Below are 72,089 nucleotides of genomic sequence, written 5' to 3'. Positions count from 1 at the left end.
TTTCAGATATGTAACAGTTTACATGTAACAGCTCAAGTTTCGTTTCTCAGGACTTGGTTTCTATTTCTTTGTAAACTGATTCACCCTATATGGTGCCCCTCTGCTATTGCAGTTTCTGCTTATGTAACTATCCTGATAAAAATGTAATGTTTCATTGGCTATCCTGACTGGCAACGCCTGTTGAGTTTCTGTATAACCGTTCTTGTTTTGTAATGAACTTTCAGAGATACAGCTTTTACACTTCGGTGTCTGGAGCTTTATTTCTCCTGGATCCAGCAGGTAGAGATAAGTGAGGACAGGTCGAGCTACATATAGACAGAAGTTGATTGCATCACTAGTAAACAACAAACTCAGCAATAGCATGCAATGCCAAGAAGCAGCAAGCAAAGCTAGCAGAACATTAACATGCATTGAAAAGGGAATTTTACTCAAGAGATAAAACAATCCTGCCACTTTATAAAACTCTGGTTCAGCACATCCGGAGTATGCTCCCCAGCTCTGGTCACCAGTCCTCAGGAAGGGTGTGCTGGAACTGGAGAGAGTCCAGAGAAGGGCAACAAAGTTAATAGGGGACTAGAGGACCTCAGTTAGGAGTAATGACTACAAACATTAAACATTCTCCCTGGACAAGAGATCCTTGAGATGGGATATGATGGCGATATACAAATATCCTAAAGCGGAGTTTATTTGCCTCCGCCCTCCCACCACAGCCATATTTGGCACCTTTTGGGGGGGAAGCAGATACATATTTTTGACAGGTACCTTCTCCCACTTCTGGCTCAGTTTGAAGTGAGACAAAGTGAGACGGAAGTTTGGCCCCCTCCTCCCTCCCACAGTCCCCTGGGAATTTTCACAGGTCCCAAGAGACTGCTGGACCAATTAGGAGGTGCAGCGGGCACCAGGCTGTGAAGCCGCAAGCTGTCACAGCCTGGTGCCCACAGTTGAGATAGGGGAGGCAAGTGTGTGTTTATTAAAAGTCAGCAGCTACAGTTTTTGTAGCTGCTGACTTTTATTAAAAACACTAAAACGGCTGGAAGTCCGCTTTAATGGCAATTCTGACAAAGAAAAACTATTCAGTCTCAGAGAGTGTAAGACACGGGGCCACTCAATGAAATTGGAGAAAAAGCAGTTCAACCTTAAAATACATAGGAGGTTTTTCATGGTCAGAGCGGTAAGGATGTGGAACTCGTTTCCACAGTTGGTGGGACTCAGCAGGAAGTATTGTTAAAAAAAAAAAAAAAAAAAAAAAAACAACACACACCACACTCTTGGATCGGCTTCTTAAACACAATATACAAGAATATGAGTTTGAACATGAACACACACCCACACACGTGTTGAACTTAATGGACTGATGTCGTCATTCAACTTTACTAACTATTCCTTATTAGCCATTTTTTTCCCCTTTCAATTTCTATTTTCAGTCCATTGTTATGAGGTTACCGAACACTGTCACGGAATTGGTCAGTTTTAATGTTTTTTTTTTGTGCGCAACAAAGTCACCTGATGTTGTGTCTCCGCAAATGTGTGACTGATTTTATATCAATACCTGAGATGTTTAACATCTGAAAGTTGTTCTGGAATAGATGACATTTAATTCTACTTTTTGACTGCAACTCTACTTGTGTAATGAAAAAGATTAAACATAAAAATATTTATACGAGTAAGATAAAAGCCTTTGACCATGAGAGGGAAAAAAAAAAAAAAAGCCTCATGTAGTTAACATAACAAATATAGCTTTTTAGGAATCGATGTTTACACACTTACTTCACTCATCTGCTCTGGCAAGGCAACAGGATGAAAATGTTTTTTCAAAGCCTTGAGTAATCGATCTGCCTATAAATTCAAATAAGAAAAGGTAAGTAAAAGGGAAAAGTTAAAAAAAAAAAAAAAAAAAAAAAAAAAAAAAAATCACATGCCAAACCAATACTAAACACAATAAAACTTCAGGAAAAACATTCTGTGCATGCAACTTTTTTTTAGGAGACAACAAAAATGCATGTGTAGTGCAGAGTATCACTGTCAATGATGTACAAGGTCTGACAAATGCCAAAAATAGAATTTTACCTATGGCTGGGTAACCAGCATGCACCTATTGTACTGCATTGTTAGTACAACATATCTTCTGGTGAAATGCAAGACCTGATAAATCCCAATAATGGGATCTCACCTGTAGGGTGTAGCAGTCACAAATATTGCTATGAAAAAAGGTTTACCATTCAATTATAACCAATACTGTTATAAGGCTATTCTAAACCTTATGAGTATTCAAAGATTTCAGATCTCTGTATACCATCATGGTGTCTTGGGTAAGATGTTGTACTAGATAAATACTTTTCAACATGGGTGTTCATATCCCTATGTGCAGGAAATCAAGCAAATTCCAAAGATACATTTATATACAGACAAAATGGTAAGCTCTGTTTCATACACTGTAAATTTAGCAATTATAACAATATCAGACAATTATATAGCCTTGTTGCATATAATGCACAGCACATCATGCAGTCTATAATCTGCTAAAAAAAAAAAAAAAAAAAAAAAAAAAAACATTCAAGGACCTTGCATAGCTGCAAAACATTTAACAGATTCTGATTCTATGTTTTGTATAGTCAGCTACACTGTCGCTTTCATAGCCTATAAGTAATATGAAAGAACAAAAAGCATCAGAACAAGAGTAACTGAAGAAATGCAATCTATTCCATAAGAAAATAGTTAATCTAAAACTTGCATAGGCATTCAATCCACCATATATCAAAGGGAACCACTAAATGTTTTAAACAAATTCCATGTATAATTTGTAATGGAAATTTTGGGCCTACATCTTCATGAAGGTTATTGACTGTTGGGGGATTACACTGCAAAAGACTCAATGGAGCTGAGGGGGATGGAAGGCAACTTGAATTTCCTGTTCTTTTATTTAAATTGACCATTGCTCGGAAGCCCACCCATTTGTGTGATTTACTTGGGTAGGTGGGTTTAGGGATGGTCTTTTGGAAAGTGTATAACACAAAAACAAAAGAGCCCTTCCCTTTCGTGCCATGTGCCTTCCACAGCACAGACCTCAGAACATCAGGATGGCTGTAATGTATCACCAGTGCTCTGTCTTTTTCTTGTAACTATCTCTTTCTTGTAGCCTTTGTATTGATAACATTCTGTATTATATTTTTCTTTTATTTGATTAATAGAAAGCTTCCTTGATGTGTAAATAAATTAGATCTTTATTTTTTGCACAGTGGTTATCTTTTAATATTAACACTATTGGCTAAATTCAGGTATAGACAAAAGGTTATAATCACTTATTACGTTTATAATCTGTATAGAATCAAGTAAATAAGTGTGGGTAGGTAAACCGCCAAAACAACTTGCAGCTTCTGTGTGGCATTGACCATATGTGTGAAGGATCCAGACATCCACACGTTAGTTGAAATTTAGAACTCCATCACAGGGTGCATAACGATTGTAAAAAAAAAAAAAAAAGTGTCATCCTAGATACTGGCAATACTATGAAATTTTAGGGGGACATGGATTTTATAAGCACTACACTTTTCTGCTAAAACAGACAATTTTAATGAAAATTCACATATAAAACATTGTTCATAATTACAACATATTAAAACAACTTTCTGAACTACCCTGGTATCATAAAGACCCCAAGTACCGTGCGTCAGCCATAACTTAGCAAAGTGCTAGACGGGGCTTCTTGATGTATTTAGGTAGAAGCTCAACAGGTTTTGCAAGAATTATCACTTCTTCAGGAGTGCTGTTGATTATTTCTGGGTATACAAAGAACACAAGATTGTTCTAGGACAAGAGTAAAAATGTTGCCGAGGCAACAATATCAAATTACTTACAAAAGCTACTCAATGCATTTGCACACAAGATAGTCGTAATGAGTGTAATCCAGCAGATGCCTAATAGGTGTGGGAAGACATCCAAACATCCACATGTGAATTCCAAGACAGGTACTGCAGATTTCAGGGCTCCAATAAATGGAATTTTACACCCCTCATAATACACAATTCTAAACCTCCGAGTATATGCTCTGATCTCTAGAAACTTGGACACTAAGCAAATGCAAAGCCCCATCTAGCGGCTAAACCCCTCCACAAAATGAACAGTGAACAATAGCAGTAAAAAAGTATAACTCACTAATAATGGACTCACACCTTAGCATTTTTGCCTAAAGAAAATTTAAACAAAGTATTGCCAAAAGCTACTTCTCCTATGGATCACAGGAGTGCAGTTTGTTCTGCACTCATGACCCATTTTCAGCCAAGAGCAGGCTGAGCCAATTGCTGATCCAGGCATTTGAGTGGATTTGGAACTTTCCCCAGCCTGGACCAGTTGTGATCCACAGCTTTGGCAGGCTTGGACCAGTGGATCCCAACTGGTTCAGGCTGTGGAAAGTCCCAAATCCACTCAAATGCCTGGATCGGCAGTTGGCTCAGCTGAGCCGATGGGAGACTGAGCCAGCCCTTCCCTCCCCTCCTCAGCCCAGCTCTCCAGTGAGCACTGGAGGGGCAGAGCAGAGAGCTGGTCACTGACAGGCATGACTGAAAAGAGGGCGAGCACTGAGAGATCAGCTGTGTATGATAACTCCGTTCTTAGTGCAGAGGACGACAGATGCAGCAACAGATTATATGCCACCTAGGTGAGTATACTTCTACTTCTCCAGGTCCAAGGCCTCCAGAGCAGCTGTTGTGAGCAACTGAGGCACCAGTCCACCACTGCTTTGGGTAGTGCCAACTCCCCGACATCCTGGAAATGGCAAAGTGGGGTTTCCAACAGTCAGCACCACTTCAACTAACAGACTTCTCTGCTGCACTGGAAAGGTAAATCCAAGATGGTGCGGAGATGACGCACTGAGATGCAGAAGGACTGCTTCCAACTGCAGCATTTCGGCTTCCTCCATCTACACAGTGATTTGCCTTTAATCTCAGCGCTCTGGTGAGGTGAGAACCGCCACCCAATAGTTCCAGCACCAGTATCCCGGCTAAAACTAAAGGATAAGCAAGGGGACACTGAAGGAGAGGAGCAGGGAATGGTAAAGCCATCTCCTTTCCTCCCACAGAACCCCTAGAGAATTTCCCTGCTTCTACTCAGTTTTTGACCCAAAGGAGATGCTGATCTCCCTTCAGCACTTCCTCAATCTGGACATGGTCAATATGTTAGCCAACAATAACTCTTCTGAAAATGCTTTACAAGAGAGTGGTACATATTGAGCATAAAAATGGAGAATGTGCTGGCAGCCCATAACGGTTTAGTGGAAGCATGGAAAGACCAGCATACAGATCAACAACAGATCCAGACCAAATTGGCAGACCTAGAAGACAGGACACAGTGGCTGTCTTTTAACACCAATAAATGAATATGGACTCTTATAATTTGGTCTGGCACCCATTCCATATATGCACCATTTTTTTTTGGAAGCATGTTCAGCAGACCAACATTTGAGCCAAGGACCCTCCACAGCACCACTGCCAAATGGAAAGTTTGGAGAAATGGAGTTGCATTACGGGACACATCACAAACTTACTTTAATCCCTTGACCAACTGGTCCTCCAGTTCTAGATACACTTGGGGCATCTGGGTAGAAGTCAAGGCCTGACGCACAACTTTGGGTCGATTTAGTCAATGTCTGATACACTTGTGCTGTGGTCAACACGTACCAAAGCGCCAACCAAGCAATGGTGAACATGAAATGAGCCACCGTGGCCTTGTTAAGCCTGGAAATGGGGGATCCACCACGTCGCAACACAGGGGGGCAGAACCGGCGGGAGATTAAAAAAAAAAATAAATAAAAACATTACATACACACAATATATTGTAATCTGTTAGGATTACATTACTGTATCAAACCATTTCACCTCAGTTTTGTCCCTAGTGCTTTGTCCAGTGCCCTGCCTGCACTTTTACCATTCTTTCTGCCTGGAAACTTGGGAACGTCCATGGCATCCAAAAAGCATCCCTTCAGGTCAAAAGTGGTTTTAGAGCAGCTAGAAAACAGCGATAGTGAATTAGAATCACTTGCAGAATTGAGAGATAGCAATTTGTGGGGCAATTCATCATCATACACTGAAAGATATGTCAGCGACAATTCTGCAACTGAGCTCAGTGATGTGCAAACTTAGTGCTCCATTTCAAGTTTTAGTGTTCTTGGGTTGATTACATTATTGTATTAAAATGTATTATAATAATTTATGATTTAGTGTTTCAAACTTCATAATACCCGGGATGTTTACTAGACTCTTGTTAGGACAGATTTAAGTGAGTTATTCCTAAGAATTACAGGCCTACAATATAAAACAAATTTCTATGCAAAACAATGTACCGCTTTGACATTCAAAAATATTGACATAATCAGACCGCTAGGGAGGTTAGGAAGGGGTGGGCTCCCTCCAAGCATACTTGCTCTTAATCTATCAGTTCTTATATGTGTTTGTTTGTGATGTGCATTGCCCTATCATGTGCACCTTGCTGCAAATGCCATTTATAATCTGCCATTTTTTGGTACGTTAAGGGGACTGAAGGACCCACCACCTCCAGGACTGGCTACAGTGAAGTGTGCTCCTGAGACTCCAAAGAGACCACACACCCAGGTGGGCATTGCTGCAATTCGGAACCCCACGTGGTACCAGGGCAGGAAAAAACACCTATATAGAAATTATAACCACTTTCTAATATTATAAATATACAACCAACCCCAAAGCACCAACAACACCTTCACCCCTGAAGACTTAACAATTGATAAACAGAAAGTGCTTGAAATGAATAAAAAAAATGAAAAAATACCCTAAAGTGTTCTCCAAATAAAGGCTAATTTTCATAGCAATGAAAAAACAAGTGTCCAAAGGATTGTAGTTCTTCCAATATATTCCACAGCAATATACCCTCAAAAAAAAAAAAAAAAAAAAAAAAAAAAAAAATCACAGTGCATTATCCTTTAAATATAAATATAGTGACTCAAGTGACATAAAACCACTTCCGGTTCCCGTGTGAGTCTTGACATCACTTACCTTGACGCGTTTCGTCCCTTAGATCCCTTATGATTAAGTCGACGAAACGCGTCAAGGTAAGGGACGTCAAGACGCACACGGGAACCGGAAGTTGACCGGCGGCCATTTTGTAAAAGGGCAAAGTACAACTTCAGATCTCTGGATGTTTTTCCTGGATGGCAGCAGGTTTCTACTTGGTATTTATGCGATTTTAAAGTGTTAATGTGAGCAGCTATATTAAAGTTTATTGGATTTTAACATTGTTTGCGGGATTACATTATGTTGTCCCTCATATCGTTTACATCTATATGGTGCCGGATATATGGGGATACATGGAGTATCATGGTTAATGGATCTGGATACGCTATGAAGAGAACGTAGATATTGGGGAGTTCTACAAGAGGGTCATCTCCCACCAGCATATATGATATTGAAAGCATCTTTGGTTTTGATTATTGGTAAGGGTATGCATTCCTTACCACTATTAGAAGTGTTACAGTGTTAGTGTGAATATGAGCACTGAAAAGTGATTCACATACAAAGTGTTTTTCACTGTTTGGATTTACCATTTTTTCTCACTTTATTCACTTTTTATCACAAAATAATAGTTTTGGTTTTATGTCACTTGAGTCACTATATTTATGATATTTAAAGGATAATGCACTATGAGATTTTTTTCTTTTTTTGAGGGTTTATTGCCGTAGAATATATTGGAAGAACTACAATCGTTTGGACACTTGTTTTTTCATTGCTATGAAAATTAGCCTTTATTTGGAGAACACTTTAGGGTCTGGACTTTATTTTTGTAGTTGTCAATAGAGTATTTTCATTTTTCATTTTTTATTTTTATTCATTTAAAGCACTGTTTATCAGGAAAAAACACCCCCAGGCAGAGCCCAGCAGAGAGAGGGAACCCCCAGGGAGGACTCACCACCAGAAGCTGCCAGTGTCATCCACATGTCCTGCAGACCGTTTCCCACACACAGCCGCATGCAAGGAGTCCCAGGGACCGCCTCCACGCTCTCAGATATACAGGAACAAAAAAGAGATGTCCTACACTTAAGACCTCCCCCATCCAGCTCCCATAGCCCAGATAAACACTTGGGCACAGGCAAAATGGCTGTTGAGCATGTCAGCCACAAGAAGTCTCCAAAATCACGGCCATCGGCGACCAGAGCAACATTGGTGGGCACAGCTGAGCCCCCAAACCCCAGGAGGAAACTTGGGCACCCCCCCCAGGCTCAAATGGATGGGCTGAAACTGCGGGGAACAGGCAAGGAAAGACACAGACAGCAGGTAGGAAGGCGGGGCCTGCGATGCACGTGGCAGCACCCACATAGGTGGCAGGCCAGCACCCAGAACCCACATCCACCACTGCAGCTGAAGAGCCCATTATGCCCCAAACTGCCCATAAGCAGCTACAATATATTGCCAAAAGTATTGTGATGCCTGCCTTTACAAGCACATGAACTTTAATGGCATCCCAATATTAGTCCATAGGGTTCAATATTGAGTTGGCCCACCCTTTGCAAGCATAACAGGTTCAACTCTTCTGGGAAGGCTGTCCACAAGGTTTAGGAGTGTGTCTATGGGAATGTTTGACCCTTCTTCCAGAAGCACATTTGTGAAATCAGGCACGGGTGTCGAGCGAGAAAGCCTGGTTCGCAGTCTCTGCTCTAATTCATCCCAAATGTGTTCTATTGGGTTGAGGTCAGGATGAGGCAACTCATGTTCCTCCACCCCAAACTTGCTTATCCATGTCTTTATGGACCTTGCTTTATGCACTGGTGCGCAGTCATGTTGAAAAAGGAAGGACCATCCCCAAACGGTTCCCACAAAAATGGAAGCATTAAATTGGCCAAAATGTCTTGGTATGCTGACACCTAAAAAGTTCCCTTCACTGGAACTAAGAGGCCAAGTCCAACCCCTGAGAAGAAACCCCACACCATTATCCCCCTCCAAACTTTACTTGCCTGACTGCATTTCACCAAGTATACAGTTTTCCTGGCAACTGCCATATCCAGACACCTCCATTGCCAGATAAGGAAGCGTGATTGGTCACTCCAGAGAGTATCCACTGCTCTAGAGTCCAGTGACAGCGTGCGTTACACCACTGCATCCAACTCTTTGCATTACACTTGACATAAGGCTTCGATGCAGCTGCTCGGCCATGGAAACCCATTCCATGAAGCTCTCTACGCTCTGTTGTGCTAATCTGAAGGCCACAAAGTTTGGACGTCTTTAGCTACTGACGCTGCAGACAGCTGGCGACTTCTGCGCACTGTGTGCTTCAGCATGAGCTGACCCTGCTGTGTCATTTCACGTGGCCTACCACTTTGTGGCTGAGTTGCTGTTCCCAGTTGCTTCCACTTTGTTATAATACAACTAACAGTTGACTGGAATATTTAGTAGCAAGGAAATTTCAGGGATGAAGTTTGCACAGGTGGCAACCTATCATAGTACCACACTTGAATTCACTGAGCTCCTGAGAGCAACCCCTTTTTAAATCACAAAATGTTTGTAGAAGCAGTCTGCATGCCTAGGTGCTGGATTTTATACACCCGTGGCCATAGAGGGGATTGGAACACATGAATCCAATGATTTGGAGGGGTGTCCCAATACTTTTGCCAATATACACTGCGTTCCAAATTATTATGCAAATTCTATTTAAGTGTCACAAAGATGAAATAGTTTGTTTTTCAGTTTAACTCATGGATGGCATTATGTGTCAGGGCTCGATTACTGAAAACAATCTCAGACACCTGTGATAATTAGATTGGCCAGTGAGCCCAATTTAAGGAAAAACTACTAAAGGACGGTGTTCCACATTATTAAGCAGAGCACCATTTTCAAGCAATAGGAAGAGAAAGGATCTCTCTGCTGCCGAAAAGAGTGAAATCGTTCAATGCCTTGGACGAGGTATGAAAACATTAGATATTTCACGAAAACTTAAGCGTGATCATCGCACTATTAAGAGATTTGTGACTGATTCAGAGCACAGATGGGTTCGTGCAGATAAAAGGCACATTGAGGAAGATTCCTGCCAGATCCATGCATCGGATCAAGAGAGCAGCTGCTAAAATACCATTACATAGCAGCAAACAGATATTTGAAGCTGCTGGTGCCTCTGGAGTCCCACGGAGTCTTACAACTGTGCATAAACCTTCTATTCGGCCACCACTAACCAATGCTCACAAGCAGAAACGGCTGCATTGGGCAGAAAAATACATGAAGACTAATTTTCAAACAGTCCTGTTCACTGATGAGTGCCGTGAAACCCTGGATGGTCCAGATGGATAGAGTAGTGGATGGTTGGTGGACGGCCACCCTGTTCCAACAAGGCTGCAACCTCAGCAAGGCGGTGGTGGGGTCATGTTTTGGGCCGGAATCATGGGAACAGAGCGGGTCGGCCCCTTTAGAGCCCCCGAAGGTGTAAAGATGACCTCTGCAAAGTATGTGGAGTTTATGACTGACCACTTTCTTCCCTGGTACAGAAGGAAGAACTATGCTTTCTGTAATAAAATCATCTTCATGCATGACAATGCCCATCTCATGGTGCAAAGAATACCTCTGCATCAATGGCTGTTATGGGGATAAAAGGAGAGAAAGTCATGGTGTGGCCTCCATCCTCCCGTGACCTCAATCCTATTGAGAACCTTTGGAGCATCCTCAAGCAAAAGATCTATGAGGGTGGGAGGAAGTTTACATCCAAACAGCAGCTGTGGGAGGCTATTCTGACATCTTGCAAACAAATTCAAGCAGAAACTGTCCAAAAACTCACAAGTTCAATGGATGCAAGGCTTGTGAAGCTGCTATCAAATAAGGGGTCCTATGTTAATATGTAACGTGACCTGTTAAAATGTTTAAAAAGTTAAAATGTTGTTAAACGTTTGATTGAAATAGCTTTTGATTTCAGTAAAAGTGCTGCAAACACAACAAATGACAATTTTCAGTTCTTTACAACCTATAAAGTGTTTCGAAACTTACTGTGCGTAATAATTTGGAACAGTGCATTGTAAGTGTTTTAAGTTTAAAAAAAATACTGTTATCAGGTTTGTTCAATAAAATTTGAATTTTACGCTTAATAGTTGATAACATGAGCATTATGCTGTTATTTACATCAATTATTTAAGTAAATGAGAAAAATATAATTTGCATAATAATTTGGAACACGGTGTAGTGTATAATGGATGGAAGTTGGGGGGTATAGTAAACCCAGCAAAGGCAATTAAGTTGAGAAACCGATCCCGGGAGAAAATCATGACTTTCAGGGGGAAGTCCTCAAATGATAACAGGTGCTCCAGCAGGTCAGAAGAAATGATACGGACAAATTGTACATGTGCTGCATGATGAAGCTGCAGAAACCTAAAAAAAATGTGGTTAGGTAGACGGTAGAGGTCCCTTTGCATGTTGAAGGGCAACAGAGAGCCCTGTGGCATAATATGTTTGAGTAGGGTAATTCTATGTCTGGCCCATATGGAGAAGTCTGGGATCGTGTGGAAATGAGAAATATTGGGATTGCCCTATAAAAGGAGTGTAAAGAGTATGTGTCATATGCTGCATATTGAATTCTGGCTTATTTCCATACAAAGGGTGTAGTTTTCATGGGGACTGTGCAAGTTATGTTTACAAAGAACATAAACATGTGTGCTCTTATGCTGTGTGTTTGTATAGGGGTTTTTTAAACATTTTTTTTTCTTCACTTAACTCTATTGCAATCACAAGAGAGCCAACAAGGGGTTAGGGGGCGCACTTTCAGAGATCCGTAAACCTGAAAGCCTTAGAAAGATCTAGAAAATAGTAGCAGCCATTGTAATGGATATTTTGGGCCTACAATAATTTTTACCTTCATGGACATTATTGTGAACTTTTGATAGGCGTCTAAGTATAAGTCACCCTTGAAATTCTCTGGCTGTCATGTTAAATAGCACTAAAGGGGAATGTGACAAATAACTACAATCAAAAGGACTCGCTTGAAGTGAGGAGGAAGGAAGGCAGCTGGGACTTCTGTCTTTTTAACAGCTGGTGTCATGGAAATTTTGTATTTACAGGTTGAACTTTAAATGTGTCATATTAGTGTTATTCATATGTCTCTCGTGTGGCTTAATTAAAGCTCTGAAGGCTGCAATTGGGCCATGTGCATTTACAATGTATGTATTACAGTACTCAGCTCGGTAATGGATGAGATGGCAGATCTGCGCTTATAGACCGGCGTGTATACCACCATGGCATTCAATGCAAATGCCGCCGGCGGTAGGCCGCGGGCCTGTATCCACATATCAGCAGCATAGTACCACATGGACTTCGTACCTCAAGGCGCCAAGCAGTGCGAACTCCGTGTGTAGGCTCATGTATATCTTACAAGCCATTACCAACCTGAAACTGTATCTGGATGGATGCGTTTTAATAAAGATCGTATCGGGCCCATTCAGATACAGACTGGCACTGTTTAATCTAGGGGATGCTTGTACAGAGAATGGACATACTACTAGGAGCTAATAGGATAGGAAGTTTGCTTCCCTCAGAGAGCTCATGGAGGGAGGGGAGGACTGGTGATAGATAAAAGGAAAGGCTATGCTCCAATCAGGATGTACATTCTGGGTATAGACACTCCCCATTGCATTGTTCTGTGGGAGGGGATTGACCTGACCCCCCCTCCTGTGTGGGGGGAGGCGTGTGTGTACTGGTAATAAAACAAGAGGTTGAGGATACAGACGCTCTCTATGTGAATTCCAACAGCAACCTGAGAGTGTCGTGTGATCATTCCCAGGTAACTGGAGCTCCATTTCCCCACAATTCTGAGATAGCTAAACCAGTTGGAGGCGCAGGAATCGTGGAGCTAAGCTGCAGTCGTGGTAAGCGAGATTCGCACAGCTTTATGGGGGATTGCTGCGCATCCAACTGCGAGTACTCACGGTAAGGAGAAATTCGTTAAAAGCGAATTTCCAAGACACTGGTGACCTAAACTGACCAGTGTCTTGAACCCAATCATTAGAGGTTAACATATGTGGAAGGGTGTGACTTTACCTGGGTGGGCGAGTCTAGGAGTGGTCTTTTCAAAGAGTATATAACACAAAAGCAAGACCCTCTCTCTCTCTGAGCCCAGTCGTCAGGATGTCTGCGTAACGTACCATCATTATTCTAGGTTTCTTTCCTGTAGTTGTCTATGTATTGGTAACATTCTGAAATTGCATTGTAATATCACTAATTTTAAAAAGTTATACCAGCTACATAATATTTTGTTATACAGCAATACCTCGGTTAACGTAATTTTTGGTTCACAAATGAAAATCCATTGAAAATAACGCACATTTTTTACAAATTTTTTTTTGCAATACAAAGTGTATGCTGGTACCGATTTTTAAATGAAATTTGACGACAAGGATCCCCCTGCGCGAATATGGAAACCTAAATCAATATGCTGCTAACATCCTATCCTCTACCTATATGTGGACAAGTTAATAAATGATAAAAAAAAATGGTGTAGCGCCAAAACTAAATGTGCAAATACACAAATATTAAAAAAGGTACATAAATGATATATGAATAAATATGTGATAGATCCTTCAGGATCTAAAATAAGTCCTATACAAGTCCTCACTATATGAGGGTCCCTGGACTAGACCAGCTTCATCGTATGCACTTTAGGTTATTGTTATGCTTTTAGACACTTATTTTAGATCTTGAAGGATCTATCACATATTTATTCATATATCATGTACCTTTTAATATTATTTATTGTGTTTGCACATTTAGTTTTGGCGCTACATCATTTTTTAAATGCAATTGCCGGATTTTTTTTTCTTCACTATAGCTCACAGGATTAGTTGTCACTTCCCTGGAGTTAAAGGAAACATTGTTTCATCAATTACAATGCCCGCCGCTGACCTGAAAAAAGAAAGAAAAAAAAAAAAGGAAGGCTCTGCTCCCGACGATGGCTTCCAGCCATCTGCCTGCTCCGGTGGTTTGACAGTTCTTAAATTTGTAAAGGGCCCGGCCACCCGGGGACATCATGCATGTGACCTCACCCCATGTGACATCCATGATGTCACATGGGGCAGGGTCACTCGGGTGATGTCCCCGGGTGGCCCCACCCCTTACATATTTAAAGACTGGCAGGCAGACGGCTGGAAGCCATCGTCAGAAAAGGAGCCTTTTTTCAGGTCGGCGGCGGGCATCCTGATTGACGTTGGATCTGCTGCGGGAGACATTTTCATTTTTTATTTTAAATAAAGGACTTGTCAAAGACCGTGTCCTGTCTTTTTTCTCACTATACTTTTTGTGAATGTGTAAGGGTACCATGTACCCCATACTCATTCATATAGGGGAGGGCCGGGATCTGGGGTCCCTCTTGTTAAAAGGGGCTTCCAGATTACGATAAGCCCCCTGCCCGCAGACCCCCACAACCACCAGCCAGGGTTGTGGGGAAGAGGCCTTTGCTCCCATCAACGCCATTTTTTTTTACATTTTGGCATGAGTTCCCATCAAAATCCATACCAGACTCAAAGGGCTTGGTAAGGATGGGAGGGGGGACCTCATGCTATTTTTTAAATTATTTTTTTCATTGTCGGAAATTCTTTTACATTCAGCTGTCAGTGGGGAACCCCGCTGACAGCTGAAACATTAACACATGGTTATCACTACTAAAATACTGAAGACTTGATAAAATAACTCATGCAGTATTTTAGTAACGTTTATTTTTTTTCTGATCTCCAAAACAAATTAATTGGTTTTCAATGCATTCCTATGGGAAACGGCGTTTTGGTTTACAAATTTTTTGCTATATGAAAAGTCCTCCAGAACGAATTAAATTCATAAACAGAGGTATTACTATAGCCGATTAGTAGTCAGCTTCTTTTATGTGCAAATAAATTAGATCTTTAATTTTTGCACAGTTGTCATTTGGTATTAACATTATTGGTAATAGCCACATGAGGATTGGCTAAATTCATGTATAGACAAAAAGGTTGTAATCACTTATTTTATTTATCATCAAGTGAATAAGTCAGGTGGCATAACCGCCAAAACACCATGACCTTGCTTTAACCCTTTGAATTCCAGGACATTTATAAATGTACCTTGCTAAACATGGGAATAAGGAAAATCATCCCAAGCAGAACCTACTGACCACTGACTGAAAAGTATGATGTGGAGAAGCAGGATGACCATTGCAATGAATTTTCAAATTTTGGGGTCTAGCACGATATTGAGCAAATATTACCTGCTGGGATAAATATCCAGGATCTTAAGGGTCTGGTACGATGCTACCTGCAGCTGTTGCTAAAGGAATCTTAAACTTGATTCAGGGAAGGAGAGACAGAACTCCTAAAGGCATTAGATTAAACCAAACTTTTATGCAAGTTCAGAGATATAGCAACTAAAGCAGGCCATAGATAGTTTGAATCTCAACCGATTCAGCAGGGACAGGTTGAGATTCAAACCAACTATGGGCAGGCTGAATGTCCATTGATTGTCTTGGGTACAACCCTTCCCCTAACACAACTGATTGATCATATGGAGTACAATCAGCCTGCCTATACATGGTTCGAATCTTGGATGGTCCTTGCTAAATCGACCAAGATTCAACCAGTCTATGGCCAGCTTAAGAGGTTCTGCCTTTTAACTTGCCAAGTGTCTAGAGGCAGGAACCGGAGGTCAAAGATGATACTACCTAATGAATGCTTGGAGAACCCCACATCACACAACCATTTTCATCAGATCTGAATCGTGGGTTCTTCAAGATGACCATAGGTAGTGTGAAGACTAGAACATTTCTGGTACCAGAATTGTACTGCTTCAGGGAAGCGAGCAGTGACCAAGAATTCCCAACAATCTCCTTTTGTTTTGATGACCAGATGCTCAAACCTGGCATGGAAAACAATTGAAAATTCTTATCAACTAGAAGTGCAATTGTTCACAACAATTTTCTACATTTCACTTGTTTGACGATTTGAAATTTTGGTTTGCAGATCGCTCTTGAGGAAGCTAATAGAAAAGCTCCAGAAAGTCAGGAATAAGGTCAGTTTTTTTAGCATTTATGCATTAGCATTTAGCAGCGTCTTCCTGCGTGTTTCCGCATTTGGGGTTTTTAGCATTTTTTTTGCTAACAAAAAAAAAAATAAATAAATTTTATGGGTCAAAAAAACATCCAAAAACGACATAACCTGCAATATAATCCCTCCAAATTCCATGGGAAAGTGACAGGGGCTGCTGTGTCTTACCTGTGTCAGCGACTCCGTGTCCCACGTCTATCCAGTCCTGGAGGAGACCACTGCTGGAGGAGGGCTGCAGAGGGTGTCCGTCCAGTGTCTTCATCTTCCTGGATCTTGATTGCAATGTGGGCGGGATGACAAGCCGCCCCTCGAATCTGGCCACACCCCTGGAATCACTGGGCAGCCTGTCCCTCCCTCTGCAAGCTCCGTCTCCTCACCGGTGATTGGCCGCCAAATCTGTAGCTCAGAAAAGGCACACAGGCGGCCAATCACAGGCGAGGAGGCGGAGCTTGGACAGGAGGAGGTGAGTGGCAGTGCAAAAACTGAAGATCAAGTGAGGGAGCAGCTGGAGCCGGTGAAGAGGAGGAGAACGGCTGGAGAAGGAAGACAGCTGATGGGTAAGTGTCTGTGCCTGAAGGAGGGAGCCCGGGCTGTAGCAAGGGCCAGAACATTGATGTAAGTATAACTGGTGTCAGTGGGAGTAATAGTGCCCCATCATTAGTGTCAGTGTAGATGGAATAGTGCCCCCTCATTGGTGTAGACTTATATCTCTTTAATTTACATATTCATTGAGAGCCATCGCTATATTTCCATCGTTGGACCTTCTGGTCTCAGCTCCTGCAGCTACAGAATTGCATACAGCTGCTCTGCCCACTCCTCCCCTCTTTCTGCCAAAGACATGCCACTTTGGATGTGAACTCATTTACAAAAAGACAAAGTGCTGAGAGTATAGCTATAGCTCCAGGAAAACTGTCAGTTGGAAACAAAAGAGATAAATTCTTTGGACTTAACCCATAGTAATCCAACACATTTTGGAAATTAGCTAAACTGGAGTTCAGTCATCACACATCGAAGAAAGTAACATTCCCCCGTAAACAATTTTAACAGATTTTTGTAAACTTGCACTTTTAATGCTGCTGGCTTTTGCTCTCAGTGCTGCTCCCCTGAAATTCTGACCTTTATAAGAAAGTCAACAGTAGACCGCACAGTCTCAATCAGCCTATTAGCTTAGAGGAGGGGCGGGGGGCCTTGACATTTTTTGGCTATGGGCTTGTAGGGAGAAGCTGTAGGGAGACAGCTCCAATCTCTGCATTCAAGTGTGGCTCCTTAGCATGCTGCAAGTGAATAGGAGCAACCCCAAAAGTGTGTGCATCCAGCCGCAAACACTACAGGCTGTGTTACTAGTCACAAATATGTGTGGCTGCCCAGCAGCCTATCATTGCACTTTACAGCCTTTGCAGCAATCGGCAAACAGCTGTCAATCATAGCTGTAGGAATCAGTAGATTATTGCTGCTGGGATTCACAGCATTGCTAAACGCAAAAATGTATGAACATCAGATTCCTAGCAGAAAACTCCTGAATAACAAAGGATGAACTGTGTAATGTATCTACACATAGCTTTTCTTGGGTTGTGTTGTATGCATATACTGTCCATAAAGGCCAGATCACACCACAAAAAAGTCCTCCAGATCCATTCCAGATGCTTTTCTGCATGTGCTTTTTTAACGCGTTTCCAGATGCTTTTTTCCCCCACTGTACTTGGGTCCAGTGCTTTTGTTATGCTTTTTACTGCTTTCTGGTACAGTAATTTGCAGGAAAAAAAACAAACAAAAAAAAAAAAACAGCTTTTTTTTGTTCTGGAACTGAAAAGCACTGGAAGGCACTGTGCTAGTGTGAACTACGCAATTAGATCCCATATTACCTACTTCCTATTTTTTTTGATGCAGATAAAAAGCACTACATGCAGTGTGAACTAGCCCTAAATGCAGATTTTGTATCTTATCTATATGCAGCACAAGTAAACAAAGGGCTGCATTCAGATTAAAGAAAAAAGCCTAAGGCAAATTCACACTACAAAACCACAGTCCAGATGCATTCCAGATACGTTTTGGCTTACAGTTCACACCACACGCAGGTCCAGTGTAGTTTGCCATGTCCAAGTATGGTTCTGTGCAGAAAAAAAACGCAGCATATTCTACTTTATTTTCTGCATCAGAAACTGACTGCACTGGTGTGAACCAGGGCCATTGGAATACATGGAAAACACTGCATGCATTTGCAAAAAAAGCACACTGAACTGCATCTAGTGTGAACTAGCCTAGTTCACCGGAACTGCGTGTGGTGTGAACTGTAGCAAAAGTGTATCCGGAGTGCATTTTTGTAGTATGAACTAGCCTTAAATGTTGTGTTTTTAAGCATCTGTGTACAAAGGTGCCTTAGTTACTGGTAAGCACACAGAACCAGGAGTAAAAAGTTACCATGCTTACTTATTCCACCAACATAAACTCACTGATTATGTTTTCCCCATTACAAACAAAATTAAAACGAACAAAAAAAATATATGCAATCAACAGATAAAACACATCACTACATATTAGGACTTAACCATATAAGTGTTGCCCATGACAAGCACAGTATTTTGATTAACCATTAGCCGCCCGGCCAATGGCAGTTTGGCGGCCGGCAAAATCCTTCAGCGTTCCAGGTGGATGCCATATGGCATACTCCCGGGCGTGCGCAGTTTGTGCGCCTGCAGAGCGGTGCGGTCTGTCACCGGCCTTGTACCTCGGACACGGCCGATGACAGATCTGAGTACCGGCCCCGTTGCCGGTACCATGTGACCTGCTGTGACCAATCACAGCAGGTCACATGACAGTTGTATACAATGGATGGCTTCATGTCATCCATTGTATACTAGTGTGGCTAGCTGTGAATGGTCACAGCGATCACATGCACAAGCTGGGCCAATCACAGCCCAGCTGTGTCATGTGATTAACCATGGCCAAATCACAGCTAAGCACAAAAAAAAAAAAAAGAAAAAAAAAACCTGAATGAATCGATGTCATTCAGGTAAATGCTTGCTTATAGCAAAGTAATTCTTTGCTATAAGCAAATTGTGTAAAAAAAAAAAAATAAAAAAAAATACTGATCACTTCCCCAAAGTAGTACAATGTTACTATGGTAACATACTACTTTGGTCATAGTGAAATATATAAAAAAAAAATCTTTAAAAAAAGAAAAACGTAGTAAAAAAAATTAAAAAATATATATTTTTTTTTTCTCATACTGTCACCAGTCAGTGTCCCTGATCACCACCATGCCAGTTATATGATGATGTTGTACTGCACTGGTGATAGTATGTGAAAAAAAATTCTCATTTTTTTTTTGTCATTTTTCAGAAAAACACACAACTTCAAAAAACTTGCCATGCCTGTTATGAAGTACATCGGACTGTCTACTTTGCAAAAAGGGGTCATTTGGGGATATCTGTACTGTTCTGACATTCTTGGACCTCAAGAAATTAGATTGGCTGTCAGTACTTCAGGATTGATCAATATTCAGATATATCCCATAGTTTGTGAACACTATAAAACTTTCCTATAGACTAAAACATACATCCTATTATTTTCACCAAAGACATGTAGCAGAATACATCTTGGCCTAAATTTATGAACAATTATTTATTTGCAAACTTTTATAACAAACAATGAAAAACGTGTTTTTTTTCTAAATTTTTGGTCTTTTTTTGTTAATTTAGCAAAAAATAAAAATACCACCAAAAGAAAGCTCTAGTTGTGTGAAGAAAACGATAACATTTTAGTTTGGGTACAATGTTGACCGCACAATTGTCATTCAAAGTGTGAGTGCTGAAACCTGAAAAATGGCCTGGGCAGGAAGGGGGTAAAAGTGCCCGGTATGGAAATGTTTAAGAGTCCCAAACTCCACCATGAAAATAAATGACAACAAAGAAGGTTCAGAACTGTGTGATGCAATGAATACTATCTGTATGATTCTTCTCACCTTTAAATTAGCTTTAAGTCCAGCCTGCTTAGCCAGCTTTTGCAAATCCGAATACTTCAAACCATCTAGTTTCAGTACGGATGGCACTTCCATGGCTCTACACACACCTTCCAGCCGACACGATCTGTAGTCAGATGTCAACAGACACTGACAGAAATATTTCAAACCACGCGCGCAATTCGCTAACGGCTTCCTTTCAAACTCATTCGCTGTTATTCACTACTGGAGAGGCATAGCGTGAGATAAGCGCTCAGCCAACCAGCTTGTAAACCAGTAATATAACCGCCAAATACCGCCCATTTTGGGTAGTCCTGCGGAGTCGTTCGCCCTCATTTACTACGAGATAGTGAAACAGCCAATCAGTTTTTAAGTCCGGAGCATCTTCTCCCGCCTATTAACGCCCACTTTAGGGGCTCCGCTTAATTCGGCTGTTATTGTAAACGATTACAATGAGCCGTCGGGAAAAGCGCACGTTCAGAGTTTTGGAGACAATGCTTGCTGAGGAGATAATTACTCTTGCGTAAGAACTATTTTTTGTTCTACTGTGTACACTGACCTTATGCAGTGGCGTACTAACTGCGGTGCTGACACACTGGGCGTGCCGCGACCACTTAACGTTTCTGTGCTGCTCCGCATGCCCCCGATGCTCCTCCTTAGTCTACGCCCCCCCCTCGTTGTTATAGTGATAGTTGGAGCTCAGTGTGAGGGAATCTTGCCGAGAAAACGTCCTCTGGCATCTGGTGAGGTGGGTCTTTAACGAGGAGTATGTACTCTAAGAAGTTTGTATATACTAAGGGAAGATGGGGTTAGGAATGTTGTGTGGGGGTCACTCAGTCAGTACTGAGTTGTTTGTAAAGGGGTGTTCATCTGTTTTCGAGCCATGAAGTTTAACAACCTTCACCCCCTTTCTGCTTAGGCCAATTTTCAGCTTTCAATACACTTGCACTTTGACAATCATGCTATGCTGTGCCCATATAAAATGATTATTATTCTTGAGACAAAGCTTTCTTTTGGTGGTATTTAATCACTCCTGGGTTTTTTATTTTTAAAAATTGAATAAAAACGAAAATTTTGGAGCCAAAAGTGTTTTTCTTAGATTCTGTTACAAAATTTTGGAAATAAGCAATTTTTCTTCATAAGTTTTGACAAAAATGTATTTTGCTACATTTCTTTGGTCAGAATAACCCAAATCAGTGCATGTTATTTGGTTTGTGTGAAAGTTGGAGTCTACAAGTTATGGTACCTATCATTGTAAATGGATCGCACCTGAAGTACTGACTGCTTATTATTATTATACAGTATTTATATAGCGCCAAAGGGTATGCTCAGCGCTGTACAATTAGCAAGGGGGACAGAACATGAGACGAGACAAGACAGTAACAATACAATACACGAGGGGTTCGAGGGCCCTGCTCTTTCGAGTTTACAATCTAGGAATTATCATATTTCTTGAGGCCCTAACATGCCAGGACGTTACAAATACCCCCCAAATGTCCCCAAGGTATATAGTAAGAGGCTTGGTGGCTTTTTTTTGAAGTTGTGATTTTTTTTACACACACACACACACACACACACACACACACACACACACACTTTGGAAAATAGGTAATTCAAGTTGTTTTTTGTTTTTTTTTTTTCAACCACTTGTCACCTGAGGATTTACCCCCCTTAATGACCAGGCCTCTTTTTGCTACTCGGCACTGCACAAATTCAACTAATAATTGCGCGGTCATTCAATGCTGTACCCAAACGAAATTTGCATCCTTTTTTTCCACACAAATAGAGCTTTTTTTGGTGGTATTTGATCACCTGTGCGCTTGTTATTTTTTGCGCTATAAACAAGAAAAGACTGAACATTTTGAAGAAAAATGATTTTTTTTTTCATTTCGGCTATAAAAAATATATAGTAAACTCAAAGTTAGTTATAAATTTAGGCCAAAATGTATTCCGCATGCGCCGGGGGGGCCAGGATTTTTTTTTTTGTTAATCACTTTTAATGCTATTACAGGGAGTGCAAATATCCCCTATAACTTCAGTGGGCATTGTCATATATTCTTTTTTGAGAAATCTGGGTTCTATCAGACTCTAGATATCTCCTCTGCCCTTACATTATCTAATCATACCAAGATCGGTGTGATCAGATGCTTTCCCAATTTACAAATGGCGCTGTTTATATCCTGTGAAACTGAAGTGATGAAGTGCTTATAGCTTCTGATTTCTTAGGCTATAGAGATGACTGGCACCATTCTGGTCTCCAATGAGCTCTATGGTCAGCTAGCAGAAACACCGGCTGCATTCTCAGGTTGCCCCGATGGCAACGGACTGCCTGAGAAGGCCGTGGGGGAGGGGGGTATAGTCTTCCGCTGCTTGTAAAAGCAATCCTGCAGCTAATTAGCCACTAGCATTGCTTTTATTACATGAAAGCCGACTGCCGGCTGAAAAAAAAGATACCAGGATGATGCTTGCGGCTGTAGGCATCATCCTGTTATAACCATTCAAAGTCCAGTGATGTACCAGTACCTCGGTTTACAAATTTAATTTGTTCTGCAGGACATCTCTACCAGAAAAAGTGTGTGGTATGCCCACCATTGGACTATACCGCCCTGCATCCACCCACTTTTAATGGTGGGCACACATTAGGTCACACTTTGTCGCATGCGCCAGTTCCAAGATTGTACAAATGTCTAATTAGTGGCACGCTTGAATAAACATTTTCCACGTATAAGTAGTACCCCATATGGAGAAGGATGACACCAAGTCCCAAACTATCTTGCCACTGCTCCCCATGTAGTCTGGGCATCTGGGGGGCTCCACGTGATTATCTTTTCCCTCATAAATCCGAACAATACTTGTGCTCGCCACCGCACCAGCTTGTACTACACTTATAGGACTCACCACTTCGCCAAGTCATACTGCAGTGCTGGTATTATTATTATTATACAGGATTTATATAGCGCCAACAGTTTGCTCAGCTCTTTACAATATAGGAGACAATACAGTTCAATACAAGAGGGATAGGAGGGCCTGATCCTGAGAGCTTACAAACTAAGAGGTATGTGAAAGACCAGGATTTACTAGACCGCTGGTGCTCGGCAGTTCACCAAAAGGTAGCGTGGCACTAGTTCTGGCACTCTGCTGCATATGAGAGTCATCAAATTTTACCGACAAGTGCTAACAGAGATCAGACCTGATTCTGCCAACACTGCGGTTTTGTGTGCAATGTATCAAGTGACAGTGACCTACTGACACTGCACTTGCTGGGGGAGAAGGGGGGGGTAAATGTAGGGGCTAAATGCAGGTGCCAGGGCTGATCCTTCTAACGCTGCATTTTTGTGAACGCTGGTATAGTGCTGATCTGATCAAAGATATTGATCTGTTCAGACACTATACTAGCAATGGAGGTTTAGTGTGTATGAGCGTCTTCCTGGCAATCAAGGGGTTAAATGTGATGACTGGTGTACTGACGGGCAATCTGACGCCATCTGGGAGGGGCGTGAAAACCACGGGAGCGCGAATCACGTGTGTATATGTGTGTGTGTGTGTATGTATGTATGTATGTATATATATATATATATATATATATATAATGTGTGTGATTTTGTGCACCTGTGCCGCCCTGTATCAGTATTTCTGCTATAGGGAGGTCAGGAAGCGGTTACATAAGCGGTATGTGTTACGGCGCTGCGTTACTTTAACAGACAATTGCGCAGTCATGCAACGCTGCACCAAAATAAAATTTACATCTTTTTTTTCCCCACAAATTGCGCTTTTTTGGGGGGGTATTTAATCGCCTGCGTGTTTTTTATTTTTCGCGCTATAAAAAAACCCAACAATTTTGAGGAAAAAAATATATTTTGGACTTTTTGTTATAAAACATGTCCAGTAAAATAAATGTAAAAATCAAATTGTGTCATAAATGTCTGCCAAAATGTATTCTGCGACATGTCTTTGCTAAAAAAAAAATCCCAATACGTGTAAATTAATTGGTTTTACGCGATCAGAGACTTATGGCGGCGATCAGAGACTTATGGCGGACATTCTGACATTGGGGTGGAACTGCCTTGGGGTCACTGACATCCACAGTGACACCAATACAGTGATCAGTGCAAAAAAAAAAAAAAAACACTGACACTGTACTAATGGCACTGGGGAGGAAGGGGTTAACTTTTTAGGCAATCAAAGGGTTAACTGTGCGAGGGGCATGTTGTACTAGTGGGCGGGGGGGTGTACTTTACTATTGCACAGCTGTCCCCGAAAGCTAATCTCTGCTGTCCGTGACAGTACGTCACTGGTCCTTGTTGGGTATACTATGTTGTGTTTTTTTTTTTTGTTTTGTTTTGTTTTTTTCATGCAGCCTGTGGTCTGAATGACAAAAATGAGAAGAAATCTCTGCCAGAAAAAGTGTGTGGTATGCCCACCATTAGAATATACCGCCCTGCATCCACCCACTTCTAATGGTGGGCACACATTAGGTTACACTTTGCCACAAGCGCCAGTTCCAAGATTGAACAAATGTCTAAATAGTGGCACGCTTGAATAAAAATTGTCTACGTATAAGTGGTACCCCATATGGAAAAAGGATGACACCAAGTCCCAAACTATCTTGCCACTGCTCCCCATGTAGTCTGGGCATCCAGGGGGCTCCACGTGACTATCTTTTCCCTCGTAAAGCCAAAACTTATAAGTATAGCCTGCTGCCCTCTCACAGGTCTTCTACATCTTGACCCCATATCTGGCACGCTTGCAGGGGAGAAATTGTGTGAATGCAAGGCGGCCAGAAAAATTAATGACGGACTCATCGACACAGATGTTTTGCTGGGTAGTATAGACATCTGCAAATTTTTTGATTAAGGTGATTTACGAGGGGCTGAATTTTGTGGAGCCAGTCAAATTCAGGGTCACCCTGAGGATGACAGTGTATTGTCGTTGAAATGCATAAAACACATTATACTCTCATATCTATGCCTGGCTATGGCAGCAGAGAACATGGGCATATGATGAATCGGTCTGCCGACCAATACAACCGCAATTCATTTTTTTCAGTAATGTCCATGTTGAGGGTTAGGCCCCCAAAAAATGTAAATTCGAAAACCGTAATGAGTTTCCATGCTACTGGTCTGGCAAGGTTTGAATTTGGGTTGGCGGCGATAAATCGTTGTGCATATAAATTGCTTTGATCCACAATCAACGCATACAGATATTCCGTAAAAAAACAGCTCCAAAAATCAAGGAGGTATGTGAAAGACCAAGATGTACTAGACAGCTGGTACTGGCCAGTTTACCAAAAGGTAGAGCGGCACCAGTACTGGCATTCTGATGCTTATGAGAGTCATCAAAATTTACCGGCAAGTGCTAACAGAGATCAGGCCTGATTCTGCGAACACTGCGGTTTTGTGTGCAATGTATCAAGTAACAGTGACCTACTGACACTGCACTTGCTGGGGGAGAAAGGGGGGGGGTAAGCGTAGGGGCTAAACGCAGGTGCCGGGGCTGATCCCACTAACGCTGCGTTTTTGGGGACGCTATACTAATGTGAATGCTGGTATAGTTCTGATCTGTTCAAAGATATTGACCCGTTCAGACACTATACTAGCAATGGAGGTTTATTGTACATGAGCGTGCTCCTGGCAATCAAGGGGTTGAATGTGATGACTGGTGTACTGACGGGCAATCTGACGCTATCTGGGAGGGGCGTGAAAACATGGGAGCGCAAATCGTGTGTGTGTGTGTGTATGTGTATATATATATATATATATATATATGCTTTTGTGCACCCATGCTGCCCTGTAGCAGTATTCCTGCTATAGGGTGGTCAGGAAGCAGTTACAGCAGAGGTTTGTGTTACGGTGCTGCGTTACTTTAACTGACAAATACGCAGTCATGCAACACTGCACCCAAATTAAATTTATGTCCTTTTTTTTTTTTTTTCTTTCGGTGATATTTGATCGCCTGTGCATTTTTTTATTTTTTGCGCTATAAAAAAAAAGGCTGACAATTTTGAGAAAAAAAACAATATTTTGAACTTTTTGCTATAAAACATGTCCAGTAAAAAAATTTAAAAATCAAATTTCGGCATAAATTTCAGCCAAAATGCATTCTGCGACATGTCTTTGCTAAAAAAAAAAAATACGTGTTTTAAACTATTGGTTTACTTGAAAGTTATAGCGTTTACAAATGGCGGAAAAGATACTGGGATTTTTAATTGTTTTTTTTTTTGTTTTTATACTAATAATGGCGGCTATCAGCGACTTATGGCGGGACTGCGGCGTACTTTGACACTGGCGGGAACTGACTTGGGGTCACTGACATCCCCAGTGACACCAATACAGTGATCAGTGCAGAAAAAAAAACACTGACACTTTACTAATGGCACTGGAGAGGAAGGGGTTAACCTTTTTATTCACTGAAAGGGTTAACTGTGTGAGGGGAGTGTTTTACTAGGGGGCGGGGGGGGGGGTGTACTGCACGGGAACACGCTGATCCGGAGAGATAAACTCTTCTCTCCGGATCAGCATGTCGGGAGCTGACAGAGAACTCACAGCATAGCTACTGCAGCTGTGCTCTCTGTCAGTGATTCCCGCTAATCGCCGGGTCTCATATATACAGTTATTGAAGGGGTACAGATAATGTGTAGTTGCGAGCGCACTAAAAAGCTGCTAGGCACTCAGGTAACCAAATAAACCTCAAACAGACAAATTTAAATATAGTACAGCGCTAAAATATATCACAGATACAAGTGACAATTGTTGTATAAATAAGTTCGTAGCCGGTGTCAGAAAACATGAATCCTTATTCCAACCAGAAACTGGTGTTTGTGCAGTCAGAAGTGATAAGAATGCGCACTCACCAGAGCGCATAATCAAATGCACATTTGTATATAAATATCTTGAAGTCACTAAGGATCATCAAGGTCTGGTCAGGAATGAAGATGAATCGCTCACTGAATACGCCTGGATCTTGTAACCTCTGGTGTGTGATGACAAAGTTACCGGGGACCTTTTTAGGGATGGACAGGTCAGCTCAATGGGTGTATGGGAATCCTTACTGCGAGTCCTGCGAATCTGTGAAGTAATCCTCCAAAAGGGAGTTTAAAGCAGAAGAAACTCCATAGTGTAGTATGTTAAGGTATTTTATTTAGGCATAAAACATCCAGAAGGTGGCAGGTTTCCAGGTGGAAAGTACAAATAACAGTGCAACTAGGACTAACCGTCCTGGCGAATAGATGGCCGCCGGAGCTCCACGTTGCTCCGGCGGCGTGACGTCACAGCGTTATTGACTCCTCCTACGCGTTTCGTGTACCACACACGCCGTCTGGGTGGATCGTCAATAATGCCAAACCGTGCGCCAATAGTTTAAGCAATGGCACATGCGTATTCGGCAAGCGCCATTTTCCTGGAGACAGATCACAGTGCGCACGTGTTTATGCCTGCGCCATTTTTCCATGGACCACGAGGGATAACGTGGCGCATAGGCATTGGGCAAGCGCCATTTTTCCATGGACCATGAGGGATAACGTGGCGCATAGGTATTCAACAGGTGCCATTTTCTATATGAAGTGTATAGTGGGCACATGCAGTGAAGCGTGCGCCATTTTGTCAAAGTTATCATATTGAATGTTAAAGTATTTATAATAAAATTGATAATAAATATGATAAAGAATATATATATATATATATATATATATATATATATATATATATATATTAGTATTAGCAAGATTTGAAGTTTATATCCCCATATGAAAATTTATGATAGTGTCTATATTCCATGGAAAAATCCTTGTCATTGTCTCATTCTGAATAATATCTTACTCGCATATAAAAATGATTAGTCAGTCCTTTATTTAAAAGAGGAGTCAAAAGACTCCTTATAAAAGTTATAACAGTATTAAACTCAGAGTAAACTAGGAATACATATAGGTAAATGCATATTAAAAAATTAATAATCTCATAAAATGATACTCATTAGTAGATAAAATAAATAACATATATAAGCAAATTAAATTAAAATACGAAAATATAAAACCTAAATGTATACTCAAAGAGCCTAGCTGTTATTAATGAAACAATTAATGTCAATGTCTATGTTCAATCCCAGAGGATGCAAGGTGCGTAACTCATGTACCCATTGGGTCTCAAGTTGGGAGACAGTACGTAGTCTATTGGTACCTCTCCAGTGGGATCGAACCATATCTATCCCTGTGAACTTAAGTGATGTTGGGTCTTATGTTTCAACCTATAATGAGTGCTCCTTATAGCCTTTTGTGATGTTGCTAATATGCTCTCTAAGCCTGTCACGTAGGCATCTAGTAGTGCGTCCTATATACTGGAGCTTGCAGGGGCACTCTAACAAATATACTACATATCTGCTGTTACAGGTAATGCATTTGTCAATGTCATAGGATTTTCCTGTGGTTTGTGAGTGAAATATAGATATTTTGTGCTTTCTTCCTTTGCTCACTGTGCAAATTACACATTTGTTGCACGGAAAAAAGCCATTGAGGTTAGAAAAGAGAGACATTTTCAGGGGGATTCACAACATTCGGAGCTATGCGATGGCGTAAAGATCTAGTTTTCCGAAAGATAATTTCAGGCTTATCTGGTAGAATTTTAGACAGGACAGGGTCAGTCATGAGGACATTCCAGTTTTTATTAATAATATTATTTATTGCCTTATACTGTGTTGAATATGTAGTCACAAATGGACAAATCTGAGAACGATCCTCCCTTGGGAAGGATTACTTCACAGACTCGCAGGACTAGCAGTAAGGATTCCCATACACCCGGTGAGCTGACCTGTCCATCCCTAAAAGGTCCCCAGTTACTTCGTCATCACACACCAGAGGTTACAAGATCCAGGCGTATTCAGTGAGCGATTCATCTCCATTCTAAAAAAGCAAAAGATAAGTGAGCGCTTGTATGAATCTATAATGAGCAGCAGCTGTACACCAGACAAAAGGCACCGTATCAGACCTTCAATAGCATAAATGTGAAAAAAAGAGGTGCAGCGCTATATAACTAGACACAATAATAAATATTATTTTATTTATTATTGTGTCTAGTTATATAGCGCTGCACCTCTTTTTTTCAGATTCATCTCCATTCCTGACCAGACCTTGATGATCCTTAGTGACTTCAAGATATTTATATACAAATGCGCATTTGATTATGCGCTCTGGTGAGTGCGCATTCTTATCACTTCTGACTGCACAAACACCAGTTTCTGGTTGGAATAAGGATTCATGTTTTCTGACACCGGCTACAAACTTATTTATACAACAATTGTCACTTGTATCTGTGATATATTTTAGCGCTGCACTATATTTAAATTAGTTATTGAATGGGTGCCTGTCATCAGCTCTCTGCTGCCATCTAGATCATCTTTTTGGAATTACCATGCTTGGTTGACCTGTATTAATTTATAGGTCCACAGTATGAGGTGAGCAGATATCTATATATTTTTAGGTGGAGGAAAACTAAGTCAAGGTGGAGCACTGTGTTTTTTTGAAAAGACTTAATTTGTCCGGAGCACATCACATTGATTTTTCACCATTCAAGCACTTTATATATTTTTTTCTAATTTATATTTCATATTTTGATTGAACTATTTATGGACTTTTATGTATATGTGAGTATTAAGATGATGCTGCATGAAAGACCTCAGCCCCTCCCAGTTATTTTCTTTGATTTCAGAAGAAAGGGTGTACATTTCAGAGGGTCGTAAATAGTTTTTCATAGTATCCGCTCACCAGAATTCAGATTATGCAAAGACAAATGTAACCCATACTTCTCTTTTTAAGCCTTTACAGGTAACCAGTTTTTAGAGTTGCAGAGGATGTCTAGTGGTAGAATTATTGCTCACGCTCTAATGTTCGTGGCAATACCTCACGTGTGGGCAGTGACCGGTAAACATGACCCTTTTTGGAGAGATCTGGGGTCTAGATCCCAGATTTCGCCTCTGCCCTCAAAACTTCTGAATAAAAACAAACAAGGGCGCACTCTCATCGTGCATTACCGTGGTATAACACGTAATTTGTTAAATAAAAAGGATGTATACTCACAAACCAACGTGATAATGAGCAGTATAGGTGATCCACAAAAACAGTCGCAATGCAAATGTGTCTAATGATGCGGATAAGCTGACTCGTTTCGGGAGTTAAACCCCCTTCCTCAGAGCTAAGGATGTGTCTGCTGGCCACAAGCCTATATACCAATGGGATGTCAAAAGGAGGGTGAAATAAGACACTCCCCCCCCACTCTCAGCTGACAAAAAAAAAAAACACCAAAAAGACATAATGAACCTTGATTTACTATTGGGCGTGGGCGCATATTCGTGGGCGAACGCCCAATTTTTATAGGCAACAGTCTATTTTTACCCTGCAACCAAATTCACTATTAACCAGCGCCCATAAGCAGATGCCCAATCTAATTCACAAAAAGACACACGCCCGGAATCAGACTCGCAAAGCAGACTTGCTAAGAAGCACGTCTAACACCATAAAAAATCACTGCAGAGACATGTTCACTTAGAAATTTGCTTTGCCAAATATCAGGACTTCACTTTAAACAATATCTGCTATTTCCCAAAAAATTAAGAATGTGTTAAAAATTGTTTTTTTCAAGGAAATCGATACAGTAAAAATCTAGACGCCCGTGCAGTGTCTTTGGCAGATATAACTGAGCATGTGCAGAACACATTTTAGACGTCTGCCATGGGCGTTTGCTTTTTAGCCACTGCCTAATAGTAAATCTTACTGTGGATTCCTCTGAAAGCCGGCACTCGGTCGCGTCTAATGTGTTTAATAAACAGCACTAAGCATATCTTTATGTATTCAAATTAGATTTCCTTAGTTCTAGTGATTCTATTTTTGTTTCTTATCCTTTATAATTATTTTGTAATGATTTTACTTATTTCGAAGGTCTAGATAATATTTATTTTGACAGCTGAATGTAAAAATAAATGCAGCCCGGCAGGTCAGGAAAAGGGGGGGGGGGAACGAGCGAGCGCCCCCCCCCCTCCTGAACCATACCAGGCCACATGCCCTCAACATGGGGGGGTGCTTTGGGGCAGGGGGGCTCCCCCCCCAAAGCACCTTGTCCCCATGTTGATGAGGACAAGGGCCTCTTCCCCACAACCCTGGCTGGTGGTTGTGGGGGTCTGCGGGCGGGGGGCTTATCAGAATCTGGAAGCCCCCAGATCCCGCACCCCCCCTACGTGAATGAGTCTGCGGTACATGGTCCCGCAGACTCCTTCACAAAAAAACTAAGTGTGGTGTAAAAAAAACAGTACAGGGTCTTTGACAAGTCCTTTATTAAAACAATGTCCCCCGAAGTACATCCAACGTCAATCACGGCGGCGACCCGAAAAAAGAAAAAAAAATTAAAAGGTTCCGCTCCCGTCCAAGGCTTCCAGCCTTGTGAAGAAAAGGCTAGCTGACATTTCTTATATAGGTATGGGGCGGGGCCAGCCGGGGGACATCATCCGAGTGACCCGCCCCATGTCACATGCTTGCTGTTCCCGGCTGGCCCCGCCCCATACCTAATATTGTCAGGGTCCGCCGCGGCTCCGTCCCCGGCGCATGTGCAATAGCGGCAGCTCACGCCGGGACACAGGCACCAGATCCCGGCGGGCCGCGGCTGACAGGAGGCCGCGCATGCGCAGTAGGAGCCGCGGGCGCGCCTCGGGCGACCAATGACAGCCCGGGGGCGCGTCCTGGGCGGCCAATGGCAGTGCAGGGCGCGATATTTAAAGATGCCCTGCACTGTCATAAATCGCCGCAAGGTCTGATCTGATACCTGTGTTTCCTGTGATTGTGACCCGGATTGTTTGACGTTCTGCCTGCTCCTGCCCTGACCCGGATTATCTGACTACGCTGCCTTCCCCTGTGATTGACCCGGATTGTCCCTGACTACGCTGCCTTCTCCTGTCCCGACCCCGGCTTGTTTGACCATTCTGCGGACTGACCCCGGTAACTGACCCAGCGTGCGACCTGACCACTCTCTGCCTACTGTCTCGGTACCACGCCATTTCCCACGGTGACAACCGCCGGTTTATCCTGCCAGGTCCTGCCGGCCTCCTCACATCTGACTCTACTCTGTCCTACTTCTATCCACGGAGGCTCCCTCTGCCACGGGTGGTATTGCTCGGAGGTCGTGACCTGGTCCCGGTTCTGCTCCAAGTCCATCCCCACCATCAGGGGCCCTGGTGAAAACGCAGACCGGGACTTAGACCCCACGCTCCGGGTGATTCCGCCTAGTGGGCTGCCAGAGGTGCCACCTGGCGGATCCGTAACAAATATAAGAAATGTCAGCTAGCCTTTTCTTCACAAGGCTGGAAGCCTCGGACGGGAGCGGAACCTTTTTATTTATTTTTTATTTTTTTCGGGTCGCCGCCGCCACGATTGACGTTGGATCTACTTTGGGGGACATTGTTTTAATAGAGGACTTGTCAAAGACCCTGTACTGTGTTTTTTTTTTTTACACCACACTTAGTTTTTTTGTGAATGAGTCTGCGGGACCATGTACCGCAGACTCATTCACGTAGGGGGGGGTGCGGGATCTGGGGGCCCCCTTGTTAAAGGGGGCTTCCAGATTCTGATAAGCCCCCCGCCCGCAGACCCCCACAACCACCGGCCAGGGTTGTGGGAAAGAGGCCCTTGTCCTCATCAACATTGGGACAAGGTGCTTTGGGGGGGAGCCCCCCTGCCCCAAAGCACCCCACCCCCCCATGTTGAGGGCATGTGGCCTGGTATGGTTCAGGAGGGGGGGCGCTCGCTCGTCCGTCCCCCCCTTTCCTGACCTGCCGGGCTGCATGCTCGGATAAGGATCTGGTATGGATATTAAGGGGGTCCCCACGCTGTTTTATTTAAATTTCGACGTGGAGTTCCCCCTTAATATCCATACCAGATCCGAAGGGCTTGGTACGGATGGGAGGGGGGACCCCACGCTTTTTTTTTATTATTTATGCTATAAAGGAAATTATTTTACATTCAGCTGTCAGTGGGAAACCCCGCTGACAGCTGAAACATTAACACATGGCTGTCGCTTCTAAAATCCCGCATGAGTTATGTTATCAACTCATGCGGCATTTTAGTAGTGAAAACCAATGCAGCGCTCATGTTTCAGCTGTCGGCGGATTTCCCCACTAACAGTTGAATGTCAAAGTATTGCAGGGATTTATAAACAGTTTTTTAAATAACCGGCGTGGGGTCCCCACTCTCATCCATACTAAGCCCTTCGGGTCTCGTATGGATGTTAAGGGGTAACTCCATGCTGAAATTAAATAAAAAAACAGCATGGGGTACCCCCCAAAATCCATAACACATACTTATCCGAGCATGCAGGCCGGCAGGTCAGGAAAGGGGGGGGGGACGAGCGAGCGCCTCCCCCCTCCTGAACCATACCAGGCCACATGCCCATGCCAAATTATTCAAACATTTGTAAACAGAACAATGAACTGAAATGGTTTGGCATTTGTACCCCAAATATGACGTTCCCTGAGGCGTTGGTAAACCGAGGTACGCCTGTATTAGTATTGCAATCCTTTGTATTGGGATACATAGAACCAACATACATCTGAATTGGCAACATAGCACAACATTTGTGTCACATTAGAGATATCTGGCTAGTTACACTGGCCTTGCCCAGGGACCTAGGATTGATTCACAACACAGAAATACAGGCTGGATTAGCAATGTAGCTCCGTGGATTAGTGGTTAGCACTACTGCCTCACAACTCTAGGGTTGTCGGTTTGAATCCCACCCATGGCAAGGAAGTAGCATGATCTCCGTGTGTGCCTGTCTTCAAATAGGTGTTCTGGCAACATCTTTGCTTTCTGTCTAAATGATCCCTAAAATGTGAATTAGAATGAGGCCTTGTCTGTTGAAACACCTTCAAAGCTGCACCTTATGTGAATGTCATACAATGGGATAAGATAAGGGCCTGGACCACTAATAGATTTGATAATGATGGTTTACACTCCATCCACTTTTGTGAAGGATTTGGCAAGCAAAGAGCTGACAGAGAGAGAAGAGCGAGCCAGTGAGACGAAGAAGGGTGAGCGAGAGATACATACTGAAGAGTGATAAAGAGAGACATACAGAAGAGTGAGCGAGAGAAAAGAGCGAGCCAGTGAGACGACGAAGAGTGAGCGAGAGATACATACAGAAGAGTGATAAAGAGAGACATACAGAAGAGAGAGCGAGAGAGAAGAGCGAGCCAGTGAGACATAGAAGAGTGAGCGAGAGATACATACTGAAGAGTGATAAAGAGAGACATTCAGAAGAGTGAGCGAGAGAGAAGAGCGAGCCAGTGAGACGAAGAGTGAGCGAGAGATACATACTGAGGAGTGATAAAGAGACATTCAGAAGAGTGAGCGAGAGATACATACTGAAGAGTGATAAAGAAAGACATTCAGAAGAGTGAGCGAGAGAGAAGAGCGAGCCAGTGAGACGAAGAAGAGTGAGCGACAGATACATACTGAGGAGTGATAAAGAGAGACATACAGAAGAGTGAGCGAGAGTGAGAGAAGAGCGAGCCAGTGAGACGAAGAAGAGTGAGCGAGAGATACATACTGAAGAGTGATAAAGAGAGACATTCAGAAGAGTGAGCGAGAGAGAAAAGACTTGGTTGGTGAATCCACACATCAAACTTGTCACAAATACTGGCGTGCATTTTTCCCCCAAATCCCAGCAGGCAGGTACCGCACGCCTTCAAAGATTTATTTCCTTTGTTGATTTACCTGCTTCGTTCCCACTATATGCAATTGAAAATTACTGTTTAAGTTGCCAATTTTACTGTGTTTTCTAGAGAATTACTAACTAGTTGTGTTTTCAGTTGTGTGTAGCATTGCGATTTCTATTTGAGTCTAGATGTTAAATTGCTAATAAATGGCCACAATTCTCAAATACCTTTTGAACTCTCGCTGCAACAAATGGCGTATGTTAATACACTCACATTCACATTCATTATATCCAATATCGGGCACGATGTCAATGCACAAATCGCACCTGAAATTGCACACCCTGGATGTGACTTGTCATGTGATTGGCATGGCCAGCAGCTTGCTCTTTGCATGACAAATTGCACACAATGTTACTGGGGGCTAACACCACTGTCACATCTAATCCGATGCAGCAATTGCCCAACTTACAGTGAAGTTGCACGAGTTCACAATCCAATTGGATGTGAACAGAGCCTACAGTGGCCAATAGGGTGCGACTTGGTCTACGATTTGCAAGTCGCCTGTCATGCCAATTGCATGGCAATCGCAAACAATGTTACTGGGGGCCACCCGGTCACATTAAAGCAGATTTCTAAGTGGTGTTATTGACACCACAGTCACATCATGTGACTTGCATTGAAGTTGCATGATTTCAAAGTCGGGGTACATGGTGATTTCAAGTGCAATTTGCAAGACATCCGATACTGATCTCTCAGCAAATTGCATGAAAAGTAGTGTATTCATTACTCCATTATTACTTGCGACTCCAACCAAGTTTGAACCACAATATGAACGCTACAATAGCGTGCACATTGAGTGGGACTTGGCATGTGATTTGCACAACATGCAAGTTGTAAATCGTCTGCAAAGTCGCACCCTATTGTCTGCTATTAGAGTGACCACATGGGTGCGTTTCAAACACTGATTTCTTAAGTAGTACATGTACTACTTGTTGGGAATGCAACAGCATGTACTATAATGTACTATATATAGTATTTCTGTGTTAATATCACTTGACCAGTAGATGGCACTGTACGCTAAAGGTTACTAGTTGTGTATGTGTAAAACTTGCTGATACTTTCCTCCTCTCTATCATCTCTTCAGGAAGTAATGAGTCTGTAATATGTCTGATGAAATGTGCTCTGTGTGTTTGTAACTTAAGCCACACAAGTAAAGTCTGAATTCTGCTATCACTACCAGTGTCTTCTCTAACACATAACCAACACTACTTTAGTGGCAATTTGCATAGAGATCTGTGTCAGATGTCTTTGAAAATTGCATTGAAATGGTCAACTTTACTGGAAGTCGCATGATTTGTAAATCAGCTTTGCCCAGAGTGTAATGTTTGGTGATGTTTGATTTTTGGAGTGTTTTGCCAATTGATGGGAAATTCACCATACTAGTCAAATCGATTTGTCATTTTCAGTATTGCATACAAGATGTGGTCATGTGACTGTCTCACCTCATGCGAGAATCTGGAGGGAATTGTGACCATAGTAGCAATAAAGGTTCCAATTGGGGTTCCCTTTTACATCCCTGCTCAATGTTCTGTTGTATGCTGCACACGTACATTTCACTGTATATTTCTTTCTGATTTGTGGGGCCTGTATACCAAGGGTTAATGCAGGTAGGAAGCGGATTCATCAGGTGAAAACACTTTCACTGACCAAATTCAGGTCAGTGGTGGGTGTGGCTTAATTGGGTGTGGGGCCTTGTTTGGCGTGCTCCAAATACAACCTAGCTTATATAAAGACGTGCAGTAGTGAGTGATTTGGCCTGTTACTAGGCCGTGTGGTTTTTGACTAAGGCTTGTCTTGGAAATTCGCTTTAACGAATTTCTCCTTACCGTGAGTACTCGCAGTTGGATGCGCAGAAATCCCCCATAAAGCTGTGCGAATCTCGCTTACCACGACTGCAGCCAAACTACACGATTCCTGCCCATCCAAATACTTTGGTTCTGTTGAATTTGTGGGTGATTGGAGCTCCGTTACCCTAGAATGATCACACGACACTCTAAGGCTGGTTGCAATCCACATAAGGGCTGATTTTAGACCCAGCTCTCTGTTTTATTAAAAATACACACATGCCCCCCACATGAATAAAGTCAATCCCCTCCCACCAAACAATGCAATGGGGAGTACCTATACACAGGATGTACATTCCAATTGGAGCATAGCCTTTCCTATTATCTATCACTGGTCCTCCCCCATGAGTCTTCTGAGGTCAGCAGACTTCCTCCCCTTCCCCCCCATGAGCCATCTGAGGTCATATTTCCTGTCCTACTAGCTTCTATTGGTATGTAAATTCTCTGCACAAGCATCTCCTAAAAATATCAGTCTGTACCTGGATGGGCCCGATACGATCTTTATTAAAACACATCCATCCAAGATACAGTTCAGATTAGTAATGGGTTGTAAGATATGAATAAGCCTACACGTGGAGTTCACACCGCTTGCGCATTGCGTTATGAAGCCCACGTGGTACCATGCTGCTGATATGTGGATACAGGCCCACGGTCTACTGACAGCAGCATTCGCATGGAATGCCGTGGTGGTATACACGCCGGTCTATAAGCGCAGATCTGCCATCTCATCCATTACCAAGCCGAGTACTGTAATACATACATTGTACATGCGCATGGCCCAATTGCAGCCTTCAGAGCTTTAATTAAGCCACACGAGAGACATATGAATAACACGAATACATGACACATTTAAAGTTCGACCAACAATACAAAATTTCCATGACATTCCCTCCTGTTTTATCATATTCTCCTCGTGTCCCTTCTTGATCTTCTTCAGCTTGATGGGTGTAGTCTCAAACTTCAAAGAGTTCCTGTAGTTGTCCCTGAGAATAAAGCTCCACGGGGTACCTGAAACAACAAGACCCGACGCAGACTCGACGCAAACAGGCTTGATTGAAGCGATGATCCTCAAGAGCGTTGGAACCTTCACTACAGGAAGGCTCTTGCAAAAACCACAAACAGACTTGTGGTATGAATAAAGCTTGTGATCCCACGGTGGTCTGGGGAGATCCAGCAACAGATTCTCAAATTGCCCCTGCAGACGGGGCCACACAAGGCTGGTCTCGACCCAGACAGTTTTCCAAATCGCAGACACAAACCATGATGAGGCTTGAAGCTTGCTTGAAGGTCTTGGAGAATGTGGTCTTCAGAGAGATAAATTAGAGGGAAGCCAGGACGTAATCTGTAGAGAAGGTGGATGGTTGGTGAGGTCTTCCTCCGATCAGTGGTTGGAGTGGGATCCCAGGAGCGGGCATGGAGATGTGGTCGTCTGCCCGAGCTTGGCTTACACGGTCGATGAGGCAACAGGAACATCTCACCGCGGCATATAAAAGGCAGATGAAAAAGAGAAGCATCAGGATATACACTCCCACTTCCTTCAACCAAGATCCGATGGAGAACAGGAAATCTCCCAATCCTCCCAAACCCTTGAACGGATTCCAACCCTCACTAGCTATAGCTCTAGCTTTTCCCTGTAGTTCACTAACTTTGTCCATATGGGCCTGGACCTTGTCATCGGTGTCTTCTATCCAAGTACAACAATCCTCTCCGATGAACTCACAGAACCCCCCTTTGGCGGCTAAAAGATAATCGAGGGCCATCTTCTCCTGAAGCACTAAAATTCCCATCTGCCGTTGTTCTTGGGCAATTTCTCTGACAGCCTCTACGGTCTCGTTAAACATACTATCCACGATGACAGAAAAATTGTTCAGGCGCTTCATAAGTTCTATTCCCCATCCTGTCCATGAGGGGAACCAAGCCCATGCCTGGTCGCCCTCAGAGAACAGTTCCCTGCGAACTCTCCCTGCCATCCTTACCTTCTTGTGGACCATCAACTCTTCATGGTCCATCACTACATAGGATGCGGGGACTAGCTTTATGAGGGCACACGAACCTTTCGCGTTCTGGGGAAATGTTCTATAGGCTGCCGAACCACACAGAAAATAGTATGGACCTGTCAGAGCAGAGCAGGAGGAGTTCCTCGTTCGGCCTCTGGCACTGAGCAACAGTTGCACAGACTGGGGGATTGCTCCCTCAGTCTGCACACCACATCCGTCCTTCCAACACACGTGGTCTGGTCGGTCAGTGTGGTTACTCAGAAAGGAAGTCTGGTTAGTCAGATTGACAGTTATACCTCCCTCGCAGGTGGTAGTCCCAACAAACTTGTTACCTGTGCCAAAGCTGATGTTAAAGCACACCTGAGGGCTGCCTAGCTGCCCAGTTACCCATAATGGACTGACGAGGGCCCTACAGGAGCTAGAGCTAATATTGGTGCTGAAACTGATGTTACCTGCTAAAAATGTGTCATTAAGTTCTACCGACAAATGTCTACGTGGGGGCTGACCAGGGGTCCCTTGCTTTTTCATGCCAACGCGGATGTCATATAGGGCATGAACAGCGGCCATTGCGGACATGTGATGACTGGGTGGGGGCTTAGAGCATACCCAACAGTTGGTTTTGTTGGCGGTTCTGGCTAAACGTAGGTGCATTTTAAATAAAAGGTTGGGGTATCTGCCATCTTTTCCTCCGTTCACACACATGTAAGACATACAAACAAAAAGAAAAAGGAAAATGACACCCCTCATTCTCTGGTGTAGCTGAGAAGCTTCTTGCAGTGGCTTGCGTGCACCCAGTTGTCTCGTCCCTCGAGCTTGAGTGAGGTAGGTGTCGTCAGCTGGACTTGGTATGGTCCGGTGAACCGTGGCTCGAGTCCGGTTCTTTGATGTTTCTTTAGGACGACCCAATCACCTGGCTCAATAGAAAGAACACCTGTTATTGTATTTGGATCGGGTAGCGATTCGCGAACCCGATGGTGTATCTTCTGCAGCTCCCGTTGCAGAGATTGCACATAACCTGTAAGCTGTGAATGCAAAGACGACAACTGTTGAGGAAAGTACAACCCTGTTTTGGGAGGTCCCCCAAACAACACCTCGTAGGGTGACAGCCCATGTGGTTGCCGAGGGGCATTCCGGATGGAATAGGGGGCAATGGGGAGACACTCAGGCCAAGGTTTTTGGGTATCGGAAGACGTTCAACCTTACCGCTACTCTCGGGGTGATATGGGGTGTGTCGCCGCTGACTCCAGTTCCACCAAAGAGATGCAGTCGTGTCCTTTGGAAGAGAGATTAGTAGTGGACAAAGAAGACATGTTAGCAGAAGAGGTGTTAGTATTGTTAGTCGTGTTGCAAAATTCAGCACTGTCATTGTTGTCCTCCCCCCCCCTTCTCATCTTCCGACACAGGAAGAAGAGAAGCTGGGTTAAGAATAGTGCATCGTTTGATAGTGAGGTTAGTAGGGGTTAGGAGGGCTTTCCCCTGAGAGGGGTACCTTGCCTTGGATGTCCTGTTTTCGCAGGACCGTTCTTGCTGCACCGGTGTCAGTGAGGCAAGGGAGGGGATATTTTAATTCCTCTAGAAAAAGATGGATCTGGGCCGACACCGATTTGTCAACTTCCTATGAGAATTCATAGGAGTTACTTACCATGGTGGTCATAGGGGCGGAGGACTCATCAGGAATGAACTGCCACCGACCTTTAGGTAATTGGGGACAGCTCCTCCTCATGTGCCCCGTTTGGTGGCACTGGAAGCACCTGGGTGGGGGCCTATCCTTCCTGTGACCCAGATCCCTTGGTTTTTCGTGTGGGGTCTGGGACATAAGAACTTTGGCCTTGTCTTGTTTTCTTCTATCCATTTCCCTCTCTATTGCCGCAAGAGTGGAAAGGATAGCAGGGATAGACATCTCATTATATTCGGGTCGGGCCAGAACCAGCCTTTCCCGAATTTTAATATTGATGCCTTCCAAAAATTTGGCCCGCAACAGAATGTGCGTCGCGGTCACCTTTACCCCTTCAGTTGGAGCATCAGGTCCAACTTCCAGATCTGCATCCAGTGCCGTCTGCTTGAGACGGCGCCAGAAGCAGGCGCTTTCCTCATTAGGACCCTGGGTGAGCTTCATCATGTCCGTAGTAGAGGTAGCACCATACATTTTTGGAAGCTTTGCCTTTAGCTGTGTACAGAACTCTTTGCCCCCTGAAGTCATCTCCTCATGCGTGGTTATAGAGCACCCTGCAATCACTGTACTGGCCACTTCCATGCCCACCTTTGCCCGTAGGATCTGTGCACAATCTGACCCGCTCATACCATAGCTGAACTGGTTTTGTCCAAACATTCGAGCAAATCCTCTCGGATTGACTCGATAGTCCGGGAGCTCAGCCAGAATAGTGCGGATCTCTGCCGGGGTGAAGGGGACATGCCAAACTACCCGTTCCCCTAAAGTCCGTTCCCCCCGTGCATTGGGAGGACCTTCAAATTGCTGCACCCTGACTGGATAGGCCTCGGTCCGGGAAGAGTGCAAGGGCTGACCCAGCATCATCGGTGGGCTTAGATTAACCACCTCGCTTACTGCACCTTCAGGTTTGAGGTCCCTCAGATCAGGGTATAGCTGGGGGGCAGGGGTCTGATCAGTGGTTCGTAGCGCTTTGATGCAATCCGCCCTGTTTTTTAACCGGGTGTCTATTCCCCTTGATTCACAGATAGTCTGCAAATCGGTTGTTGAGAAGGCTTCATAGTTGGAAACAGAAGGAGCTGGGGTGAAGCAGGAAGAAGGGAGAGGTAGAGGTAGAGGCATAGATACAGAAGACACGGAAGGTACATCAAGAGTGACGTCACTAACAGAAGAGACAGGTGCAGTTATACTTATCTCAGCCACTGTTGGTTGTTGGGGGACCCCAGCAGACCCTGATCCTGCCTGCCTTAGTAGAGTCAGCCCTGAAAGAGCTTCCTCCACCTCTGACACCGGATCCTTCTGTTTTATTCCCTCTGGAGGCCAGGTATACATCACCTGGTTCTTCCGGACAGACACCAGTTTATGTATGCCTTCCTTCCCTAATCGGATTGACCTGTGAAGCCATAGCTGTGCGATCTCTAGTTCTGACGCCTGCATCCGTGGTTCAAATTCAGAGATGAATTTTTCCCACCTCCATGCGTCAAATGTACCTTCCCGGGGAATTTCCCATCTGGTACCCTTCGACCATTTATTCCACCTTTTGAGGGGTTCTGTAGACTTCCCCCCCAAACTCACCTTCATCAGTTGTGCAGCTGTCCTTACCCTGAAGAGGGCTGGTTCCCCCTCTCTCTTCATGGACTGACTACTGCCCATCGTGACTAGTCACTGGTATATATCCCGCGTCCGGGTACCTGTTTACCCCCTGGAGCACTCGGTGGGATCCTACCGAGAGGCCTGATTCCACCACTTTCCCAGCACAGCGTAATTTATGTGATACTTATCGATCACCCGAAGCGCATCAAGTGGCGGTCAGACTGAGAGCACACCTCCCACTCCCACAGCGCAATTTGTGTGATCCTGACCACCCGAAGTGTTTGTGGTGACCAGGACTTCCCTGGACCGCCCACTCACACAGCGTAATTTATGTGGTTCTCATCACCCACTGTGTTTGGCAGGCCACACCGCACAATGATGAAAGTGGCTTTTCTCTCCCTGCACACAGTAGCTAACACAAGTCAAAACAAAAAGAGGGGTTCTTGGATGTTACTTAGGGGTCACTGGTTGGGCAGAAACCTGCTAACTGACCTTTAGGAAATTTGTGTAAAGAAAAAAACTTTCCTAATACACACAGAAAAACCCTTTTTCAACCTGAAAAACTGTTAAAAAGGACAAAGTGGATCCTTATGAAAAACACGGGACGTTTCACAGTAAAACAATTACACAGAGGTAAACCGAAAAACTGCGCCAAAAGTAACCTTGTTGCTGACGCAAAAATCACTCCTATCAGCACCGCTAAACGATCCACGTTATACACGCAATCTTTACTGCAACCACCTAGAACCGTTTACACAAAAAGTCTGCTGGACGTGAAACACGCGACACAGCAGCTTAAAACAAACCCGCTTTACAATAAGGAACTACTTTTAACAGGAAAAACACAAGAAAAACATAATCACTATACAAGAAATCTATGTGCAAAAACCCAGACTACACCGCGCTCATTAAATGTGGAACACGTGAGGGGAAAACTCGCTTAATACACTTTAAATTGGCTGGCAATACGCAAATTTAAAGCTAAAAGCAAACAAATGAAACTGTAAAAAATTTGGATTAAAAACACAATATGGGTCAAATGCATATAGGAAACTTCATGCACATTGCCTAGAGATTACTGCACATTTGGTAGCCAACAAAATGGCCACCAAACAAAAGGAGTCCATGTGGTTTAGTCAAGAAAATGACCCCCCACAGAGAAACACATGGTAGACTCTAGCCTCAAAATTGCCTCTTACATAAAACAGACTTTTAGACAGAACATACACTGGACAATTACACAACAATATGAAGTACACATACAACACAATTTGGGCACAATCACAGAACGGACATAAAACACCAACATATCACACTAACATGCACATGTAACAGAAAGGACCCCCTGCTGCATGCTTGCTGGGAGCAGTAGTACCACAAAACATTGTACAGACTACATACACACAGATCTTACAACAGTTAACAATTAACCTAAGCCTTTCAGCACTGTAATAATTACCTCACGTGGAGGGGGGTAGAGCAATCACCACAGTACCTACAGCCCACAAATACTTACCTAACACTATGCAACAACTTTTACCCACTAAAACATATACCCGTTTAATTTTTGGTTGGAAGATTTTTAAACTTGACCAAATCCAGCCAACCAAACCCACCCCCCCTGCTGCTCTCAGCAGAGACAAACCCTCGTCTTTTCACCCACAAATCAAGAGTTTAGGACAAAAAATGAGGTCCTTGTTAAGCGGTATTTCTTGTTAGCTAACAGAGAGCGAAATCAGCCACACGAACACGCAAAAAGCGATCCTCTTAATGGCAGAGAGACCTGAAATGTGCCGGCATACTTTTTGCTAGTTCATGATGGCCATTCCCCCCTCGTTCTAGGTTAGCTACGCAAGAATACGCGTTAGTATCCACCAGGCTCGCCAAACTGTCTTGGAAATTCGCTTTAACGAATTTCTCCTTACCGTGAGTACTCGCAGTTGGATGCGCAGAAATCCCCCATAAAGCTGTGCGAATCTCGCTTACCACGACTGCAGCCAAACTACACGATTCCTGCCCATCCAAATACTTTGGTTCTGTTGAATTTGTGGGTGATTGGAGCTCCGTTACCCTAGAATGATCACACGACACTCTAAGGCTGGTTGCAATCCACATAAGGGCTGATTTTAGACCCAGCTCTCTGTTTTATTAAAAATACACACATGCCCCCCACATGAATAAAGTCAATCCCCTCCCACCAAACAATGCAATGGGGAGTACCTATACACAGGATGTACATTCCAATTGGAGCATAGCCTTTCCTATTATCTATCACTGGTCCTCCCCCATGAGTCTTCTGAGGTCAGCAGACTTCCTCCCCTTCCCCCCCATGAGCCATCTGAGGTCATATTTCCTGTCCTACTAGCTTCTATTGGTATGTAAATTCTCTGCACAAGCATCTCCTAAAAATATCAGTCTGTACCTGGATGGGCCCGATACGATCTTTATTAAAACACATCCATCCAAGATACAGTTCAGATTAGTAATGGGTTGTAAGATATGAATAAGCCTACACGTGGAGTTCACACCGCTTGCGCATTGCGTTATGAAGCCCACGTGGTACCATGCTGCTGATATGTGGATACAGGCCCACGGTCTACTGACAGCAGCATTCGCATGGAATGCCGTGGTGGTATACACGCCGGTCTATAAGCGCAGATCTGCCATCTCATCCATTACCAAGCCGAGTACTGTAATACATACATTGTACATGCGCATGGCCCAATTGCAGCCTTCAGAGCTTTAATTAAGCCACACGAGAGACATATGAATAACACGAATACATGACACATTTAAAGTTCGACCAACAATACAAAATTTCCATGACAGGCTGGCCATACATTATACAATTATCTGCAGATTTTCTGCCCAATTTCCTTTAGATTTACCTTCAACTATGTAGTGCAAGGGCCTGCCTAATTGGATACAACTGAAAGTGTTGTTTAGGTTTGTCCTCCTATTATATGGTTTTTGGTAAATCTAAACCAAAAATCTGCAGATAATTGTATAATGTATGGCCAGCCTAAGTCCTTGCTTGTAGTGGTTTGGGGAGGAAGAGATTTTGTGCTGAATTGCCCCAGACACCACTCAGGCTGTGTTTGGAAGTGGGCTGGAAATGTTTGCATATTTTTGGCCTTGTAAAGTGTGTTATTGCACAATGCTTGTGTTTTTTCTCTTTGCATTGAAAGCCTCACACATGTCAATCGTTTTGTTTAAAATCTGCTCTTGTTTTAATTTTGTTTGCTTATTTAGACTCCAATGCATTTTTCTGACAAACCTGCTGACAAATGTATGTGTAGGGGATTTGTAGAGGTGGGAGGGGTTTTTTGCACATGCTTTGTTTTCTTGATATTTTGATCTGTAGACTTTTTTTGTGAATGGATCTTCATACTAAGTGATTGTGTAAGTAAATCTTATGTGCATGAAAATGTTACTTGATTCATCTTCCCCTTAGTTTCCTGCTATAACCTGTGCATGCACAGTTCATTAGAAGTATCTTTAGATTGTAAGCTCTTATGAGCAGGAGTGTTTTATTTTTGCCACATCAATGCTATTCTTTTTGTGACTCGCCAAGATATTGACTGTACCTACTTGTTCCTGCTGACAAAATAAATGAAGATATATTTGATCAATAAATGTTGGACTGTTGTTTTTGTGTTTATTTTATGTTCAATATATGACCAACCTTAATAGTTACTTTGTATACTTATATAATCTGCTCAAATGTAGCTTGTAAGAGCGTGAATATGCAAGTGGGTGCAAACTGGCTTTTTCAAAAAAAAAAAAAAAAAAAAGAACCCGTTTGCACCACGATATTATGTACCAATGAATACGTCACATTCACTGTGCAGCCAGCTACAGGTGTTCTACAATTCGATTTACAGTAATAAAATAGTCCACACTGTGTTGATTTTTGGCCTTTGGAAACAAATATATATTAGCCAAGGTTAAAAAAACAAATCACTAAGAAACACACATTCACAAAAGCTATCATAGCCGCGCATAAAAATGCGCGATAGGGTACAAAAATGCGCGATCGCATACAAATAAGCGCCAAACAGGTGTACCCCATGGCGCACGAGCGGCTATCCTCCCAGAAGTCCGTCATCACGTGCGCGCGTGCACCCGGAAGTGGTTGTGGGGAGTGTAACTGGATGAGGAGTGGTTGGAGGTTTTGTGTTTGTTGAAAATTTTGATAACTCTATTGGCATTTGGACATGGCGAGAGCACAGTTCTCAACTGAGGAGATGATCCTTATATGTAAAGTAAGTATGGCCATTGCAAATATGTTAATAACATGTGAGGGACAGGTAATTGCAATTTTTTGGGTGGGGCATAGCAGAATCTCACTTGGTGCACATGCTACTTATCTGTACATTAGCTCCTGGGTATTGATGGGTCAATGATATTAACCACTTGCCTACTGGGTACTCGTACCCCCTTCCTGTCCTGGCCAATTTTCATCTTTCTGCACTGTTACCCTTTGAATGACAATTGTGCGGTCATGCCACATTGTACCCATCTTAAATTTATATCGTTTTTTTCACACAAATAGAGCTTTCTTTGGGTGGTATTGACTTGCTGCTGTGTGTTTTACTTTTTGCTCAAACAACAAAATAGTTCATAATGAACAAAAGTCTGTTTATATTATAACACTGATGTGCGTTGATGAGGCAGCACTGGTGGGTGGCACTGCTGGCCACAGGTGGGCGGAACTGTTGGTGAGCACTGATCATCAGGGCACTGATCATCGGTGCAGACCCCTGCTCTGATAACTGCTGGTTCTTGGCAGTACTTTCCACATATTCTGACAGCGTGAGGAAAGTGCAGCCAAGACCCGGCAAATGCATTTCCCGGTGATCAGCGTGGCATTGGACATGGCTGATCACATGGTAAAAAGCCGCTGTTATTGGCTTTTACCATATCACGTGATCAGCTGTGTCCTTAGGACACAGCAATCACGGAGAGTGCGTTCTGCCAGGATGTCATATGACGCCCTCCCAGAGCTGCCTGGATGCAGTGTAGCGTTATTCGGCTATCTGCGGTCGCCAAATGGGTAACCAGCTAGGCCTTCGTGGCTAATCTTTGAATATCTGGACATGTATACTACGTATAATGCATTACATTCTACAATGTGTTGGTGTACATGGTATTACAGTGTGCAATGCATTGCTGGATTCTACATGACAGTGTACAGTGCATCACAGTCTACAATGTGTGGGTGTACACGGTATCACAGTGTGCAATGCGTTGCTCTATCCTGCATGACAGTGTACAGTGCATCACAGTCTACAATGTGTGGGTGTACACGGTATCACAGTGTGCAATGCGTTGCTCTATCCTGCATGACAGTGTACAGTGCATCACAGTCTACAATGTGTGGGTGTACACGGTATCACAGTGTGCAATGCGTTGCTCTATCCTGCATGACAGTGTACAGTGCATTACAGTCTACAATGTGTGGGTGTACACGGTATTACACTGTACAGTGTATTACAGTGTGCAATGCGTTGTACACTGCAGTGTGCACGAAAGCATTCTACACTCATGCACTGTACACACTAACGCATTTGACATTTCTAGTGTGCAATGTGATAGTGTGCAATGCCTTCGACAATACAATGCATATGCAGTATTGGTGTATGTTTATGAAGCACAGATAATTAATCTGATTTTAGTTATCAAAGAGAAGTCTTCTCTGTCCCCCTGTTTATGAGGTGGAGGACAATTGTTTTCCGAAGAAGAGAGGAGACTTTTTTTTCAAGGAGATCTGTATAGATTTCCAGAGATATGTGTAGATGGTTGAGGGGCTGCATGTGATCTCTGGAGATAATTGTGATCAACGATCACCTGAGTTAAACCAGTGAATGAAAAGTGTAAAAAAACATGGATTGAAAATAATCTGCACTGACCACTGTGCTTTGTCAAGCCACATATTGGCACATTCTGGTTTCACACAGATGCGATGTGAAATTTGCAGTGTTTTCTGTGCAAGCGCTGCACCGCATCACAACCGCAACCCTTCATGCCACCTGCTGCGGCTTTCTAGGTGAAGTTAACAACACACCAAAATTGGTACACAAAGCGTATTGCGATTTGCCAAATTGGATCGCATGCCTATTCACACCCATGTGCATACCCTGAAAAAGGGTCCTGCACATTTCTGGCCCGGATGCGGTGCAATTTGAGGTGTGCAAAATGTTTGTCTCTAATTGCAATGCACACAAATTGCATGTGATTTGCCCAGGAGTGCGGTGTTAGACCACAATGTATGTATGTGAAGCCAGAATAAAAGTATGTGTATTTTGTCTACTTTTACTTGCGCATGTTAACATTATGTAAGTGCGTTATTCTTCTGTTTAACATGCTATAGAAATGGAACATGCATTTGGATGTAGTGTTTTTGTATGTGCATTTTGGAAGTATTCTAAACACACATTGACCCTAGGGCCACATCATATCTTAAGCCGCGTTTGTCAGAAATGCTGTATAGTACATTTAAAGCGGATTTACACTCCACCTATCAAAAAATAACAGTCATCAGCTACAAAAACGGTAGCTGCTGACTTTTAAAAAGCAGCCACTTACCTTTCCCTCGGTCCTGTGGTGTGTCCACCGCAGCACCTTTCACCGGCTGTCCTGGGTTCCAGGAGGACGGCATCTTCACTGTGGGAACCCGGCTGTGACAGCTTGCGGCTTCACAGCCGCAAATCCAGCACAGTTGGAGCGATGTGAAGCGGCACAACCCGCAATTTTTGAAAAAGGTTGCCCGCCGAATCTCTGGTAAGTCAAGTTATTAAAAAGTTTACTTTCAGTTTTGTATTGTGAAAAATGTTTTGCTACATTCATTCTGAATTTGTTTGGCAATAATGTTGTCTTTGTTGACTTGTTATAGCCACAGCTGATGGGCGCCAGGCGGTGGTCTGCTTGGCAAAAAAACCTCACAGGAGGACAGCCACCGTCCACTTTTTCCAACCACAGACGGGGCATCCCCTGCGGAGACTCCGTGTTTTGGAAGGTAAGCACAAGCTCTAGAAGCTTGGACCTCATGACTTTGCCATTGTTGGCATCTCCACACTGATCTCCACTGACTGTCAATTGTACATTAATGCCACACACATTGCTTGTAAATGACATGATAACTGTGACTGAAGCGTAGGCAGGACAGAACACACGGAGGATGCTAAACACACCAAGCGTTATTGTTATATGGAAAGCACTCAATCAGGGTAGGAATTTAGCATCCGGGTACCCAAAATGGGGGAGGAGAGGGGAGTAGCTCCAAACAATTGTAATTCAGCCCATGATAGGGCAATTTGTGTAGCGATGGCCCAAGCATGTATTAATCCAAGCAGGCAGCTCCTGCTAAAGTAATAGGGAGGTTCAATGGGGCAATCCAGGCAAAAAATGTATGAGAGTTCCACGGGACAGTACAGGCAGGGAAAATCGGGGGATCCAGGGGGGTAGTTCAGACAGGAGGATTGGGGCATTCACAGTTTAGGCAGGAGTATCCTCGGGCACACAGCAGGTAGCAGGCAGGAGTACCCTTGCACACAACGGATAGCAAGCACCTCTAGCCCCCCAAGTATCAGCAGAGTACTCAGCGGGTTCTTGGAGCTGGGGAGGTCTGGCCTCAGCTCAGACTTCCCAACAGCTGCTCATGGCGACATACCGGGGACCAACAGTGGACTAGGTCCTGCTCCGGTCTTCTTAAGCCAGAGCAGGACGCTTCCCGGTTGTCCAGACAATGGCCGGCCCAGCGTCAGGTCGCCGGGGCAACAAGGCACGCCCCGCTCACTGGGGCCGCGCTTCGGGAGCATGGCCTTTGACTCTGGCGGCCGCAGAGTGCGGGAAGCCTTGTGGCTGCGCTGTGCCCACCGGGGGGCACGCAGGGACACCCCGGCGGCCTGTGCCATTCGGGCCCAGCGGGGTAGCCGACTCCTTGGCAACTTTGCTGAGGAGAGGTGCTACCCGCACCACAGTGGGTGTTTCCTCCCCTCCTGAACAGCCTTTGATGTAGGCTTGTGCAGGACCCTAGGAATCTGCAAGGGGAAGAGAGGGGGGATGATGAAAGGAGAGCAAGGGGGAGGAAGGGACAGCAGGCTGGAGGGGGACTGTGACAAGAACCTTTTGTTAATCACTAATAGAGCTGTGTTTGGTGTTATTTGATCCCCAATGGCTGTTTGTTTGTGATGCGGGATTTTTGCCTAAAAATATTATGGCTTAGATGTTCACAAACATATCCCATCAAAATCGCAGTCATAACATTTTGTTTATACATTTGTCAGAATTTGACTTCTTTTGACCCATTAAATTACAATATTTGTATGTTATGTATGCTGTTTGAAAGTTGCAGAGTATACAAATTATGGAATATTTTGGACTAAAATGCAACTCCATGATGTACAGCCAATCTCATTTGGTGAGGCCCCATAAAATGGCAGAACATGAGAAATATTCTACAATGCATAGTACGTTATTATTAACACATAAATACAGTATTATAGAGAGGGGACATATGGGGGGATTTCTGGTTAGTTTTGGGGATGGGGGAATTTCAGAATCTTGGCTTGTCCTTACATTGGGAATCATTCTAACGGAAATGTTTAACATTGTCTTGACTTGCTTACATTACTGCCATGTGGCCTTTTTGGTGATCTGGTATATATAGTCTACAGCCAATCATATTGACCAGGGTGCTGTGATTGGTCCAAATACCATGTGATAAGTGTGGTCCAATCCTATTAGGACATCCAAGAGTTCCTAATATCTAAATTAACATTGTGATCATGTCATTGCATAGCAAATGCATGATCAAGATTAACAAATCATTCTCCTACCATGACTTGCTATCTGCTGTAGTGCGGTGGACAAAGTTGTGGAAAATGATGCAGTCTGCCCCAGTGGATGTACATCCAAAGTCAAAACACAACAAATTAGGGACACGAACGCAATTGTGCCTGTATGTGTGGCCTGACACCAGGAAATGGACAGTTGTCATTCAGCCCTGTGGCCTTAGCTTTGGCACACAGGTTTGTGAGAAATGACTAAACTTCTGCCATGTTTTTAGGTTAGTAATGTTCCAATTCTGTGTTATTCTTTTTGTAGAACAAGACAGTGAAGAGGAGGGCCAATGTAAGTGCCTTGAATGTGATTGGCTGTTCTCTGTGTGCATTATGTAACTTTGATGTGTGCAATGTGTTTGTTGTGTTCTATCTTGTTGTTTATGTAGCACCAGCTATGTTGGAAGAGGGGGATGAGGAGGAGGGCACATCTTCTCAGGCTCACTGTAAGTGCATTGAATGTGCTTGTCTGTTCTCTGTGTTCCTTGTTGTCCTTGGCTCTCTCAAAGGGGTTGTTGTTGTTCTTCTTCTTTCTTGTTTGTGTAGTACCAGCAAGGTTGCCTACAGTGGAGGAGGCGGCGGTGGCACCACCACCACCATCACCACCACCACCATCACCATTACCACCACCACCATCACCACCACCCCTGTCTCCATGGTCGCCTGTGCTGCGGGAGACTCCCTCACCTCCAGCTCACTGTAAGTGTCTTGGATTTGCTTGCCTATTCTCTCTGTGCATTATGTAACTTTGATGTCTGCAATGTGTTCTGTTCTATCTTGTTGTTTATGTAGCACCACCAGCCATGTCAGAAGAGGGAGAGGAGGAGGATCCCTCTTCTGAGGCACACTGTGAGTTCATTGAATGTGCTTGTCTGTTCTCTGTGTTCCTTGTTGTCCTTGGTTCTCTCAAAGGGGTTATTGTTGTCCTTTGTGTAGTTCAAGCAAGGTTTTCTCCGGAGGAGGAGGCCCACCAGCCACCTCCAGAATTTGTCCCGCAGCAGGAGGCCCCCTCACCTCCAGCTCACTGTAAGTGCCTTGAATGTGCTTGCCTGTTTTCTGTGTGCATTATGTCAATTTGATGTTTGCAATGTGTTGGTTTTGTTCTTTCTTGTTGTTTGTGTAGCTCCAGCCATATTGGAAGAGGGAGAGCTGGAGGAAGAGCAGAGGGAGGAGTGGTCACCCCCTCAGGTCCACTGTAAGTACCTTCAATGTGTTTGGTGATTTACCTTCTGTACAATCATGCTGACCATAGCTGTAGGCTAATTTGACTGCTTAATATTGGCCGGACTGTAGTTTCTTATCTAAGTCGGCCTTGTTTTTGTTTCCACTACTGCAACTTACCTAGGTGGTTGAAGCATTGGTCCAATACTTCATCTGTCCCCCCTAGGTTGTAAGGGTGGTAACTCTGCTGTGATGGAGCGTAGGCAGGACCAAACACACAGAGCAGATGATAAACACACAATGCTTTCTTGAATTAGGACAGTCACTCAATTTGGGTATGAAGGTAGCGTCCAAGTTCTCGGGGCAGGGGAAGAGCAGGGATGGCTCCCCAAAATATTGTAATTTGGCCCCAAGAAGGGCAAACTTAGAGTCTCTGTTAAATTGTAATCCAGGCAGGGAAGGGAAAGGAGGGAGAGTTCACAGCCCTTCCATACAGGGGGGAAACAGGGGCAGAAACACTCACAGTTCCGGCAGGGGTTTTCCTGGCTCACAGCGGCCTACAATAGGGGGCGACACTTATCAGCACACAGGAGAGGGTCCACTTCTACAGCACACTGCAACACGTGCAATCCTGGCCTCACAGTATTAGGCAGTGTAGCAGCGGGTACTCCTCCTGAGCCCCGAGTATTAGCAGAGTGTTCAGCGGCTAATAATCCTGGTATCCCCAGAGTATTATGCAGAGTGGCTGCGGGGGTCTCGCCTCAGCGCAGACCTCCCAGCAGCTTCGCAGCAGACAAAACACCCGGGAGAATCCTGCGTCGGCTCCCTGTTGTCCTGGCAACATCCAGCCCAGCACTGTGTTGCCCGGGCAATGAGGCACGCCCTCTTGACACGGGCCTTGCTCTCTTTGTCTCCAGCGGGTGCAGGTTCGGAAAGCCTCGCACCCGTGCTAGAGCCGCCGGGGGGGCGCGCAGCGACAGGACGGCAGCCCTGCTCCGGAACCCCCTGGTGGGAGGCTATCCCTCTCCTGGCTGTATGGCCAGGAGAGGTGTGACTCCCACCACAGGGGGTCACCTTCCTCCCATGGGGCTTTGCAGGATGGGAGGAAGTGACAAGCAGCTGGGGGGGAGAAGTGACACTTCTCATCCTGTGCAGCCCAACTTCAAAGGCTGCTACAGGATGAGAAGGGGGTGGGTGAGGGGACACAGGCACCAGGAGGGGGTGGGGGTTTCTGGGAGTTCAGGCACACTGTGACATCTGCAATCACATGTTTGGTGTCAGCTCAACCCCCCAGCACTTACTGTGCTGTGGAGGGGGAGGCACTGGCAGGCTGAAACTCTTCGTTATTCGTGGCTAGGCTGATCCAGTTGCTGCTCCGGAGTCTGCAGTATATCATGACTTGAAAGTTGGGATCTTGATCCAGTCTGGCCATGCTGTGTGACTTCAGTGAATAGAATGCAGCTGTCCCCTGAAAATGTGTCGCAGGAGTGCCAAATGAACTACACTTCTGTAATCCACAGGAGAGGTACAGTCCAAAAATCTTGGGCTGGACTTCCCTTTTAATCTATGTATGTCAGGCTTAGAGTGTAACTAAACCCCAAAGCCCGCATTCACTCTATCTGGTCTACGCAGACCCTGCATTGACTATATCTGCTCTCCCTGTACCCAGAATTCACTCTGTCTGGTCTCCCGCAATAAAACAGAACATGGCAGTGCAAGTATTTAAGGCCATAAAAAAAGCTAAATGCCTTTTATCATCAGCAGTTAGAGCAGTCTTTTGACTTCAGCAGAGCTCTGTTAAACTTTGAGTATTTTTCTGTCTGCTCTAGGATGGTGTGAATCTTCTGGCCCTCTATGTGAACAGTGCTGATTGGCCCTGTGCTGATCACATGCACCCTCCCCAAACCAACACCCAAAAAGTATAGCAATGCACAGGAAACTGAGCATGTGCATGTGTTTACGGATTCAGTCTGTATCAGTTGGTCATTTCAACAAGAGGAGGGGCAGAGAAGACAGGATCAAACAGCCTTCTTACACAAGACAGAGTATTAACCCCTTAGGTTACACATCGAGTATAACAAGGATGATTTACTGCATATTTACACTGCTTTGACTGTTGTGGGTTTAGTAAGACTTTAAGTAATATTGCTTGCTTTCTTATCACACATGGTCAAGCAGTTTTGAGAATACAGCTTCCAATGTGGATTCTAGTGTAGTGGCCAGGCAGTTATTAGCTCAATATGTGTAGGCCTGTATACATCCATACCTTTCGGAGACCAAGTTCTACTCTCTAGCACAGCATGGGATGATAATTGGCAGCAGGTCAGTATTTTTAGAGCCTGAGGAGGATGCCAAGCAGTGGGGCTTTCATGCTGCGAATGCATGAAGGCAAGAAACTTTGGCCTTTTGACTAAATTTACAATGACCATCCAACACAGGATATGTGCCCCCAAAATACACTGGCAGAGGGGTGGGAGAGCCTATCTCTGAGGAGCTTCTCGGCTATTAGTGTTTGGGAAGTGTTCTGAGTTGTGTGTCTTTGAATATCCAATGGTTAAGGCCTTTCCCTTGTGTCAACCTTTGAAAAGGTTGCAGCTAAGGGCACAGTGGCTGTTAACACCACAACACCTTACAATATCCGACATAAAGATTGGACTTTGTTCATTTTCATGAGTGCACCCTCTTCTATTTGGACGTTCATGAGCCAGAATTTCACGTTCGACTTTCTTGGACATCCATGGCTCCCTAGGGTCATACACTATCGAAACTTAGCTGGAGTTAGTCTGCACCTTGTACTTCAAGTCTGAGAGAATGCAAGGCTTGGTTTTAACAGTGTGTGTGTTTGTAGTAAACTCTTAAGTTTACAAAGCCTCAAATTATACTGACATGTGGAGCTCTTTTGCTTGTGTTTTTTTCAAGTCAACTGGCACTCAGAAAGGGAGTGGCTGCACTCCAGAGCCCCCAGGAGGCAATGGATGGAGGAGGAGGAGGAAGAGGTGGAGTCATTGGAGGAGGGCCAACTCCCCTCCAGTTCCCCTGAGCCCCAGGACCCAGGTATGTCCCATTTGTGTGAATGTGATCAACTTTACAATATTTGCTTTTACACAGTGTCTATGTGTGGGGGTGTCACATGAGATGTGTTGGGTAAAGGGTGGTAAGCCTGGCACCAGACTTATTTTTTTTTGTGATTCCCAATCTGCTCCAAGCTACAAATGCCACCTTGCAGTGTGCATGTGTTAACACTCGAGGGGGCATTTGTGTTTTGGCATAGGGGAGGAGAATATTGTATGGACTAAGCCCTTTTACAGCTAGACTGTCAAAGACTTAGACCTTGTGACGTCTTCCTGTGAAGCTTCAGGTCTGCTGCCGACCTGTGACCTTTGCTTTGAGATGATGTAAGTCACTCTATTGTAGACCCCAGAAAGGAAAGTGGGAATGGCTGCAAGGGCTGACCAATGAGTGTTTCCACTATTACTGTAGTGTAAGCGTAGCTAAGCTGATGTGTGTGAGCCAATTCCTCTTGTCAAGAGCAAGCCTCTCCAACATTGGAATGCTGGCACCACACCACTGGCAAGGAAGACCTTTGGGTTATGTCCTAAGGTGATCTGAAACATCGTCAATGGACAGCCAAAGAGTATGTTAGCATTGTAGGATATGAGCAGCTTGCTGGAGTGTGGGTGCCAACAAGTGGCCAAATGAATTTGGCCTTAAGCTCTTCTGGCCATCTAGTTTAGTAACCCAAACCGAAAGAGTACTTTGCTATGTTGGGTAGGGCTAGGGCTTACTACCTGGGGCCTGTACTATGTGACTGTTTAACATCCATGTGTTTGTCAAATGTCAGGACTCGCAACTGTTTCTTGTGTCTTTTTTTTGTTACTCTTCATGTAGTTGTACTTCCCAATGCCCCACCTGCTATGGTGGAGCTACAGCCCCCTCTTGATGCAGAGGCCGACATCCCAGAAGGTCAGTTTCTGAACTGTTTACACATATGCACATGTAACGTATGTAGAAGGCTTCAGCTCCCCTTTGTCTAAATTGTTTGGCCTCATCCTGTGTATAGGATGCCCCCCACAAAGAAATAAAACATTCACACTAAACAACACATCAGGCAGATAGGGGCTTAATATTCACACTTAGACCTGACAGCTGAGTTGTCCTACATAGGCATACATTAAAGTGTTTTTCTAATTAAGAAAGGGCAATAAACAAAGAATATGACACAATAGTCAAGCACTAACCTGACACTCCAGTGATCCAAAACCTGCTTCCCAAGTAACTAGTGTTTGTTCCACTCTGGTCTCTCCACTATCTTAAAGAATCACTACAAATAGATGCAGCTGACACATCCAGCTTCCTGGGAGATGGACTGCCTCCCTTCAAGGACACACCTGGTTAATCACAGTGCCATCTCTATAGGAATCTCTGGACCTGTGTGGAGGGAGTTGGGCCACTAGGCTCACAGAATTTGCTCAGCTCTGTGCTCTGGCTGAGGAGCATGTGTGTAGGGCCCCACCCCTCCCCTCTCTGCAGCTAATAGAAATCTAGGATAGATGTCTTTGGGAACTCTGTGGAGGAGATAGGTGTGGCAAAGTCATCTGTTGCCTTTACTGATGAGATTGCCCTTTTTGCTTTTGCCCACAGATATATTTGTAGTCGGTGAGCAAACACTCTAATCTAGGCCTAAGGATTCCAAACTCACTCCCTGGCCCATGAAATCCTCCCAGGCAAGAGATGTAAGCTCTGTGTTCCAATTATAAGTTGACAACAGCATAGAGTGCTTTCAGAATAATGGACAAAGTTAGACAAGTATTGCATGCTGTTGTTTGTTTGGAAGCAAGTGTCTCCTTTTTTAAGTGCAGCAAATACATTTTTTCTGACTTTTTCTACAGTGTTCAACCACCCAGCCATAAGAGGCCTCATGGGCTGGGTGTGTGAGCGTATTGGGACGCTGGAGCAGGCATTGGAGGTGGGGCCAGCCGAGAACCAGCCAGACATCGTGGCCTATTTCCTGCAATTTTAATGTTTTTGTAAATAAATGTTATTTATATTTGACAGTGGACTGTGTTGTGGCCTTCGTTAGCCTTTGCAGGTAGGCAATCTTTTTCATTGCAGTTGGAGCTGATCTGCATGTCCCTAAAGCATTGCAGTACACGGCTAGCTCCAGCTGCAGTGGCCAATCTTGCTTACCTTGAATTTTTGTTAATGTCCAAACAAAGTCTGGCAAGTCCAGCTTTAGGATTGCATGTTTCAAAGAGGTAAACCAGCTCCTTCAATCCTAAACTCGGATATATAAAGATTGAAGTTGACTGCTTGCTGTCTGCAGCTACTCCCAATCTTAGTTTGCTGCCGTTTGTGAAATGCCGCAAGAGTTTACACAGAACTCTCCATTCACGTTACATTGTTTACATTTGGAGTAGCTCTTCATTCCATCCAGGGACTTCAAGGTAGCTTGGTGGAGTGTAGTTGTGAAGACTGGCAAAAGGGGAGGTGCAACCAAGTAGATAATGTGTGGGCGGATCCTGTGGGCAACTCTGTCAAGATGTTACTCCTCACCTCATTTCTAATTGGGATTGGCATTGGGAAGCCACATGACTTGAAAGCTGCTCTGGGAAGGACTATCAGTTATGGATGAGACCACTTACATGCAATGTCCCGCAGCAAAGAAGAGGGACAAATTGACTTTCTGCTCAACACACACCACTTGGATCCAATTTGTTGCTAATTCACATATCAGTGTTTTGTCAACAGGAGGTGGGAAGGGAATGAAGTGAGGAACAAGTGTCAACTGGGCACATAAATTCCATAGGCACACACATCTAGAATCAGGCAGCGTAAGATCCTATGCTCCCAAACCAATCTCGAGGTAAGATGTAACACGGTGTGTAAAGCAAACTTAGTCTGGGTCTAGTAAGTCCAGCAGAATGATAGTCCAAACAACAAAAGTCCTTTTTCTTATTCTCACAACTTTTAGGTGTCTCTAGCTTTCCTTGCCAGGCTTAATGTTTGTAAGTCGTGGCCTGGTTTTGCACGTGGTGGCCTGGCTATTGACACACTTCTTCTATAGTGTGTGTCAATGTAGTAGCCCAGGGAACGTATTTGGACAGCAGTGTCAGTCTCTGGGGGAGGCAAGTGTTTGATGCAGGAGTCTTCTTTAAAATCAGCATCCCATAAAGAGCAAAACTAGACAACAATTTGCAAGCAAGCTGCAATAATTTTTTGCCCCATTTTTCTGAAAGTTAGCCTTGCCCACAGAGTCCACTGAGAATCCTTGGCTCAATTGGGTCAGCCAAATTGAGAGCAGACAATGCCCAACTGCTACATGTGGCAGAGAACTTGTTTGATGTGGAACATCTAGATCTCTTTGACACACCACCAGGTCAAAACAGCAGAAAGGCAGGTGATTGTTTTCCTGCAGTAGTGTGGTATTTTGCTGCATGATTGCAGTCTGAGCCTCAACTGCAGTGGCAATTCGAAGCAGGGTTGAGTGTTGGAGCTGCAGTAAATGTTCGAAATCAGGAGGGGGACTATAATTCCTCCTTTGCTCCAATAATTTCTCCAGATTGGACACCAGCCTTTCCCCAAGCACAAGAAGGGGGCTGTGTTCAGGTGGATGAGGTGCCAATCCAGCTGAATCCAATGTTGGCTGCAAGGAGAAACAAACAAAAAAATGTATTCAAAGAGTGTTTAACACACAGCACAAGTATACAGTAGGACAGGGGGCTCATCCGACAACAAACACTAGCTCATGTTCTTGTCCCACCCCTAGGACCAGGTATTGGCAAATGCCTTTCCCTGACATATTACACTGGATGAACATTTGGCTGCTTTACCCAGACTGATACCTTCTGGGTCTGTAATGTGATTGGATTGGGATTTAGACAAAGTGAACAGCTAAAATTCCAAATTGTCACATGTAGATCACTCTCTCCAGCTCATGACTAAGCAATGATCCCAAAAAAGTAAGTTACACATCACGTTGCCAAATCCTGCCAAGCCAGGAACAGTTATACTCTAAATGGGTAACTCATTATGGATAACATCTTTAGCATCTCTTACCTGACGTTGAGGCAGCTCAGATGTCGGTGACGGACTTTGCTGAACTATTGGAGTGCCTGAACGTCCCTGCACCACAAAAACAAAAAAAGGGCATGAGATTTCACAAATACACATGCAACATGCATTTGAATATCCCCACCCAATTACAGCAGTTCCTATACCCCAACATTGGATGCAGATTGTTCACCCACTCTGTCAGCTGGGGCATGAAGAGCTGAAAATAGATTTCAAGATGATTAGCAACAGACAAAAGTTTGGCTGTATGTATGATCTGACATTTTTGTTCAAGGTTTGAGGGTTTGCTCATTATGTTTTTCACAACAGTTTATCCAGAGAAATAGGACACTGGCAGCTACAAGCCACGAGACTGTTTGGGAGTAGAAAGAGACATGGTAAGGCTCAGGAGCAGGGGCCACGAGAATTAGTGGGCACCTTTCCTGCCAAACAAGGAGGCAGATGTGTTAGGATGGCTACAATATGCCTATAAGCTACTGCAGGCTTTTAGACCTTGGCCTTCAAACATTTAATCCAAAGATATAACATTTCTTAAGGCAACATTCCAAAAAGGCTTAAATACCAACCCAAAATGCTCTAATCAAATATAAAGGTGCCACAAAATATTTACAAAGCACAAACGCATGTAAATGCATCCCAAAGAATTGTTGATATAACCGTGGATCTGAAGAGATCAAGACCAATGCATACAAAAATCCTTGAATCACTTTTAAAACATAGGTCTCATGACAACTCCATGTGAAAAAGAAAATTATTATCTCATGTGCCAGTCTAAAAATATCCAATAAGATTAAACAGCCTTTCCAGACAATTTGAAGCTCTTTGAGCTACAAATGGCGGGACTATTCAATATTGAACCATACGGACTAAGATTGAAATGCCATTCAAGTTCATGTGTGCAGAAAGGAAGGCATCCCAGCAGTGTTGCCAATATAGTGTATTTGTCAATGAACAATAGATTAGTCTTTATGATGCCTTTTGGGTTTAAGGCGACTTCAAAGCAGAGGATCTGGGTGGATAGGTCTGGCAAAGGAATAGATCTTCCTGCTAGTAATGTGATGTGCCAAGCTCAAGCAGTCTAATTATTGGCCTCATGTTTACATGAGAGGCCAAAAACATTATTTAATTTACTTTGTTTTGGGGGGGGGACACAGTAAAAATATTTGCCCCTGGAGATTCCTTATTCGTGACTTGGAAAATTAGCAATTGTGTGTGCTTTTAATTGTGATCTGGCTGTGTTTCTTGGCTTGGGGAAAATGGCTCCAAAAATACTCAGTGTTGGTATGTCTTTTGATTTTTGCCTCTGCATTTTGAGCTATGGTAAAATGGACGCCATCACTTTAAGCTTTACAATTGGGTGAGTAGCTACATTTCTAGATGTTGACCTCTAAAGTTTTACTGGGCTTATGTCCCAGATGACATGATGAAACAAGTCAGGAGAGGGGCCCACTAGATATTACTGGCAGACGTGTCAGCACAGATATTTTTAAACCACTTGCCTACTGGCCAGTTAAAATTCCTTCCTGGGCTGGACAACTTTCACCTTTCAATGCTGTTACACTTTGAATGACAATTGTGGTCAGGCAACACTGTACTCATCTGACATTGTTTTCAGAGAAATAGTGGTTGTTTTGGGGGATATTTAATGGCTACTGTGTGTTTTTTTGGTGTTCGTAAAAATACATAACCACCTAAGAATGTGGAAAACTATGTTTCTCTTGTTTTCTGTTATCAAATTCTTCAAACAGGTAAGTTTTCACCTTCACTGAGCTGTTGATGAGACTGCAATGATGACGTGGCACTGATCTGCACCAATGATGGCCACTGATAGGCGTCACTGACTGGTGGCAAGGCTGGGCATTGATCATCATGGCAATGATCATTAGTGCCCTGATGATCATTGGTGAGAAATCCTCTACAAATTGTCAGTTGTTTGCAGTACATTCTTCACATTGACAGCGTGAGGAAGGTGCAGGCAATAACTGGCAATTGCATTGAGCATTGATCTGCCATGATCAAATGATAAAGGCCACAGAAGTTGGCAGGTGTGAGCCCCCAGGGGCATGCAGGTGGGCGTCATTTGATTACCTCCCTGGACTGTAGGCCAATGACTACAGTGCAGGTGACAGGTGTTTAAACACTACTCTGGAAATCACCATCCTTAAGGTGCCCAATAAACTCATTGAATGGAAATGTATACAAGCATGAGCTCTTTTGGTCTTTACTTTGTCCATGTATTTGCCTGGAGACCTGCAGCTTTAAAATGCTACTTACTGATTACAATAGAATTTGAGAGATGTTGCCAGTTCTGCCAACCATAGTGTTGGCCAAAGTGTGTTTGACCTTCCCTTTGTGTGGGCAAAAACCTGAAGTTGAGTGGCACAATTGGGAAGTGATGGGTCCCTGTAGTGGAGCACATCATTTCCTGTATATTGAGCAGGCATGATATATGCACACCAAACACATTGGATATTCTGGGACTGTCAGAGTTGAGCATTTTGACATTGGTCAGATTACGTGTATGTGTTTTACATGTGTGGAATGTGTTTGTGCCTGGGCGAATTTCTGAAGTTACGAGGGCGAGTCTGATTTGGAACGCTCAGGAGATGTCAGCTAATTAGTGATGTTTGGTACTTTATTACTCTGTTTGTTCCCACATTTGGTTTTGTGGTGTTACCTGCTTGTATTGGTCTGGGGAAACTGGGCCCACAACATGTGGCAGGGATGAGACACATTTCTGTGTGGTAACATTTTTTCACATTGATTTCTCTACGGTTTTGAGTGCAGTACAGTGAGGAGGCCCAAAGAAATACAGCGTGTTGTGGAGATATATTTGTGTTCACACAGAGTTTAGCATTTGGTTTGTTCTGCATTCCTCAGAGGATGCTCATTGGCTCATCCTGAGTGATTATGATTGTTCTAGGCAAGCACATTAATACATACCCAGACCTTCCTCCTGGTCTGACTGCAGTGGGTGGAGCCTCTCCTCCTCCTCCTGCTGATGTTGTTCTGTGAATAGGACATTGACATGTAAGATGTTTGATGTTTTAGCAGCTTGTTCAACATTACGGGGTGCATTCCCAATGAGTACTTACCAGGAGTGAACACCTCTGGATCAGTGTATGCGTGATCCGAGTCGTCTGAGGGGCTAGCAGGGGCAGCACCTGGCTCGGGACGGGCTACAACACAAGACAAAATGAACAACAAATGTAAAGCTACACTATTTCATACACTTTGCTTTTCAATAAGATAACACAACTTTATAGACAATATGGACATGTGTAGTGTACTTACCACTCTGCAAGTCATCAGTGTCTACACGAGCCGTCACCCCAAAAATCGTGGACATGCTGATGACTGGGAGAAGTCCTCGTTCGTCCCGAGACAGGCGCTCATAATAAGCGGGATCCACACCTTCGTGGGTAACATGCCCTTGCTTAGCCCACTCAGCGACCTTTGACTTCAAATGACGTCTCAGATCACGCATACGCTTCTTGATGTTCGGGAGGGTCCGGCGGACCGTCCCCACTGCATTCACAACCACCGCAATCTCCTCCCACAGACGGTCCTTGGCCGCCTGACCGCTGCGGGAGGAGCTGGACCCCAGAATGCCTTCTCGCCTTTCCATGAAGGCATTTATCAGGGCCCAGTTCTCTCTGCGGGAGCAGGGTGGAAACCTGGCCTCAGTAGGGGCCTGAGGCTGGGCCTGGCCCCGGCCCCAGCCCCGTCTGACTCCCCTTGATGTCCCTTCACCAGGACTAGAAGGGGAGGCAGCAGCCGCAGCTTCCACCTCTTCTCGGAGGGAAGCCTGGCTCCTTCTGCCACCAGCTTGGCGCCCCCTCACACCAGAACCAGACCCCTGGCCCTCCATGCCCCCCCTGCCAAATGGCCCAGGGGAAGACTCAGTGCCCTGACGGACACCACGGCCCCCCCTGGGTCCACGGCCTCTTCCTCCCACCATGGGAGGACAGGTGGGCAGGGGGTCTGGCTGGGTGCTGTTTGCAGCAGCAGGAATCTATCCAACCAAAAGATATCTGAAACACAAAAAGTGACATAAGGGCAAGGGTTAGGTGTCTGGCCTCCAAAGACAGCACATGCCCTGGAGGAAGGACCACACTTACCAATATGAATAGCCCCTGCCTGGGGGTGGGGGTGATGCGTCAGAAAACTGCAAAGGGAGACAAAAGACAGGAGGGCCAAAGTCACGCTTCCGCTCGCCATACACAGCACATGCCCTAGTGGGGACCACACTTACCAATATGAATAGCCCCTGCCTGGGGGTGGGGTAGGGGGTGATGCGTCAGAAAACTGCAAAGGGAGACAAAAGACAGGAGGGCCAAAGTCACGCTTCCGCTCGCCATACACAGCACATGCCCTAGTGGGGACCACACTTACCAATATGAATAGCCCCTGCCTGGGGGTGGGGTAGGGGGTGATGCGTCAGAAAACTGCAAAGGGAGACAAAAGACAGGAGGGCCAAAGTCACGCTTCCGCTCTCCATACACAGCACATGCCCTAGTGGGGACCACACTTACCAATATGAATAGCCCCTGCCTGGGGGTGGGGTAGGGGGTGATGCGTCAGAAAACTGCAAAGGGAGACAAAAGACAGGAGGGCCAAAGTCACGCTTGCGCTCTCCATACACAGCACATGCCCTAGTGGGGACCACACTTACCAACTCGCACTGGTGTGATGTTGAAAATTGCGGGGAGAATAAGGTCAGACATTAAGAGCAAAAGTCTTGCCAAAAATGCAATTTTTGGCCAGGCAAACAACACATTATAAGATAAGTGAATGCTTTGGGCACTGGCACATTACAGGTGCTATAACCAGCTGAAAATGAGCTAAATGAAAAGCACATATACAATCCCAAAAATGTGTAAATTAAGTAGAGAAGGATACGTTTGTTTTCACATAATAATTGTCTAGCATATTTTAAGCTGTTTCTAGTAACAAATATCAGTGAAATCATACTTTTAAACAACTTTGTAAGCTTACTTTCTGATAGCTTCCTCCACACATCTGAGAAGACTGACTTACATGAGAAGACTGACTTTCCACATGCTCTCATTTATAGTCGTGCGCCAGTGACGCATAGTCGTGCGCCAATGACGCATATTCATGCGCGTCATTTCCGTGTGCATATAAATAGGCGCGAAATCTGCCTAGTCTGTTGGTTAGAGATGGTGGGTATGAGTTGGCAGGAGAGGCTTGCTGAGTTGGATGAAGCGTGCGATGAGTGTATCAATGTGGCAGTAGATGTTTTCAACCAGCTTTTTTGTGCTGCTGCACAGCAGGAAACTATGCCACAGGCTTTGGTGCCCTTGCACCAACCAAGGCTTTTTTTTCAAAGAGCAAATTTGTAGAATATGCGGGACTCTTATATCCGGCGTTGGTTCCGTTTAGGGCGAGAATCAATTCTGCACCTCTATGACCTCATAGAGGAAAAGATTGTGCCGACCACAAGGCGCAGTCATGCTGTACCCGGGATGGTCAAATTGCTGGCGACCCTCTACATTTTGGGTCGGGGCAGCTTCCAAACCACCTCTGGACTTGTGGTTGGATTGAGTCAGCCAACTGTGTCCAGGGTTTTTATGCAGGTCATATATGCCATTCTTGACCTGGTGCCACAATTTATTCACTGGCCACAAAATGAAGAGGAGTGAAATGGCGTGAAGGTGGATTTCTACTGTCGGGCACAAATGCCACGAGTCCTGGGTGCGATAGATTGTACCCATGTTGCAATACGAGCACCCAGGACAGAAGAAAGAGATTATCGCAACCGCAAGCAGTACCATTCCCTCAACGTACAACTGGTTTGTGACGCCAGACAGCGGATTAGGAGTGTGAACTCAGGTTTTCCTGGGTCGTGCCATGATGCTTTCATCCTCCAGCAGTCGGGTGTATTCCGAAAATTTGAAAGTGGCCAAATGCCAGATGGCTGGCTTCTTGGCAAGTTATTGTGTGTGTTTGTGGCTACACGTGAACTATAATATTGCATGCATGTTACCATAGCTGATATAGGCCCAGACCCTGCAGTTAGGAGGCCACTATGCTTGCCAATCATAGCAATAACATGATCGTAAAGCTAACCTTTGCACACATACATATAGCTCTTTAGCCCCACTGAGAACTGTGCTGGGAACACCCTCTCAGCCCATCCAAAGATTCAACTTGCGCCATATAGATGTGGACTCTAGGCCCTAAACCAAAAACAAGGGGATACATATATGCACCAATCAGCAGATAATGTGAGAGACATAAGTAAGGTCCATGTATTCCAACACTGACTTCATGCTCTAAAGTACTTTGACATTCACATTGTACAAAACGTGGTCACTGTACAATGGAGACAGGCTATCAATTGTGTCTAGGTAGGAACCAACCTTAGAAATGATGTACGGTTTGAACGTCTATATAATGTATGACCATACTAATGCAATGACTTGACCACATTTGTTCTTTTTTTTGCAGGGGATGCCGGCTATCCGCAGCTGACGTGGCTGATGGCTCCAGTCAGGTACCCCCAGAGCCTGGCCCAGAAACACTACAACAAGGCTCAGGCCAAAACCAGAGCCATCATCGAGCAGACCATAGGTCTGCTCAAATCCCGTTTCTTGTGTTTGGCCAGGCCTGGGGGGGAGTTATAATACTCTCCTCAGAAGTCTTCCAGGATCATCCTCGCCTGTTGCCTCCTACACAACATCTGCCAGGCGAGGAATGATTCCTGGGAGACTTCTGAGGAGAGGGAGCCGGAAGTCCGTCAGCTGCGCGTGTCCCGAAGCTCCAATACAGATGATGGGATGGCCACGCGAGCTGACCTGATCACCCGTTACTTCACATGTACGTATTCTACCATAGGTAGATTAAATTTGTTGCAGTTGCAGTCAATTGGGTCCTTGTTTTGGTCTTGTATAATCGTTATCTTAAATTAAGTTATATATTTTCAAGCCATTGAATTGGCTAGTATATCTGAGGTGAGAAAATATTAGTCTTAGTAACAGACTACAATATTACCAAGAATGATCCACACAAGGATGGCCAAGTACAGGTCTTATTTATTGAACAAGAAAGTAAAAGTTTGACAGAGCATATGGAAATTGGAGAGCAAAGATTAGACCTAATGTAAGTTTTCCTCCAAGTTAAAGGTTTTCCATTTGATTTGTTCAACAATCAAACTCAGCAGATATCAAAAAGGTAGCTGCTGACTTGTCAAATACAGACACTCAACGCTCCCTCCATCCAGCAGGGTACTCACCATGACTGGTTTTATCAGCCATCTTCTCGCCCTTGCACCACCATCTTCAATGTGTGCCCCTGTCTGTGACAGCTTTTGGCTTCCTAAGCAGGTGCCCACTACACATGCTTGAGTAGCGCTGCACTTTGGGAATGGTCCCGTAGTCCTCAGGGACCAGACACCTCCAAGAAAACAACGGAGGGGGTAGTAGGGCAATTTACAATTGCAGCGCAAGCGGGAGCAGGTACCTGTCCCATTCAAAGACTCTATACACAAACGTGACAATCCTTAACCAGGAGCGGGAGACATGCATTAAAGTTGAAATTCCCCTTTTGGGTGGAGCTCAGCTTGAAGTGTCTTTTCTATCACTGGCTCAAAAATGGTAAGAGGGGCCAAATCTGCCAATGAGATTTATACTACTCGAAAGCCAACATCCATTCAATGCTCGTGAACCAGCCCATATTGTTCTCTGGCCATGAATTTTAAATTTGTAAATTAGAAGGGGGCATCACTTTCAAACCCCAGGACGTCCTTTGCTACCCTGAACCCTACAAGAAGTAAGTTATTTGCTCCACCAGGGGGGCCCACTCTATTGGCAGGAATATTCATGTCCCAGGGCAGCATCACAGGCCACATGGTTCACACTTTTGGGTGCAGCAAATCAGCCATTTTGCACAGTCACGCCACTCGTGTCTGTGCTCCGGCTTTATGCCCTCCCTAAATCACAGGGGTGACCTATGCAAGAACATCCTTTGCTACAAGAGGTCACTAATGGTAAGTCATCTCACAAACACCCTGCTGTATCAACTGATTTGCTTGTTGCCTTGCAACAGCCGTAAATGGCATGTTTGCAGACTCTCCCTCCCACGGACACAGATGTTAACCACATGCCCTCCTGAGGATTTCACCCCTTCCTGACCAGGCCATTTATAGCATTAAAGCAATGCGTTACTTGAACTGACAATTGTGTGGTCATGCAACGCTGGCCCCAAATGAAATGTAAATCCTTTGTATCCCAGAATTTTATTTTCATTTGGAGTAATTTTGTGACCTGTGTGTTTTGTAATTACTTGCGCTAGATCGCCATTCACTTTTGTGACTCAAGCAATCTTTCTCCCTTTTTGAGATTAAACATGTCCATTTCTGTAGTGCAAAATGTATTCTGCTCCATGTCTTTGCTGCCTAAAATCACAATACATGTAAATTTTGTTGCTGCTGTGAATGTTCGAGTGTCTACAAATGGCAGAATAGATCCTGTTTTAATGGGTTTATTTGTATTGGTAATGGTGGGGAGCAGCAATTTATAGCGGGACTGCGGCAGACGTTCTTGCCACTGGGGGGAATTAACTTGCTGTCCCCGACATCCCCAGTGACACCAAAACAGTGATCACTGCTGACCAAAAAGCACTGGCACTGTACTAATGGCACTGGGCAGGAAGGGGTTAACATGTGGGGCGAGGCAAGGGTTACCTGTGTGCTGTTTTACTCTGTGCTGTCTGTGTGCTTCACTGTAAGGACACTGCTTAGGATGGCTGTGCTGGGCACATCCATCCAAAGCAGTGTGCACAAGCTGACAGGGAGGAGAACTGTCTTATTTACATGCAGTTATCCTCCCCATCAGAGATGCTCGGGAATCATCGGGCACAGCCGAGTCATCAGTAGCAAGGACCCAGGGATTGACAGCCGAGGAAAAATGGCAACACGGCCAAGGTACGAGCACCCATGACGTCCTGTAGCAGGATATTGGGTAGAGGGTGGGTGCCAAGCATTGGTTGCCATTTGAGCCAGTGTGTAGTCAACATGACAAGTTGTCCTGGCCAATCAAACATTACATGAAGAAATGCTGTGGCTTTGGGCAAGAGAGTGAAGAGGAAGTAGAACAGCTGGCCAGTTGGGCCTATTATCTGTGCCACCTGTAGATTTCTGAAGGAATAAACCTCTGCTATGGATCTAAATGTGTTTATTTTTCTTTCAGCTGATTAACTGCTGGAGGGGAAGGCAGATGGCGACCCTGGGAAGCCTGTTGCAATTCGCTGTCTGACGTCACAGGTGGGTTTGGAAAAGTGATCTTAACAATTGTTCCAAACTACAATAATTCACATGTAAGACTAATGCCAGCCATAGACAGGTTGAAAATCTGATAATTTTTAGAACGTTGGTAACATCGGCCCATCGAAGAATCAATTTTTTCTTTTTGTGTTTTTTTTATTTTGAAGATCAGCCAATTTTCAACCCGTCTAAGGACTGCTTTACCTGCTCTGAACAGCCGCTTGCCACAGAGCAGCCAAGATCATTCATTTAGCTGCTCCCATGCCAGCATTCCTTGGCCCCTCTCTCCTGTCCATTGCTCCCCAAACAAGCACCTTGTTTTGGTGTGAGCCCAAGAACACTCCTTCATGAGCCACGTATACCAGAGAGGCAAGCTTTTCAAGCACATCATGAAATCAGGATGGGGCTCCACTTCAAGTAAGCATTAGTGTGCCTGGGGGAGGGGGGGACCTTGGGCCTTTCCAAACACAGTAGATGCTCCAAGAATGTTTCCTTGAACTCTTGAAATGGTTAAAAAGGAAAGACACTCTAGATAGCCTGCACTGAGAATTGACTGTCATGATGACGTGTCAATGATTATTTGCTCTCATTTTTCAGGAGTGGTACTGCTTGCGGTTGAAGCTGGTAGAAATCCACCATCACGTCCTCCACTCACCTTCACTTGTGGCCAGTGGATATTTTTAAGAATTGGCATCGAGGACCTGCATAAAGACCCTGGCATGCCTGAGGTGGTTTGGAAGCAGCACAGCAATTTGACCATCCCTTTCCTCTGTGTTGGTTTTAGGGGTGCAGTATTGCTTCTCGTTCATGAACAGACTGTCGCCGGATGTCAGAGTCCCCATATTTTCAAGATATGTTTTAGCCATGTTGGCTTATTTTTATGTTGAGTCAATTAAAGACTATTTTTTGTTACCTTAAAAAAGTGTCAGATCCTCTTGATTGTATTCCCGAGACTTAAGATGGCCAGATAATATGCAATCTGAGGAAAAGTCAGTGCAATGTCCTCCACAAGTAGCTAAAGTCTGTCATAGGAGGACCTACCAGAACAATGCATTCATTTGGAGTGGGCCAGGCCCATACAGTACATCATGGAGGCTTGCTATGAAGGAACATTCACGTTTGGATACTTGAGCTCATGTGGTTTGTTTCCAAATATTTCTGCCCATTGCAGCGTATTGACTATTGCAGCTCAATACAGATCAGGCATACAGAAAAGTGTACCTTGTCCATAGAATATCCACTGGGAGGTCCTATCTGGGCACACAGATCTGGCCTATGCATAAATGTGGAAAATGCCAATTCGGTCTGCTTTATCATATGAAGGGGTTAGTTCATGCTTGCTTCAGGGGAAACATTACAACGAATTTTGTTATTTTTCACGTGGCCGATCCCTAGATGAATTGAGATACATAGCAGAGGTTCAAGAACCTATTGTTCTTCCTAACTATACAGGTGGCACAGACACAAGCATACACCCAGGGCCACTGTTAGATATCACGGGACTCCATACAGCATACCTGACAGGCCCCCACCACCAGAGAAAATATCCAAATTATATATATATGGTAACAATACAGAACATTTTCTTCATGGACACAATCACAAACAAATTCCTGTTCAATCCAAATGATAAACCTGTACTGAGTTAATAAATCAAACGTTGTGTAATTGAGGGCTGATTCACATGGGTGCTGTAGCCTGTAGAGTGTGAATCAGTGTTAGGTTGCATGCTAATGGCGACAGCCACAAAAACCAATGTTACACTATGTGAATACTGCAGATCCTAATTTGACAAGCATATGGTTGCAGGTGTACAGCCCTGAACACACATTCAGGGCCACTTCCCCACACCTTCACACTTGTCAGATTAAAACCTGTGTTCATACAGCTGCTGTGTCCCCATAGTGTAACAGGTGGCTCTAGCCACATAAACAACCCGCTCATTCATGCTGTACAGGCCAGAGGACCTGTGTGAATGTGGCATTTTGTGTTTGTTATATTTATTTTTTCCCAAAGCCCATTGAATTCAATGGGCTGCTTAACATGTGAAAACATGCCAAAATACTGCAGGCATGTTATTTTCCAAGTGTGTCGCACCTAACGCACAGTAGTGTGGTGCCATGCGTATTTGTGGCTGTGAATGGGGCTGTTTTTAATAGACGTGTGTAGGTGCAATAACGTTTTCATCATGGTACCTGCGCACATCTACAGAGGGCGTTGCATTTCTTTGCTGTGCTGGAAAATGTGTGTTCTTGCATGCGTTTCTGCACCACCAATGGTGTGAACAAGTCCTAAGGGCCGGTTCACACTATAGAAACAGTCTAGATGTGTTCCTGATGGGTTTTTTTCAGGATTCAGGGTTTTTTCATGCCCTTTTGGCATGCATGTTTAGTGTGTTCCAGTACATTTTGGATGCGTTTTGGACATGTTTACATTGCATTTTTGTAATAAGTGGAAGGGATCTTCCACTTATTTTTTTCTATTTTCTTTGTATTCAATGTAGTTAGGGACATGTGCGTTTTAGTACATTCAAGGACGTTTCAATGTGTTCCAGTACAGTTCTGTGCAGAAACAATGCAGCGTGGTCAACTTTGTTTACAGCACCTGCAATGCAGTGAAAATGCAAGCGCTGATGTGAACTATGACATTGACAACCACATAACCTTCTTTCTGTGCGTTTGTGATGCCGAAAAAGCAACTGAAACACATGTAGTGTGAACTGGCCCTAAAGGTTATTAGAGGTCAGGGAACGGGACTGACCAGGAATTGTGAATTCAATCAGACTAGTGGTGAAATACAATCAGCAATTGTATAATAATGTGAGATCTGAGCTGTAGCTGATAGAAAATGCGACACATTCACTTGATCAGTAAATAGATAGTTAAAGAGTGGGGCGGTGATCCATAGATTTGCATATGGGACAGGTGATAATGGGGTGGGGGAGGGGGTCAAGTTGTATAAGGAGACAGATTTAAAAGAAGAGAAAAAAGTTACAATGAAATATACACGGCATGAAACTTGCACATTTCCTAATTGGCAGAAGAACAGTACCTAGGTAACATTCATCCACTTTCTAGTCATTAGGCAAAATCATAATTGATTGATCAATATTCCTGGCACTGACACAACCCAGAAAATTGATCTCCATTTTTTGGGATGTAGCCATGACTGGGATTAGAACCCATGACCCAAGTGCTGTAAATTCTGAGCTCTAACCACTAAACCACTGTGGGAGACACAGTTTGAGCTCTAATGTAGAATAGTTACATTGTTTAAAAATGATAGAGCGAGCGCTGGTCAAATGATATAGACTAGTAAAATGGTATTACACAAGATAAATATAACTACGAACAGTAGTGCATGAACTCGTGAAAGGTCATCCACCCTTGTGACAGTGTACTACACTATTGAGCACCTTTCTGGCTCCTGTGGCTGAGCTAATTCCTCCCTAGGACCATTTGGGCACCCACCCTGATGGATGGATTGAGCTGGATGACTAACCCATAGCTGCCAGCATACCGCTGCACCCCCAGATGTGTGATGTGTATAACCCTTGCGCATTAATACTTTTGTTCTGGTGAGTGTAGACCAGTCCCAAGGGTGGTTTACCTTTCACGAGTTCATGCACTACTGTCCGTCACGGAGAGACCACACGTGCCATTTATAGGCACTCTCCGAGTTGGTACTCTCACACGAAGGACATTCCATTATTCAGGAATGATTCTATGAACTTATTTTAGCACCATTTACAATTTTACATCATTGTTGCAATTCTTTGCACTTTTTGGTTTTTACATGCGTTCATTATTGATCACATGCATTTATAGCGCTGCACTTGTCTTTAACATAGAATAGTTACGTGATTAAAGAGAAT

General features: G+C 44.1%; 2 protein-coding genes and 1 long non-coding RNA gene across 4 annotated transcripts in view; 2 read left to right on the top strand and 1 right to left on the bottom strand.

The window, feature by feature from the left end:
* NUSAP1 (nucleolar and spindle associated protein 1) overlaps nt 1–20,288 on the bottom strand; it is a 354,820-nt gene extending 334,532 nt beyond the window's left edge. The window contains exons 1-2 of one of the 2 annotated variants that reach the window (XM_089686683.1): nt 20,013–20,288; nt 1,768–1,836 (exon numbers count right to left, since the gene is read on the bottom strand). In XM_089686683.1, the coding sequence (XP_089542809.1) occupies nt 1,768–1,836; nt 20,013–20,105 (162 nt within the window). In that variant the 5' untranslated portion in view covers nt 20,106–20,288. The remainder of the gene's footprint in view (nt 1–1,767; nt 1,837–20,012) is intronic. The other variant, XM_089686682.1, reaches the window with a different exon arrangement.
* An 8,424-nt stretch (nt 20,289–28,712) lies between these two features.
* Nucleotides 28,713–56,912, top strand: LOC149455076 (uncharacterized). Its single transcript, XM_089686677.1, has 12 exons — nt 28,713–28,797; nt 29,812–29,916; nt 48,750–48,872; nt 50,963–50,989; nt 51,087–51,143; nt 51,244–51,396; nt 51,490–51,546; nt 51,634–51,723; nt 51,821–51,892; nt 54,778–54,912; nt 55,747–55,821; nt 56,748–56,912. The coding sequence occupies exons 1-12, from the start codon at nt 28,713–28,715 to the stop codon at nt 56,876–56,878; spliced, it is 1,110 nt and encodes a 369-aa protein (XP_089542803.1). The 3' UTR covers nt 56,879–56,912.
* An 11,323-nt stretch (nt 56,913–68,235) lies between these two features.
* LOC149455075 (uncharacterized) lies at nt 68,236–69,137 on the top strand. Its single transcript, XR_016314108.1, has 2 exons — nt 68,236–68,632; nt 68,813–69,137. It is a non-coding gene; the product is annotated as an uncharacterized LOC149455075 (long non-coding RNA).
* The last annotated feature ends 2,952 nt before the right edge of the window (nt 69,138–72,089 follow it).

This window comes from Staurois parvus, unplaced genomic scaffold, assembly GCF_062004578.1.
Source record: "Staurois parvus isolate SC_StPar_1 unplaced genomic scaffold, SC_StPar_1.0 ptg000406l, whole genome shotgun sequence".
NCBI lineage: Eukaryota > Metazoa > Chordata > Amphibia > Anura > Ranidae > Staurois > Staurois parvus.
Note: the sequence above shows the minus strand (reverse complement) of the source record. Positions and strands in the feature narration are given on the sequence as shown.

Coding starts and splice junctions, on each gene's coding strand:
- LOC149455076 (XM_089686677.1), top strand. CDS start 28,713: ATGGACAAATCTGAGAACGATCCTCCCTTGGGAAGGATTACTTCACAG. Junction 50,990..51,086: donor CAGTGAAGAGGAGGGCCAAT/GTAAGTGCCTTG, acceptor TTGTTTATGTAG/CACCAGCTATGTTGGAAGAG. Junction 51,397..51,489: donor TCCCTCACCTCCAGCTCACT/GTAAGTGTCTTG, acceptor TTGTTTATGTAG/CACCACCAGCCATGTCAGAA.